At 39.7% G+C, this 72089-nt stretch overlaps 1 protein-coding gene across 2 annotated transcripts; it reads left to right on the top strand.

The window, feature by feature from the left end:
• Positions 1-20170: 20170 nt before the first annotated feature.
• Positions 20171-71643, top strand: PPP2R2D (protein phosphatase 2 regulatory subunit Bdelta). 2 transcript variants are annotated; one of them, XM_058187862.1, is made up of 10 exons: positions 20171-20668; positions 20901-20999; positions 44659-44756; positions 45932-46097; positions 48821-48933; positions 51932-52109; positions 53853-54017; positions 57917-58086; positions 58174-58265; positions 69539-71643. In XM_058187862.1, the coding sequence occupies exons 1-10, from the start codon at positions 20662-20664 to the stop codon at positions 69816-69818; spliced, it is 1368 nt and encodes a 455-aa protein (XP_058043845.1). In that variant the 5' UTR covers positions 20171-20661; the 3' UTR covers positions 69819-71643. The 2 variants fall into 2 exon arrangements, with proteins under 2 accessions (XP_058043845.1, XP_058043844.1); XM_058187861.1 differs by having other exon boundaries at positions 20898-20999.
• The last annotated feature ends 446 nt before the right edge of the window (positions 71644-72089 follow it).

Here is a 72089-nt window from a genome sequence, read left to right as displayed (position 1 = left end):
GTTCTCAAGTGCCTTTTCTTATACAGCTATGTATAGTATGTAGCTATGTAGTTCACCCTCCTCCCTTCTAAATATTAACCTGACAAGGAAGTATTAGGTCCAGTTATCCTTAATTATAACGTGGAACATGCTGGGATGCCAACTGTCATATTATTACTCTGTTAAGGTGAATGGAAGTATAAAGTATTCCATATCGTATCTATAATAAGAGGTGTCATCTGGCAAGTGAGCATAGAAATTGCTTTGTGGTCTCAGAAAAATATTAGCATTCATAGATTAAGCCGACATCTAAAAGCTTCTAGTGTATACATCAGTAGACAGAAGATGGCACTATTATACATTTTAAATAAATGCTGTCTCTACAACCGCCTCAATGTATGCAGTTGATTTTCAGCATTTTAGAACGTAGACTAGAAAGGGCTGGTCAAGGTCCTTTTAGTTCAGGAATGTCCCTCGGGAAATTTCAAGGCACCTGAGATGATCTCACTGCAGTCCACACCAGAGGCAGCGAGATGGGTAGCTTCCTTAGATTACAGAATTATAGCTTCTATCCCACTGCAGTTCTATGTCTCCAAATTATGGTGTTTTTGTCTTAATGTACTATATTATCTCCTATATTGTATACTATCATCCACATATATGGGTGTGCCTGTGTTTTTTGAGTATGTTTTATTTAAACTAAATTTGTATATCAGTGATTGCATGACCTCTGTAGATGCCGTATGCTAAATAAATAAATAAATCCTTACACCTCTCCATCATCCACTCCACCCACGTTTGCAACATCAGAACCTACTAAATCTGTGCAGGTGCCTTTAACACAAAAAGTGGAACCAGTCCAGCGGTGAGTTTCAAATTTTTTTTACTACCGGTTCTGTGAGTGTGGCTTGGTGGGCGTGGCATGGTTTGGTGGGCGTGGCTTAGTGGGCATGGCAGGGGCAGGATACTGTAAAATCTCCATTCCCTCTCCAATCCAGGGGGAGGTTACTGCAAAATCCCTATTTCCTCCCCATCAGCTGGGACTTGGGAGGCAGAGAATAGATGGGGGCGGGGCCAGTCAGAATTTTTACTACCGGTTCTCCGAATTATTCAGAATTTCCGCTACCGGTTCTCCAGAATTGGTCAGAACCTGCTGAAACTCATTTCTGAACCAGTCCCTTATTTAAAGCCCAACTGCACTGGCTTCCTTCCTTCTGCTTCCTTAACAATGACATTCAGCACACCTGGAGAATAGGTCCTTGGTGCTCTCTGAGCTTGGTTGTTTTCTTGCAGACATTACCCAAAGCACCAAGGACCCTTCATTTCAACCCTACAAATTCTCCTTTATTGTAAACTTCCTCAGTTCTCATGCTCATTCTCTCAGGGCTTCATCCCAAGTGCTCACCCCTTTAGAATCCTAGTATTTCCTAACTCTTGAGTCTCAATTTATATACACATGAAAATCTCTTCCATAACTTTTAGACTGTATTACAGAGCTCCAATCTCTACACACACACACACAGAGAGAGAGAGAGAGAGAGAGACTTCTTGTATTTTGTGGGCAGCAGCTTTTGAGCTTTTGAGGGAACTAAAGTACAGAAACCTTGTATTTATATTCCTAAGAGATGTGGCTCCTAACACTCTCCTCCTTTGCTCAGCGGTTAGTGTGAGGCTAATTTAACCAGGCAGGAAAGCAAGATTTGAAAACGCTTCTATCCATATGCCATCTGTACCTTTGAAATATGAAAGCTGAAAAGAATGCCAAAATCACAGGACAGGTAAGGCAAGAATATGGTCCAATTGCCAATAGTAATATAATTTAGGTTATAAATCACCCCATAGGCAGAGAATCTTCTAGGTGGTTTATAAATGTCAGCATATTGCCTTCAACAATCTGGATCCTCATTTTATCTACCTTGGAAGGATGAATCAACCTTGAGCTGGTCAGAATCGAACTCCTGGCAGTGAGCAGCGAGTTATAACTGGCAGCGAGTCAGTCTAACCACTGACCCACCAGGCAGTGCAATTTGTTCAGGGTGCACCAGTGACTGTTCTGACTTCTTCATTCCAATGTGTTGGTAGGGTGATGTCATTCAGTGCAGATGAAATGTGGCAGAGACAAACAAAAAAAAACTCCATGGACTGCCTCTTCTGATATAGAATAATTCAACAAGCTTCACTCTATGACAATCTAATTTGGCCTGGGAGTTTTTCTTATATGGGTTCCAGCTGACATCTCTGCTTCAGAGTTCTGAGTTTTCTTGTAAATCAAGGGACAATTTGATTTTATTAGAACAAAAAGGGATCTTGGGCAAAGTAGTATTGATCACTTGGCTTGACTCAACATTCCACTGGTTCACTAAAATATTGACTGCATTACCAACAAATGATGTGAGAAATATCTCAAGCTCATTCAACAAATCCTCTGGATCCATCCAACGTCCATTTTAATCTACCCTCTGCCCCTTCAAAGGTTATGTTATGCATTTGTCTAAAACTAATTTCACTGACTTTTTACTTATTTTATTTTTTGGTTTGGATGTTTCTGTTCCTGTTTTGTGTGCCATCCAGATTTGTGGCTACACTATGGACAGCTCTATAGATTTTTAAAATTCTATTGATCTAAAACTTGAGGATGAGTGATCGGTCTACGACAACACAATCACACAGATCCCTCTAATTTCAGAACATCAGGGAGCCTTTTTGCCAGCAAATGTTGGTAATAGCATTTCAGGAGTATTTTTGTGGGTTAAGTATGGAGCTGGAAGAAAATTGTCTTTTAGAGACCTTCTGTTTCCATTCCCACCATTAGTTGTGGGGGGAGAAACTTACAAATTAAATGAGGAAAACTAGCTATTTTGCTGCACGTAGAACACTCCTTAAAACTCAGACATTTCCAAAGCTGTCTTCGCCAAAATGAAGCCAATAGATTATGTTTCCAAATTCCTTTCCTAGTTTTTTTCAGCGTTTATAGGTTATCCATTTTGGCCTTCAGAGATAAGAGGATTTTTTCTCTCTCTCCTAATAGGCATCTTATACATACACCTGTGAATTCTAATAACAACCAGATGATGCTAGAAGTGAGTCATTATGTAAAATCTTCAAATGCCTTCCATTTCCCTTCCTGATGATATTCATACTTTGTACATTAAGTCCTTCCCACACCTTTTCTCATTATTCGCTCCAGATCTTTTCTTCCTATAACTTAATTTTCTTAGTACCTTTCACAAGATATGTGTTTTCTGTTGGGAGAAAACATCATCATTATCAGATTGCCTCTTCAAAATCCTAAACATCTCTAGCTTGAATCTGCTAATACCCAACCTATCCCCAGAATCTAAAATACAAAAGGGGACGCTAAGTCAGAACTAAAATACTATTTGTCTGAGCTTGCTTGTTTTCTTTTTTTTTTTTTTTTTTTTATTCAAAAAGTTTTTATTAGTCAAAAAAAAGGTTTATACAAATACATATCAGGTATGGTAAATTTTCATTTTTCTTATCTAAAATAAGAATTTTACTCAAATTTTTTAACACATACAACAGCCATATGGCAAGCAGGTAACACGAAGTAGCTAAGTTTAGAAATTTTAAATACGTAATAAAGAAGGGTCAAGAATAAACAGAATATCGTACTAAAGAGAATAAGGAAAACCAACACAATCCCAAATATCTTTATCACTTCCTAGTTTTGGATCTCAGAACTCTGGGTTCAGCCTGACCCAACTCCAGGGCCGCAACAGCGGCAGCCGCTCACCCCATGATCTATAACCTCCCTTCTTCAATTCCTGGGTCATCTGATTCCAGGAGGCTTTGTGTTCCTCCACATAGGCCGTAGCCTCCATAATTGTACTGATTTTTTCGTAATGCCCTCCAGGAAAATCATCAATCCCTCTGGCATCAGCCATCTGAAGCCCACTCCCTTCTGGTACAATTTGCTTGACAAAAAATAATATTTCTTTCTTTTTTCACGTACCTGTCTGGGAATCTGCCTCAGAATGGCTATCTCCCTGCCCCTGTAAATCAGTGCCCCACTCCTATGTTTTCTAAAATTTCATCTCGTCTCTCTTCTCACAAATTTGACATGAACCTCTCTGGGAACTGCATGCGTGCGTGCATATTGAATTAACTCTATAAACTCGATCCACATCCCAATTCATAAAATCAACACCTCTCCCAAGAAATTCTCCCAACAATTTAGTCACAACATCTCTCAAATCTTCTTGGTCCACTTCTTCCAAATTTTGAAACCTAAGGAAATAAGACATTTTATCCATCTGTAGTCCAAGCACAGCATTGCCTGTCGTCTCCTCTCTTTTCTGCACTGCCGCATCTCACCCTCAAACCTTCCACTTTCTGCTTGTTTTCTGCTGAAACTTGTTGAGTATCCTTTAAATCCTTTTGGATAGTCACAATTTCTGCTCTTATTTCATCCAATTTCTTGTCCATATTAGATAACTTTTCCAAAATTCTCTCCATCTCTCCAGCAGTTGGTCTCTGACCTTTTGCCATTAAGGAAAAAAAAAATACAAAATCCTCAGGCAGGCACAGTATCCTTGTAATTTCCTCCGGATCCACCAGGGGGCACTCACAGGAGCAACGAGTCCAGAGTACAGTTAGTCAACCAGGAAGTCAAGGGAAGTGATGTCATCAAAATTCTCATAGTGAAGGCGGAAGCTGGACGCCACCACTGTTCCCCAGAAGGAGGGGGGGCCTCAAACCTTCCCTCCTAAATTTCTCCATCACCTCTTCTCTCCAGAGCTCCACAAAACCGGTAATCTTCTTATTTTAAGTTCTCCTCTCTCCAGAATAACTCGTGCTCCTTCCAACCGCAGGGGAGAAAACCCCGCACCGGAGCACTCCACCACGCCACCGATATTCCCTTCCTTCTCCTCCTCAATTCTTCTCCGCTCCCTGTTCACCACCAGGCTGCTGCAGTTATAAATCCAATGCCCGGTGTCACAACCAACGCCCAGGCGACGACCAAAATAATGGCCGCGCCTGTGGCCTCCAAACCCCGCCAAGCCTAGGACGCGCCAGCATCGGTCCCCACAGTCCTGTATGTCGGCTGGGAGACCCCTGGCGAGCCGTCCGTGCGGCAGGTGTCCTTTTCGGAACACCTGGCCCCTAAGGGCCTCGGCGGCGGCCGGATTCGGGCGCTGGAGGCAGGAGAAGCCTTCCAGACGTCCGTTGCCGCTGGATACCGGAAGTCGTCTCTCTGAGCTTGCTTGTTTTCATGCAAGTATTTCATTGCCCAAACTAGGTAACATCATCATGATGTTGTTACCTAGTTTGGGTAATGAAACATCCGCAAGGAAACAAGCAAGCTCAGAGAGCACCAAAAACTCCTCACTTCAACCCTTAGCTACAAATAGTCTCCTTTATTGAAACTAATTGTCTATGCCAGGGGTCTGCAACCTTAAACTCTCAAAGAGCCATTTGGACCCGTTTCCAACATAAAACACTGGAAGCCACAAAACCCTTCCCGTGGTTATACTATACTAGACTATTTCTTGAGCAGCCACAAAACTAGCATGTGTAGTTGAATTAAATGTTCTGTTTTCTTCTGAAACTTTTCTTTTCTTGGATTTATCCATGGTTGGCCTACCAGGGGTTAAAAAGTTCAATAAATCACGTGCCAGCGGGTGTCACACATTGGTGGTTGTGACACATACTTTGAGTGAGGGAGCCACAGCAGAGGGTTGAAAGAGCCACATGCGGCTCCAGAGCCACAGGTTGCTGACCTCTGGTCTATGCCTTAATCAGAGGAAGTACTTGTGACAGTAGGCATTTTGATTCTTGTACACCTGAAGTCAAATTAAACGCAATAAAGATAACAGGAAGTATTTTCCCCATAACAACCACCCTATGAAGTAAATTATGTTGAGGGGGGGAGAGGGAAAGGAAGGGGGAGGGAGACAGACAGACAGACAGACAGACAGACTGGACTATAGTCAAAATAATATGCAGAAAACTATCAATTTTGAAAATGATTAACTTTAATAAAGCATAAATAGTAATAGACAAAACTAAACTAAAAGCAAAGGACTCTTACTACATCCAAGGCCAGAGATAAGAGATGCAATAGAGAAGCTTCTTGCTACAGCAGAGGTGAAAAAATGTAGCATTTATTCATTTAAATATATGCTAAACGTTTTTTGGGTAAGCACCCTTTTATTTGGAAGTGAGAACAAAATAGAACATTAAGTTATTTGGGAGAAACCAAGATTTTTAGACTGAAGATGGAGGAGAAGAAACACCCTTTTCCACTCTGGGCTGCTGCTTGCTGACTTGGTATGACAAAAGATGTTTTCATTTTGGTAAAGAGAAGAATTACTCATTCTGCTCTTCTTCATTTCAGGATCAGAGCAGTCAAATTAGGTCTGCTTTTCCTTCTCTTTCTCAAGCAAAGGAAGGAAAGTGTAAGTTTTTTGGGTTTTTTTTAGCATAATAATCAGAGATAGTCAAGCTGCTGTCAATCACCTTGACAAAAGGCCCTGCTCAAGAGATTGACAGCAGCAGGATAGGATTTGAAAACTAGAATTACCAGTTATTCAGTACTTCAGATTCAGGGCTGTTTTGAATAGGGTTGTTTTTTCCCCCCCCACATTAAATACAGGATATTCTAGACTCTAGAGCCTTTTCAGGGCTATAAAATTTCTGGCCAGAAATCATAAGGCAAAAACATTGCAGGAAATGAGCAACAACAACAAAAACAGATTTCTCTTTTGCTAAAATATATGCTAAATCCAACTGTTTACTTGACAAAATCACTGAAGATAGTATATAGGAAGTCCTCGACTTATGACCAGTTGTTTAATGACCATTTGGTGTTATGATAGTCTTGGAAAGGATGCTTTTCAGCCCATAAGGCACTTCCAGACATTGTAAAATGTCACACCGCTTCCTAACTGCATTTCGGGTGCTTAGCAACCAGACATATTTACCACTGGCTGCAGCAACCTGGGAATCTCGAGCAGTGTTCCAAAAAAGTCAAAGAATCTGAACTTTCAGTACTGTGACAACCAGCCAACCAATTGTTTTCAAGAGCCTATATAGGCTGACTCTCCTTATATTATTTTATTCTTCATATCTATTTGAATTTTAAATTAAGCTATTTTTAATCTTGGCTCTTGAGAGCATGTAATTTTATCTCCTGGTCCTCCAGCTTGTGTTGAAACTTGGCACTTTTAGATAATTTTTATGAAGGGATTTCATGTTTCTATCCAGGGTAGTTATATGAATATATTTATGAACGTGAAACTGCTTTCTTACAAGGAGTAACCAAACCAGTAGACCTTTTGCCACAATGTGATAACATTGCACATATATTGTAATTTCACCATTGCTTAGAAAATACGCTCCTCTTAGTAACACCTGCTTCAGTAGTATGGACATGCTTGCAAAAATTCATACATGTGTCGTGAATTGCCCTAGCTAAAATTTAATAATAGAAAGGCTTCTCTGGTGCTTTGGCCATGAAAGGAACTATGACAGAAACTTCCTCATTCAGCAAGTACAACGTAATTGGTATATAGTATTATTCAATGAATATCCTACATTAGCTTAGTAAGAATTGGTAATGTGATAAATACTGAATTGAAATTTCAGCTGTAATTTTCCCAGTTTACCTCTTTATGGAAAAAAAGATCAAATTACTGTTTTATACATCTTTTCTTTTGTAATTGCTTTGCAAAGAGATTTGTGGTTTTTCTACCTCATTTTCAAGTTCTTTGCATTTTCTTTAGACGTTGTTGATGTTATTTTTGCTGTAGAATGATAAAACATTGCAGTTTTTTACTTTTCTATTATTCCTCTATCATTTTGTGGCATCTTCGGTGTCCCGTTTCCACATCTTAAAAAACAAATCCAATGATTTTCATTCTGAAGTCTCCCCAAAGAGGCTCTAGAACACTGCATAAATACAGAAATATTTTTTCCAGTAAAACTTCCACGGGTGAGACAAAAAAACTCTAATTATTAGTGATGACTGATTTTTAATTAAATCATTCCTGAGCTCAGCAAATGTACACTATTGTACTGACTCAGAACTTGGGAAATTTCATACCAATAGAATATGCAATAATAAATGAAAAACAAAATGCAATAGTAAGCTTAGAAAGCATTGTGCAGATTCAGCATGAGTGACCATACGTTGGCCCACTCCAGCTGTGAACTAAGAGTACACAGGTATTACCGGTAGACAAAGATAATTATGAAGCAACTATAATCAACTGTGGAAATGTGTTTATCTGAAATACAACTTAACTGGGACTGTACTCTTCTGGCATATTGGAATTAGGTCATCAGCTAGAAAACAAGACAAATACTTTGTAAATCTCAGAGAAGGTGTAGTCCGCTAAATGAGGTCAATAACCTTGCCAAAAGCTTATTCACCTCAACTTTGCCAAAAGGTTATTAAACATTTCCAAGTATCATGTACTTTAGAAATCATAGATCAAAATCACTCATAGAAAATTTTCAATTTCTAAATTTATCAGCCAGCTTTTTGTTCTGCCTATGTCACCCTACTAGTACGGTGGTAAAAGCTATCATAATTACAAAGTCCTGATTTCTTATTAGATCACTTCTCTTTAATTTGGGTTTTTCCCTACTACTGATTGCTGTCCACCCATCTTTGAGTCAGCACTGAACAATGCCAGCCAAAAATTTGCCAATCCCTATTGCCTATATTTTGAATCCCTGCCAAATTGCACTATCACAAATCTGGACTTGCAAATGTGCTAATCATTATAGATAAAGTGACTGGTTTCTCCACTGGCTATGCTGCTAACTCTCTTCAGTGCACCAGTAGCTTGTAAAGAAAACATCCACCCCTGGGTGCATTGAATCGTCAATGGGCAGGTTGAGTTCAGGACTCGGTGTCTGGCTTTTCTTGTCTGATTCTTCCTTATATACTACATTTCAGCATCCCTACAAATTTTACGTAGAGTGTTCAATACTGACAAGTAGTGAACATCTATGTCTCTTATTTGGGGTGGTGGGGGTGATTTAAATTTCCCAAAACAGGGAAAGTGGCAAAGAAACATCTGGTTCACCATCCTTATCATTTTATGGACATTATAGTGAAGAAAAGCAGGGTTGGTGCATCTGAAGGTGGAAAGAAATTTAGCAGTTGCTGGGCTTGGAAAACAGGTTGCACCAGCATGAATACAGGACCCTGATCACTTCTCACAGGCATGAAGACATGGTATAACTCTCTATCTGGTTCCAACTCACTGAAAAGGCAACTTTTGCCCACTGCTTCTTGCTAAATATCAAAAGTAGTGTCTTCTGACTGGCACAAGAAATTGTGTCCAGTTGGCCCGGTGTGGTTCATTTCATTGCAAAAAAAAACAGTGGTGAAATCCAATTTTTTTTTACTACCGGTTCTGTGGGCGTGGCTTGGTGGGCGTGGCAGGGGAAGGATATTGCAAAATCCCCATTCCCACCCCACTCCTGGGGCCAGCCAGAGGTGGTATTTGCCGGTTCTCTGAATTACTCAAAATTTACGCTACTGGTTCTCCAGAACCTGTCAGAACCTGCTGGATTTCACCCCTGAAAAAACCCATCTCTAGGCCAACTGGTTACTCTGCACTGAGGTTATGCTGTCCTCACGGCCACTTTCGTTTCTCTTGATTTTCACAGTTCACCAATAGGGTGGCATATAATTTAAGAAATGTAGCATGCAAATAAACAAATAACTGATACCTATTGTTCTCATGAACATCAGTCATACCTGACAGGTTTAAGTAGTAGCATATTTTCGACAATAGGAAGCTTCTAAGATCTTTTCACATAAAATAAGTGATGAGATTTGACAAATAATCTTCAAGATACAACAACCGTAACATTTTGAGAAAGCCCTTATTATACCAAGTAAACCCCAAATGTACTACGTCACTATAGCATATATATATTGCTGGAACAGTGAACAAAGATATTTCAGGGGATATTGAATCATAAGCAATATTTAAACAGCAGCACAAAAGACTTACAACATACGTTTGTAAGTCTTTACAAAGATTTACAAACGTTTATTTTAATGCCAGCCGTCACCCTAGAAAAAAGAACTTGGTTTGGTTGTAAAATTCTTTTAAAATTGTTATGCTTCTACCACCTTTGAAGAATTCCTGGTAACAATTAGTCAGTAATGACGTGCTTAACTTTTATCTACTGTACTGAAACAACTATATCAAATCTTGTAATTTATCTTATAGCAAATGTTGTTTTCTTGATATATTAGTGGTGGGGTTGATATACAGAGCTTTGGCATAACAATAAATATGCGTTATACAGCCACCATTATATAAGTCTTACCACTAGGGAAAGGAGGGGAAAGCCTGGGGCAGTTTCACACAAGCTATTTATAATGCCAGCGTGACAGCAAGCAGGAAAAATCGGGGCTTGATTTTATACTTGCACCTATCTATTAGTGTACAGGAGACAATTTTCCTCCACGATAATACATTATATTTTAAACATGAGCTCATTCTATCACATTCATGTACATTTTATTACCCCTGAGACACTATTAAAAATGTCCTGATCCAAGCAGATCTATGATATACTAATGAATATCATTTTCACCAAACGTCAAGGGTTATCCTTTATTACATTAAAAGAAATTGTCTTGGTATATAAGAATACATCGTAAATATATCTCCACTCGGTTCTTTCTACCACAAGGCACTTCACTAGGACTAGAGGTACTAACTATTATGAGATTTTAAAAGGTAAAAGGGCAACACTTTTATGGAAAAGTACTATGGTTTAAATCCATTTGAGAGCTACAATAACTGATCCACCTGATAAACCCTAATACTTCTGAACAGACATAGGTTCTTTTGTGCATGCACTGGAGATTTATTCTTACTCTTACTAATAGCTCCCTAAAGCACATAATTTAAAATATGACCTGGGTTAAATCTGTTTTCAAATATGTTTACGTTACAGTAAGAGTGGGAAACTGTAGCCCCGTCACACACACCTAAGGTCATGCAGATTATGGCTGATGAGAATGAAAATGCAATAGCAACTGGAAGCCAACTCATATTTATCCCTAGGCTACAATCTCAGCCTAATAGAATAGAATAGAATAGAATAGAATTTTTATTGGCCAAGTGTGATTGGACACACAAGGAATTTGTCTTGGTGCATATGCTCTCAGTGTACATAAAAGAAAAGATACTGTTCTGTTTCCCTTCCCCCAATACTCCCAGCAAAGAGTCCGTCAGAGGCCTTCCTTTTTTTTTCCTTTTATTTACATAGATACATGTCCTGGCCACGTCTACCCACGGGCCTGCCAAGTTTCTGGAGATAACGAGGAAATTATAGATAAGGCCAGAATTACTCACGAATATATTCTTCCCTCCATGAAATAGTTAGCTCGCGCCAAATTCATTGCTTTGTCCGAGACAAAAAACCAGGAAGTCCCGCCTCCTATTTATAGTCTCTGCAGATGTCACTGCATGACAATTATGACTTGGCTTTGTCCCAACTCTTCCGCTGCTGCGCACGTCGATCAAGCCTTCGTAATCTTGCGTCCCTCCAAAACTGTTCTTGGGGCGTTGCCAAATCAGAAGAAGGCCCGGGAGAATCAGGCCGCCGGCCTCCTCCCTTTGAGTGGGTGCCAGGGAGGAGAGGGCTCAAGAGAAGCAGGGCTTGCCAGGTCTTCTCCCTCATTTTCTGAATCATCCGAGTCCAGGAGTCTGGGTCCAGGAACCTGGGTCACAACACTATCCCTCACCGCAGGGCCCTTCTCCCGGGGCTGGCCATCGGGATGCGGTCGGGCTGGGTTCTGCTCATGGAAGGCCTGCACCAGGTCAGGGGCATGAACGTCGGAGGCATCTACCCAGGAGAAATCAGTCCCGTATCCCTTCCACGCGATCAAATATTGGAAACGACCCTTTAGCCAGCGAGAGTCTCGTACGCTGTGGACTTCGTATTCCTCCGACCCGTCCTCGGCGACAGTGGCGGGTGCTGTTGGGCACCGAAGGGGACTCGGTGTGGCCTCAGGAACCAGAAGGGACCGGTGAAAAACGGGGTGGATCCGCATGGATCGTGGCAGGGTCAGTCGGTAGGCTACCGGGTTGATGACTGCCTCGACAGGGAACGGGCCGATGAATCGGTGGTCCAACTTCTTTACCGGCCGGTCGGACGGGAGGTGTTTGGTGGAGAGCCACACCCGGTCTCCAACTGCCAGCGGGGGCGTTGCCCGTCGGGAGCGGTCAGCGGACCGTTTGTAGTCCTCCTTTGCCCGATTCAGCTGCTGGCGTACCAACTGTTGGACCGCATGCAATTCCGTCAGGAAGGTCTGCGTTCGGGAACAGGAGAGTCCGGTGGTGCCAGAGGAAGAGCCGCGGATGGTACCCACATTGGCAAAGAACGGGTCATCTGAGTAGAGGTGTGCTGAGAGTTGTTAAAAGCAAACTCCGCCAGGGACAGGTAGTCGGCCCAGTTGTCCTGTTGCTGGTTGATGAAGCAACGGAGATACTGTTCCAGTATACCGATGACCTTCTCTGTACCCCGTCGGTCTCCGGATGGTGCGATGACGACAGACATACCTGCACCTCCAACGCGCCATCAGGCTCTTCCAGAAGCGGGCTGTGAACTGAACTCCAGCGGTCCGAAACCACCCTGTCCGGTAGACCATGGGCGGAAGATGTGCTGCAGAAAGAGGCGGGCGTTTTGCGGCTGTGGGCAGTCCGCGGCATGGGATGAAGTGTGCCATCTTGGTGAGCATGTCCACCACCACCAGCACCGTGGTGAACCCAGAGGGCGGCAGGTCTGTCAGGAAATCCATAGAGATCGCCCCAGGGTCTGTCGGGTGTCGGCAAGGGCTGGAGGAGCCGGGAGGGCCCCGTGGCGGTCTTGGCTTGCCGGCACGGCAGTGCAGGATGTCACGTAGGCATGTATATCATGCCGCACTGGGCCACCAAAATGTCCTGATCCAAGCAGATCTATGATATACTAATGAATATCATTTTCACCAAACGTCAAGGGTTATCCTTTATTACATTAAAAGAAATTGTCTTGGTATATAAGAATACATCGTAAATATATCTCCACTCGGTTCTTTCTACCACAAGGCACTTCACTAGGACTAGAGGTACTAACTATTATGGGATTTTAAAAGGTAAAAGGGCAACACTTTTATGGAAAAGTACTATGGTTTAAATCCATTTGAGAGCTACAATAACTGATCCACCTGATAAACCCTAATACTTCTGAACAGACATAGGTTCTTTTGTGCATGCATTGGAGATTTATTCTTACTCTTACTAATAGCTCCCTAAAGCACATAATTTAAAATATGACCTGGGTTAAATCTCAGTTTTCAAATATGCTTATGTTACAGTAAGAGTGGGAAACTGTAGCCCTGTCACACACACCTAAGGTCATGCAGATTATGGCTGATGAGAATGAAAATGCAATAGCAACTGGAAGCCAACTCATATCTATCCCTAGGCTACAATCTCAGCCTAATCAGCCTCATATAGTTCTTAGGGCGCTGAAAATATGTTTTCATGACATACTGAAGCACAATAAAGGAAAACATGTTTTAAGTCTAATACCAGTGTGCAAATTCAGTCCGTAAAGTTCATTCACGGTTCAACATGTTGTGCAAAACCAGAAAATTAGGTTGCTTAAACCATGGGTGTGGCATAGAAACATTTTTCTGATGTACCTCCGAGTCCCATTTCATCTGGCATCCTGGAAAATAGAACAGATTAATTTTTTTTTAAATGAGGGATGATGCCAGTCTTTGTCCCTTTGCTTCTTTATCCAGGATATCATCTCAGACCTATGATTAATTTATTAAAAAATACCATTTCATCTTCATTCCAAACTGCAGAGTTTATTGGCATAACATCTGGTCTACTTTTCTTTTCATTGGCGATAGAACTTAGTTAACCTTGCAAAAGCTAAGGTATAATCATTATCTTTACATCATGTTGTTTTTTAATACCTTGCAACAGTTCCAATGTTGAAATAAGGAGGCAGGCATACAGAAGGTGTTGGAGGCTGGGGTCTGGAAATCCATACTTAGCTTCAGATTATCTCTTTACCAATAGAATTAGCCCCACTAATTGCTAGTGGACATTACCAACATGAAAGAAAATTTCAGAGGAAAAAAAAATCTCTAAATGGATTATGTCCTGCCTATTGACTTTAGGATAATAGAGTATAGGACAATGATGGCTAACCCTTTTTTCCTTGGGTTCCCACACCCATAATGCAATTCCCCCACACACACTCTGCCCCCTGTGCATGTGTGTGCAACCACCCTCGTGCTTCCCTCCCCATGCATGCACATGCGACTTCCCTGCACCCCGTTTTGGGCCTAGCAGGCCTCTGTAAAGTCTCCAGAAGCACATTTTTCACCCTCCCCCAGGCTCCAGAGTCCTCTGCTATTTCCAGGCAAGCCCCACCCCTCGTGCACGTGCATGCAACCCTATCCCCCCACGCCGCCACCCCCGCGCCCTGTTTTGGGCCTAGCAGGCTTCCCTAAAGCCTCTAGAGGCCGGAAATGGCCTGTTTCCGGACTTCTAGGAGGCCCGTTTTTCGCCCTCCCCAGGCTCCAGTGGGTAGCATGGGCATGCACATGTGTCTCCCACATGTGCGGCAGAGACCCAAAAATCAGCTGGCCAGTAGGAGGCATGCACGCATGAGCGGTGGAGCTGATCTAGGGCGACAACTCGCATGCCTGCAGAAATGGCTCTGTGTGCCATCATGGGTACAGGATATAGTCAGATTAAAACTCCCATAAAGGAATGCAAAATGAACAGAGATTGGTCAGAGGCCCAAACTGTTTTAAGAGTGAGAATTGTAGATTTATAATAGTATCTGCTTAGTAACTTTTTTTTTTTTTAGAGTGGTGGGGAGGTGAGTCAGTCTTGACTCCAGATACAGTTGTCCATACAGTTTTCTTAGCAGCATTTTTCACAAGCAGTTAACCCTTGCTTGCTTTCTAGGGCTGAAAAACAGTGACAGGATGAAAGTCAACCATCTGTTTTTTTGGTTAAGGCAGGATTAGAATTATTGTTTCCTATAAACACTACACTAAAACTGACTACAAAAAGCCTGGATGTCAAAACATTTAATGCCAACTTCTGAGCAAGGACATTTTCATTGCCCACAATGCAACCAAGTTCTTTGAAGCAGCACATAAAATACAGAGGAACCTGATAGCCAGGAACAATTACCGTATTTGTTAGACTATACGACACTCCGGACTATAAGACACACCTAGTTTTTGGGGAGGAAAACAAGAAAAAAAAAATCTGCCTCTGCCTCCCAGCATTTTGCCTCCTTGCAGCAAACAGCAAACAGCCTGGTCAACTTCAGCACAGCCTGATTTAACATAAGCAAGCTGACTGGTGGTTGGATTGGCCTCCCGAATATCACCTATCAGCTGTTCCAGGCTGCAGGGATCACCACCCATCACTGCCACCTATCGCCACCTCTGTGCGCCCCATTGTCAGCCTCCGCATGTCATGTTTTCAACCTGTTCCAGGTGGTGGCAGCGATTCCTGCCTGGGATGGGCTGAAAATGGGGTGCATGGAGCTGAAACGGGGGTGCACGGAGGCCGAAAATGAGATGTGCGGAGCCTGAAAATGGGGTGCGAAGGCAGTGGCAATGGGCAGCGATGGCAGCAATGGGCAGCGGCGATCCACGCAGCCTGGAACAGCTGATAGGAGGTATTCCAGGAGGCTGATCCAACCATCAATCGGCTGCTCGTGCTAAATTAGGCTGTGCTGAAGCTGACCAGGCTGTTTGCTGTTAGGAAGCAAATTGCTGGGAAGCAGAGGCCGAAAGGCGGGGGCCGGCGAGTGGGTGGGGCTTTAGCAACATTAGCTGTATAAGATGCACAGACATTTCCACCGACTTTTGGGGGGGTAAGTACGTCTTATACACTGAAAAATATGGCAATTGGATCAGAAATACTCAGTACAGATAGTTTTCAACTTACAACCACAACTGACCCCAAGATTTACGTTGTTAAATGAGATATTTGTTAAGTGAGTTTTGCCCCTTTTTACGACCTTTCTAGTCACAGTTGTTAAATGAAACATTGTTAATAACATAGTTGTTAAGTGAATCTGGCTTCCCCATTGACTTTGCTTGTTGGAAGGTCGCAAAAGGTAATCACTTGACCCCAGGACATTGCAACCATCGTTAATAGGAACCAGTTGCTAAACATCCGAATTTTGATCATGTGATCGTAAGCAATGGTTGTACGCATGAAAAGTGATCTTAAGTCATTTTCACTGTCGTAACTTTGAACAGACACTAAAATAACTGTTGTAACTTGAGAGCTACTGTATTTCCATTTTGATCTTAGTTCTTGAATATTTGCATTTATAGCTTAAAATCTAAGTAAGACATAGTTATTACTTTAACTATGTCTAAGTAAGACATAGTTATTACTTTAACTTTACTTTAGGGCTTTGATTAGGCTAATAAATGTTATGAGCCTAGAGGAAATGGTTGGCACGTGTTATCACTTGCCAGGTGCTTTATATCGGGGTGTCAAACTGGCGCGCCCATGGGCCAAATGCATCATGCGCAGGCCATGCCCACCCCAGCTCCACAAATTGGGAAAATGTCACAAAACGTCACATGATGCCAACATGATGCAACGAGTTTGACACCCGTGCTCTATAGTACATTGGAGTCTTGGAAGAAACTAAAGATTGAGTACACAAGCACTACAAAGATGCAATGAAAGAGACCCTAAGCCACTGCCCCTGTGCTATCTTCACTGGCTCTGAAGACAGGCACTACCAAAACTGATAGAAACCCATGAGAGGCAGAACAGAATAACACCCAGTTACTATAACAATGGACTTCCAGTGTCCCCATCAGGCTAGATTTTGCCTCTCCAGACTGGGCCTGCAGAGACACCTCCTTGTCCACGGATAAACTGCACAACAATCTGTGTCTTTCAAACCCAAAGGACTAACATATAGAGTTATAGACCTATAACTCGACTTACAACAGTTCACTTACAACAGCACTGAAAAAAAAGGACTTACGACCATTTTTCACACTTATAATTATTGCCACTTCCTCATGATCACATGAGCAAAACTGAGCGCTTGGTAACCTGTTCATATTTATGATTGCAGTGTCCTAGGGTCATGTGATCACCTTCTGAGAAGCAAAATCAATGGGAAGCCACTCACTTAACCGTGTTACTAACTTATCTACTGCACTGATTTGCTTAACAACTGTGGCAAGAAAAATCATAAAATCAGGCAAAAATCACTTAACAAATGTCTCACTTAGCAAAAGAAATTTTGGGCTCAATTGTGGTTGTACGCTGAGGACTATCTATTAGTTAGTTTTATAGAGCTATAGACCTACTTATCTGTAACTCTTAATTTTATCAACTTTAAGCACGTGGCTATTTTATAATATAAATTTAAGAATAGAATAGAATAGAATAGAATAGAATAGAATAGAATAGAATAGAATAGAATAGAATAGAATAGAATAGAATAGAATTTTTATTGGCCAAGTGTGATTGGACACACAAGGAATTTGTCTTGGTGCATATGCTCTTAGTGTACATAAAAGAAAAGATACGTTCATCAAGGTACAACACATACAACACTTAATGATTGTCATAGGGTACAAATAAGCAATCAGGAAACAATATTAATATAAATCATAAGGATACCAGCAACAAAGTTATAGTCATACAGTTATAAGTAGAAGGAGATGGGTGATGAGAAGATTAATAGTGCAGATTTAGTCAATAGTTTGACAACGTTGAGGGAATTATTTGTTTAGCAGAGTGATGGCAATCGGGGGAAAACTGTTCTTGTGTCTAGTTGTTCTGGTGTGCAGTGCTCTATAGCGTCGTTTTGAGGGTAGGAGTTGAAACAGTTTATGTCCAGGATGTGAGGTGTCTGTAAATATTTTCACGGCCCTCTTCTTGATTCGTGCAGTATACAGGTCCTCAATAGAAGACAGGTTGGTAGCAATTTTTTTTCTGCAGTTCTAATTATTCTCTGAAGTCTGTGTTTGTCTTGTTGGGTTGCAGAACCAAACCAGACAGTTATAGAGGTGCATAAGTGCATAAGGTGCATAATAAGTCTATGAATATGATATACCAATTTTTAGTTTACAGATCTTAATGTCAGATATTTTCTGATAAAGACATTATGTACACCTCACACTTACTTCACAAATCTTAACCTCAGATATTTCGTAGAAATGCATAGCTCAGTTAATAAGAATACCATTTTATAATACAGAAATATAACTTTGTGATTAATTTTCCATTTCCAGCTTATGCTACTCAAATGCTAAAGCAAGATTGATTGAAATATCTAAGCACTTGGATCCTAGAAGAATGGCAAAGCACTTCTGAACAATGTTGCCAAGAAACCACATTGAAGACATACAAATAGACAAAAGAAAAGATTTATAACTAATAAAAAATGCCGCAAAACCCTTTCATATTATTGCCCAGAAAACCACATAGATGCAGCCATGTAATCCCCAAGAGTGGCAGCATTTGGATTTAAAGGAGCATCTTTGAAGAACTTGTATTTTGCTTGTCCCAAAGGTGCTTTTTTCAAGAGGCAACTGGACTTTCTTGTTTTTTCTTTGAAGACGTTTTGCTTCTCATCCAAGAAGCCTCTTCAGCCGATTGGATGGTGAGGAAGATTTATATGCCTTGCAGACTGCTAATCATTTGCATTCTTTTAGAGAGTCATTGGAGGTTTATCTGTGTCCTCAGGTTCACCTGAGTAGTTCAAATGGGTGTGGAGCAAGGGTAAAATTTAGCAGGTTCTGACAGGTTCTGGAGAACCAGTAGCAGAAATTTTGAGTGGTTCAGAGAACTGGCAAATACCACATCTGGCTGGCCCCAGAGTGGGGTTGGAATGGAGATTTTTCAATATCCTTCCCCCAGTAGTGTGGAGGGAATGGAGATTTTGCAGTATCCTGGTGCCACGCCCACCAAGATATACCATGTCCACCAAGTCACGCCCACAGGACCGGTAGTAAAAAAAAATTGAATTCCACCACTGGTGTGGAGCCTTCTTGGAACTGTTGAAAGGACTGCGTTGTACACAGTCGAAATAGATGGTGCTGTATCCCTCCTCTGGATAGGGAGATTCTATTAGCAACAAGCAAAATAGAAATGACTATGGAGAGTCTCAGTCATCCAGGTCATGATCTGTGGTCTGTCCCCACCTTTGGGACAACCATGACCCTGATAACTGAGACTCTCCATAGACATTTGTATTTTGCTTGTTGCTTAAAAAAAAAAAAGGCAGCCTCAGCAGATGGCAGCACCTGGCAAACTTTAGTCTCAGAAACAGAACAAAATCAGAGATGATGGAAGAGATCCAGGGAATCACAAGGTTTAGGTTGGGCTGCGAAATTGGGTAAGCATCCAGGAATCCCAAAGGTGCTTTTTTTTCTTTCTTTCAAGAGATAATCGGACTTCCTTGTTTTTTTCTTTCCTTGAAGACCTTTTGCTTCTCATCCAAGAAGCTTCTTCAGCTCTGACTGGATGGTGGGGAACGGAAGGTTTTATACACCTTGCAGACAGCTGGACATTTGCATTCATGCGTTAAGGCCACCCGGAGGTTTGTGTGTGTCGTCAGGGTCACCTGAGTGGTGCAAATGGGCGTGGAGCCTTCTTGGAACCGTTGAAAGGACTGTGTTGTAGACTGGAGATAATAGATGATGTCCTATCCCTCCCCCCTCTGTTGAGAAAGGGCCCTTTAATTTTGACACAGACGGCCTCTTTAACCCCTCTTTCAAACCAGCGGTCCTCTCAGTCCAAAATATGGACTCACGAAGGCAAAGATGGCAAAGAAGCGTTGCCAGGAAGCCAGAGAGAGAGAGAGAGATTGATTCATCAAGTTACCCGGAATCGACTAATAAAAGCCATTCTCCAGCTCTTGAGTGAGGGGAATTTGTTCCCTTCCGGCAGCCCTGCAGCTTCGAAAGCCTGAAGCCCCCGTAAGAAGGGGAGGGGGGGGGAAACGCAGCCAATCCATAGTAACAGACGAGCCTCCACACCATCGACCCTCCCTTCACTCACCCCTCCCCTCCGCCCGCATCTCCACCACCCACCTCCTACGGCAAGGAGACCCGTTTGAGCTCTAGGGGGCGGGTCCAAAAAGCAGCCCCGCCCCTGGCCGATCCCAAGTCCCGTGGACTCCGGGCGGGCGAGATTTGCCCGGCGTGAAGTCGGCGTCCTCGAGGTTCGCGAAAGGGCGCCCGAGCTTCCTTCCGTGGCTCCGCGGGGAAGCCGCCTCAGCCAGCGCCGGACGGCAAGGCTGGCAGCCTCCGCCTCCAAGCCCTGAACACTTCGTCCCCACAACCAACCAGCCGGCCATCGAGGCAGGCGTGAAACTTCCCGAGAGCTTCATCTCGGGGCCCGTCCTTTCCCGGCCGGCGGAGGCTGGCAGGAGGATGACGTCACCGGATCAGGCTGACCGGCAATGGGCGCCATTTTGAAACCCCCGAACCTCCGGCGGCGTCGGCGCTGGCTGTGGCGGCAGCCGCAGCACCAGCAGCTCCACCAGCAGCAGCAGCAGAAGCGGCGGCGAAGGAGGCGCTTGTAGCGGCTTTCCCATCCGTCCCCGTTGATTCTTCCGCTCCGCGGGCTTTTGCAGCCGGCGGTCTCCGCCAGCCACACGCCGCGCAACATGGCAGGTAAGGGGCACGCGTGGTGGCTGCGGCGCTGCTGCTGCTGCCGCTCATGGAGACAGCGGCGGCCGCCCTTAGCTTGGCGGGCGGAGGCAGGCCCGGGGCCCGCAGGGTGGCTTTTGGAGAGGGCCGAGGGCAGCTCGGAAGGCCGGGCCGGCATCCGGGCCTCCTCGGCGGGCGGAGAAGATGAGGTCTGGCCGGCACGGTCTGTGCTCACGGCGCTTTTCATCTCCAGCAGGAGTGGCCGGCGGCGGCGGAGGCGTCGCCGGCGGTGGCAACGATTTCCAGTGGTGCTTCTCGCAGGTGAAGGGGGCGATCGACGAGGACGTGGCGGAAGGTAAAATGCGGCGTCGCGAAATGACCCCTGCGAGGCCATCCCGGGCCTTTGCTTTCTTTCTCCCTCCGTCCCATGCTGGCTCTCCACCTCCCGCAGGTGGGGGCATCTTTGGAGCGGCCCCTTGAGAGTTCGGGGAGGTGGCTGAAATAGGTTTTTAATTTATTTAATGCCTTTTCCTTCCTCCCACCTTAAATCCCAGACCACATGATGGGGCTGGGGGGAATGGTTCCTTATTTTGTCAGCAAGTAAGAAAGACGGTGCTGTTTAACTAGCACTGATGATGTTACCTAGTTTGGGTAATGAAACGTGTGCAAGAAAACAAGCCAGCTTCGAAGAGCGCCAAGGACCACCTCATGTCAACCCTCCCGAGCTACAAATATTCTCCTTTATTAAATAAGGTGCTGTTTGTCAGGTGCAAAGATGCAGAAAGTCTTAGCTTTGATGACTGGGTGCCTTTAGGATGAATGCAGCATGGTTTACACAATCCTGGCTGCACAATAAATTATACCCAAGACATTTGCAGGGTATTGAGACCCCAGTTTTTCTCCATTACTAAGATGGCAGGGATAATAGGAGATGCTGTCCAATAGCTTCATGACCCAAGTTGGAGGCCATTAAGTTTTCAAAAGCTTAAAGACCACTTCATGATGGATGCAACATGATTTATACAATCCTAGCTGAATTTTTTTTAAAAAAAAACTATTCCCAAGATATTTGCAGGGTATTGAGACACCCGTTTTTCTCTATTACTAAGCTGGCAGGGATAATAGGAGATGCTGTCCAGTAGATTTGTGACCCAGGTTGGAGGCCATGAAGTTTTCAAAAACTTAAAGATCACTTTAAGCCTTTGAAAACTTTATCAATCTGTCAGTACAGGGTGCCTGCTTATTTTTGTATAATTCTTTTCCCCATATCTCTGGTCCTTGGGAAAAGAGTAGGGGATGCAGGGTCTGACTAAGTTGCTGCCATCTCTCTTCAAAAAAAAAAAAAAGCTTGCTTTATGTTCTGGAGAAATAACATTAGAATTGGATAATGGAAAGAAAGGAATGCTGGAGTGATTAGAATAGCTGTCAGTATTTCTGGTTCTAACTGATAATGCAGCTCTTTGGTTTTAATTTAAATAATTAAAACATGAGACTGTCTTTCTGGCAGTGCAAAATTTTTACTCTTAGTATGTTGATTAAACTGCACAGTTTAGAGCAACAATAATCTTTACCTGTATTAATAGTTTAGCCTCTAACATAGTTGAGAGACATCATTAACTAAATTTACTGGGATTTATTACCTGACAAATTTACTTAGAATAGCAGGCAAATTACTGCTTTAGGTTCTCAATTGCTGATTAGCTTTCTTTGCATCACTTCTTGGAACTGTAATTGTTCAGGTTATCTTTATGATATATATTTTTGAAAATAGTATCTTTAAAATTGTCTGAAAGATGTTAATTTTACTTGTACTTTGCTGGAGTTTAGACCTATTACAGGAAAAGAGGGGAGAATTAAAGGGTGTGGTCTGGATGAAGTACTGAAACAACTTTAAATACTAACAATGAAAATAGCGTCCTTTTCAAATAGAATTGAATTCTTTAGTATTTTATAAACAAGTCTGCAGGAGTTTTCATACTTTGTTGAACACTTATGTTTTGAAAAAGTGACAAGTAGTCCAAGAAAGTTTATTTGAACAATGCTTGATTTTTTTAACTGTTTATGCATAATTTAAAAACTTGTTTCTATGAATCATTAGGGTGTGCATACTTCAATTTGTAACATGATGGTAAGTGTAGAAGAACTGTTCCATTATCTATCTCTTGAGAGGAGAGAGCTTCGTAGGAAAGTAATACAACATTCCTATACATGTACTTGTATTGTTTTTAGACTCTACAATGACGTTTGATAGCCTTTACACAGTTTTGTAATTGAATATCAGACAGCCATGTAATGCTAGTAACAAACTGTCTACATGCTTTCCTATTGAGCATAGCTAATATTTATGTGGAGAGTAGTATTTGGAGTTCTATTTATAGAGGAAAAAATAGCCCCACCCCTATTTGTTCAATTCCAGCTATGTTGCATAAGAGGTCAGAATTATATGTTTAATCACCTGGTCTTATTATTGTAGTAGGAATCCATACTATTAGGAATGTTAAGTGCTGTTGTGTTTTCTGTAGTAGCGTGGCCGCAAAACTTGCTCTCTTTCCAGTTGTTCCTTGCATTTAAAGGAAGAGTCTAGCCTACTGAAAAACACTGGGTTTTGAGGGTGGTTGGAGAGAAGATAATCAGCATTTTGAAGCGTCTTCCCCCCTCCCCAAGATTTACTTCTGACTTATGGGCACTAGGTATGCGTTAAATGATAATACATTGTAATGTAGGCTGTCTTTATGATATTCAGAAATAGAATAGAATAGAAATGTTTATTGGCCAAGTGTGATTGGACACACAAGGAATTTGTCTTGGTGCATATGCTCTCGGTGTGCATAAAAGAAAAGATACATTCGTCAAGAATCATAAATTACAACACTTAATGATAGTCATAGGGAACAAATAAGCAATGAAATCCTATTAGAAAACAGTCAGTATAAATCTTAAGGATACCAGTAACAAGGTTACAGTCATACAGTCATAAGTGGGAGGAGATGGGTGATAGGAATGATGGGAAGATTAATAGTAATGCAGATTTAGTAACTAGTTTGACAGTGTTGAGGGAAATATTTGTTTAGCAGAGTGCTGGCATTCGGGGGGAAAACTGTTCTTGTGTCTAGTTGTTCTGATGTGCATTGCTCTATAGTATCCTTTGCACCTTTGGAAAGAAGTAACTTCTTATGCTTTGCCTTGGGTGATGATTATATAATTTTGAGGGAATATATTAAAAGTGATTGGTACTTCTGTATACTATATTAGACTTAGGTTCATGTGTGATGCCTCTTGCTTATACATCTGGGGAACAATAGACTTGCTTTCAGAATATACAGAGAGGTACAGTTAAAGAGGCAAGCTGCAATTTGCAGTAAGACATGCCATTTGAACAAAAATGGCCTCTTGTGCATTTAATTGATTGAAGTTTTGATCCCAAATTGTTCATATTTGAAAATATACAGTACAGGTAATCCTCGCCTCGATTTACAATAGTGATCAAAATTCAAATGCTGGTTCATACTTAAGACCATTGCTGTGTGCCAAGGTCATGGGATCACCTTTTGCAACCATTTTGCAAGTCAGTGGGGAAGCCAGATTCATTTAACAACTGGATTACTAATTTATCAATTGCAGTGGTTTAACAACTGTGGCAAGAAAGGTTGTAAAATGGAACAAAACTCAATATCTCATGTAACAACATAAATTTTGGACTCAATTGTGATCATAAGTCGAGGACTACCTGTATAGGATTTCTTGTTAAAAATTGAAATGTTTATTTATGGGGCTTCATAAGGAAGTTATGTTTGGTTCCATAATATATTCATAAACTCTTACAGTTTTGTCTTGTTTTTTCTTACTTAAGCCAATATAAGAAATCCTGCAAGAATTATATTATTTTCAGCATGAGCAAAAGTCACCCTAGGCATGAAAAATGTATGCAAGTATTCTGTTTAAGAACCAGAGTGTTTAGGCTCAAGTACATCACATAAATAGTGAGTTTGTTCAGGGTTAAATTATATATTGATATTTATGAAATTACTCTCATGTTTATTTCTGATTTGTGGATCACATCCTAAGCTTCCTTACTCATACTGAAGTACTGTGCATCTTAAAGGAGCTTAAACTGAAGTAATAGCGTTAAACTGCAGTTAATATTGGGCTTTAGAAATGTAAGGACATTATGCATGTTCGGTCTGCAATAAATCCAAATGAATTCTAAGTGAAATTACAATAAGAATATGGAATAGTGTCGTAATAAAATATAAAGTGTTTTAAAGCAAGTCTTTACAAAATGGTTTATATTAACTTTATTAACTGTTTTCATGAAATATAACTTTTGCTAAACAGCCTACTGTGCTATCTCTGTGCCATAAATGCATGGTGTATTGAAAATTGCCCGCTTGCTAAGTCTTGCTCTAGTCATAGAAAGTATTATGTGCATTTAATTTTTTTTTTTTTACTTACATTTATATCCCGCCCTTTTCCGAAGACTCAGGGCGGCTTACAGTGTATAAGGCAATAGTCTCATTCTATTTGTATATTTACAAAGTCAACTTATTGCCCCCCTAACAATCTGGGTCCTCATTTTACCTACCTTATAAAGGATGGAAGGCTGAGTCAACCTTGGGCCGGGCTTGAACCTGCAGTAATTGCAGGCTACTGTGTTCTAATAACAGGCTCCTTACAGCCTGAGCTATCCACGGTTTCAGTTATTTAGGTGTATGTAGTTTCCCAATAATGCAACCAATTTATCTTTCAAAAATGTTAGGGTTTTTCTTGAAGTTTGTAATCTTCCATCTGTATTAAGTTTTGAATTTTTTAATTTGTTTTTCCCATAAAGTGAATTTGCAGTGGAATCTGTATGTATCTGATTCAAACTATTTATTTATTTATTTTTATTTATTTATTAAATTTTTATACCGCCCTTCTCCCGAAGGACTCAGGGCAGTTTACAGCCATGATAAAAACAACAACAGGATACACATAAAACCATAATTTAAAAAACTTATTTTACAAATGGCTGAATTAAAACATTTAGAATAAAACCCAAATTTTAAAATGTTAAAACATTAAGACTAATTAAAATCCTATTAAAATCCTATGCCAGTCCTGCGCGAACAAACAAATAGGTCTTCAGTTCTCGGCGGAAAGTCCGAAGGTCCGGCAGTGTAGGTGTTCTAGTGTGAGAAAGAGCCAGGACAGTGACCACAAAGGCAAGGTTCAGGATGTCAACAGGATTATTTTGCTTCTGCTAAACTAAAACAGACTCCTTTGACTTCTGATTTGTGTTCTATTATTTGAAGACATGCAACATTTGTTAGTGCAGAGAAGTCCTGTTATATTCTATAGCAGAAATTCTCAGACTGCTTCCCTAGCAGGTCAAAAGCAATTTAGAAAGATGTCAGAATGTTCATTACCTGTTCAGACTTGTGCAGGTAAAGTTCAAGCACTGTTAAAACTCCCTATGGGCTTTGCCTTTGCAATCCAGCTGTATGTTTGCCCAACCAGAACAGGGGCAAGTTTTGACAATGCTCCTCCTTTGCCAGGGCAAGCAAAGCAAGAGCATTGTCAAAGGTCACTTTGATCTTTGGCTGTCATTTTGTTTGTGCAAGCCTGCAAAGGACATTGTATTCAGAGTATGATAATCTTACGATATGTAGACTAAAATTTTAAAAAATATTTTTGCCCAATCCCAACACCAATATGACCAATTATTTCACTTATTGAGGTAATCATAAAAACTCAATTTCCATTTTAGGGAATTGCAGAGCTGCAAAGTTTAATAACCACTGCCCCTATATATACTAATGATTCACAATGAACTGCATGTGGAATGAGAATGGTGGCTGTGCCAGGTTATGTTAGAAAATATTGGCCACATGTTTATGTGGGTATCTTCTGTATTGTGAAATTATTATTTAACATAAATTATAAACCTTCCTGTCAAGTATGGAACTATCATTATGATCAATATACAGGATAACATAGTAAGACATTAGGCTGTCCAGTTATATGCCCATTCCTGCTGTCACTTTACATTCTATAAATGTAAATCTTGCTTGCTTTTATTTATCTACCAATAGAAAGGAAAGATGCAACTATTGTAATCAAACAGCAGGTCTAATAATTATTTATATATCATCTCTTATATAAAAATGTCCCAGTATGAATATTTTGAGATCAAGAAATCTCATTTCTTTGGTAACAAAAGATTCTCTTTAAGTTCTGTACTTCAGTTTATAGTTAATAGAAATTATTCATCTTCCATTCTGTTATAAAGAACTTTCCCAACTGCTTAGCAATCCATTATCTAGTTCACAGTCCAGCAGATTTTTAATGCTGAAGGCTACATTTGCTCCCTCCACATACACATAGAGAAGAGTTGCTGCATACATTCCAGTATCGTAATGGGGGTGTGGGGGTGGTTAGGTGCTTTGGGAAACATATATGTATGGCTTGCCTACCCGTGTTCTGAACAGAAATGACTTACTAGTAAGGCATTGTTTATTCTAAGCATTGTATCTTCCTCTGTATTTTGACAAATGGGCATCTAGGAGAAAACTGCTTTTGTTTCTCAAGCTGCTGAATAATTGAGTGCTTTGAGAAGGGAATTTTTATTTTGCCACATATCTTGCTCATCTAGAACCTACTTGTCTAATGGGTTAATTGATTTCAACATATGCATTCAAAATATATTTTATTGTATGTCTCTGTAAGTACCAATAGCTGGGTGCTTATTTTCTTAAGTACTTAGTGTACTGACTCACACACTTAACTTTATTTGAAATTAAACATTATAATAATTAAATTAGAGTCCTCCAAAGTACCATCTCAAGAATGCCCAAATGTCCTACATAACCCCTAAGCAGATTAATAAAAAATAAAATGAAAAGTACTTACTTGCCAGGAAATACATAGATAAAACTGTTTGAAAGAATCCTGTGAGTTTAGGAAAAGATGTTAGATAATTTACATAGTGTGCTTAGTTACAACCATCATGCAGCCATTTTGTGAGTATGTCACTCCTATAATAACCCTGATGTATCAGTGTTCTCAATATTTCCTCAATATTTCAAGTGTGCCCACAAGCCCAAACAGCTTATCTGCCTGCAATTTAGGATACAGCAATTAAAACTGATGACTAGGCAGCCTGCACATTACTTTATACAAATAAACAAAAGGTTACTAATTGGGGTATAAATCTCTGTCGGGTTTGCAGAATAACAATACAAAAGTATATAACATCAGTAAAAGCCATCAATAGTAATAAGATATCCTTTGCAAAGCTAAACAGCCACAGTAATCCTATTAAAACATTTGCAAGAAATAAAAAATAAGACTGGTACTGATGGCCTAAACCTATGATGAAGAACCTATGGCACGTGTGCCCGAAGTGGCATGCAGAGCAATGTCACCTAGCACACGCGGTGTCACCTGTTCCTCTTCCGGGTTTCTTCCATGCATGCACATGCAACAATCAGCTAGCTTTTGTGCCGGAAACCGGAAGAGCTGGTCTTCCATTTTCTGGCAGGAGCATGCGTGCCAGCCAGCTTATCAGTGTGTGCGCATGCGCAGCAGTAACCAGAAGACTTGCTTGCCGGCACACATGCTCACACCAGAAAACGGAAGTACCTTATCTGGCACGCCCATGTCCCCTGGGCAGCTCCTCTTCCTGACAAGTGCTTGCACACGCACAAAGCACACACACCCGCATGAAGTACTCCCTTTTCAGTACTTGGTGCTGCGTGCACGCGCTCTGTCCCTTTTCAGCACTCGTTGGCAAAAAGGTTCACCATCACTGACCTAAACTGTTTACTAATCAGCATAGTGGTATGTGTTCCATTTAAATGAAAGGGAGGGCAGGAGGGTTGGATTAAAAAATAGCTTTGAGGCACTGATCATAGTAGCACAAGAACAGGCACTAAGTACCAGATCCATAGAAGCAGAGTTCTACTGCATTAGTCAGATCCAAGGTACAGACTGCAGGCCTCAGAGACAATCCAATACATAGTGGCAGGAGATACAGGCAGAGCCACATGTACTAAAAGACACAACCAAGTAGCTGGTATTGTTCATAGGAACATCTGCACAGAATATGTGCTAGATACTCCTACGTCAGATAAAAGGTCTCACAAAAGGTTGTGGAGAATAAGAAAGCTAAGATCCTGTGTAACTTTCAGGTACAGGCAGACAAGCAGGTACTAGCCAATCAGCCAGACATCATAGTTGATGACCAAAATACAGTGTGGGTGATAGATGTAGCAGTGCCAAATGACAGCAACATCAAGAAGAGGGGGTAAGAGAAACTGAAGAGGTGCCAGAGCCTGAAGGAGGAACTGGGAAGGATGTGGAAAGTAAAAGGCCAAAGTGATCCCCTGTGGTGATAGGAGCACTTGGGTCTGTGACTCTTAATCTGGGAGAGTGGCTCCAACATATCCCAGGAACTAAATCAGAGCTCTGTCCAGAAGAGTGTAGTGCTAGGAACAGTTAATCCCAGGCCTCTGGTAGAGCACCCAAGATTGAGGACCAGATGTATTTTAAAAACTTCACTTAAGGGCTTTACACAGATGACAATAAAACAGACAACAGATATTCAACACGATTGTTTTCTTTTAGAATAATGCAATAAGAGAAGATGTATGCTATTTTCTATTCTCTTCAAATTTCTACAAAAATCTATAGTATGTGATCTCCATGAGGATCCCCCACAACCCCTTTGATAACTCCCTTCTTCCCAAAATCATTTTCATGTTATTACCTGCCTCTGTGCTTCTGTTGCTAGCCACCCCAACCTATACCCCTCATCCAAATGAAATCCATACCCTAAACTCCCCACCATCCTAACAGGTTGGTTGTCTTTGGGCCCTTCCACCTACCAGTCAGCATCCAAACCTAACTAATAGCCACTTCATCCATTATCATAATACACACTATACAACCACAACTGTCCTACCAGGTCTCCCCATGGCAGACAAAGATAAAATCAAGTAATTTTCAGGGAAACTAGAGGAAGCTTCATTCTCCCTTTTACTGGGGGCAGAGGAGAAAGTAAGCACTACTGCAGAAAATCCCAGACCAACAACATTGTCTACCAAAGTCCAAACTGAGCATAAATCATAAGTCTACTGTTTTCATCTTCATCTCTTGCTAACAGAATTAATCAAAACATGAAATGGTAAGGCATCAATTTGGCATCTCAGATTATTTAAGTTTATTAAACATTACAGTTAAAAGGATAAAAACTAATACAAGCTAAAAAGTAAACTATGTTAGTCAAATTTTGATTGAAATTAAATTAAATCTTTAATTTAAAATGAAACTTTTGGTTCTTTCTGGTTCCTTCTAGCATCCAGCCTTCCAAGTCCCTTCAATTTTTTTAAAGAATTCAAAACAATAGCATTTTCTCACTCAAAGAATTCTTATAATTAATTTCCAAATCTTATTTCAACTCCATCTGGACCTTTAATCAATGTATAACTTTCCAAACACAATATTCTGATCACCCTGTTTAAGCCAGAAAAAGAAATTTATGTCCTTAAACTTGTATTTACAACTTCTTTTTTGCCAAGGATTGTCAAAAGGTCACCTAGTTTTTCCAGACTTGTCAATCCAAATATCATTAATAACTGAAATCAATCAAGTAATCAAAAGTGATCAGTGAAGGAAATAGACATAGTGTCCTTTTTAAAGGTGCTGACTACGATTTCAGCAAGATGGTTTTCCCTAATCTTTAAGAATTCTAAACTTGTCAAGGACCACTTGTCTGGCGGTCTCTTCATCAGGACCAACTGTCTGGAGCACTTGTGGGCGATCACAAGCCCTCTCCTTGTCTGGAGAGGAATTATGAAGAGCCATTCTACTCTGGCTTTCATTCTACAACAATCAGCTCTGGTTTTAGCAGAGCCATTTTCAGTTTACCACTTCTTCCCTGGAGTGGTATCTTGGATTATTCATAGAATAAATCTTAAATAAGCGTACTAAGTAAATAACAAATTGAAAAGATTGTGCATTACCTAGTTTGGTAATGAAACGTCTGCGAAAAAACAACCAAACCCAGAGAGCACCAAGGACTCACAAATTGAAAAGAACTGTATTTGAAGAGCATACAAATAGTCCTCAAATTAAAATGGTAATTGGAACTAGAATTTTCTATTGGTAAGTGATGCAGTCATAAAGCATGGCATTACATCATTGCTTAGCAACTGCAACCTTAGTAGTGCCCATTCTTATTGCTAACCGAATTCTGCCAGTTGTTAGACTTCTGAAGCTTCTGAATCCAACTACTAATAGGCATTTCTTAGGCTTTGCAAAGCATTGTGAGAAGGGTATACACAGTTTGGGAAATGGTCGGAGTGGCCTTCTTGCAAAGTTTCCGAAGGCCTCTGAAACTTTATGAAAAATCACGAAAACGAAGTGCCATATTTGGAGAACAATGTGAGGAGCATCGAGAAGAAAGGCTGACATGGTCAGCAGTTGGCTCACATAGGGCCAGGCTGGGCACACCTTTTCAGTGGGATGAAGAAGACAGTGAAGGTCAGCTGGACATAGTGGGGCTTGTGGAGTTCGACATTGTGGTATTGGGATGGATGGATGGATGGATGGATGGATGGATGGCCACAGAGCTGATGGTGATACTGTGTGGTGGCACTGAGGCAGAAGTAGAGATCTGAGAGCCATGGCAACTAGCTGAGACTGCTGAAGACCCTAGGCCTCTGGTTCAGCACCACTGCTGCTGATTAGTGTCAGTATGTAGGGCACCAAAAGAGGGGGAGATGGGTGTAGCCAGTTGAAGCATCTCTGCAATTGTAAGAGCAAGCAGGCTGCCAAGCAGCCAAATGTTAAGCACGTGACTGTGGGGGCACTGCAACAGCTGTAACTCTGAGGGCCAGATGTTAATGCCATTTATTAAGCACCATAGCTTCAAATGGTTATTAAGTGAATGATTGTTACGCCAGGACTAACTAGTTAGTTTGCCATTGGGGCACAACCTGTTTCCTTAACTGATCTAAATAAGTAGTGCCTTACTGAATTTAGTCCATAAGTACAAATAATCCTTGACTTACAACAGTCCATTTGGTGACTGTTCAAAGTTACAGCTGCACTGAAAAAAAGTGACTTAGGACCATTTTTCACACTTATGAAACATCCTCATGGTCATGATCAAAATTCAGATGCTTGGCAGCTGGTTCATATTGATGACGGTTGCAGCATCCCGGGTTTATGTGATCCCCTTTTGCGACCTTCTGACAAGCAAAATCAATGGGAAAACCAGATTCATTTAACAACCATGACACCAACTTACCGTATTTTTCAGAGTATAAGACGCTCCGAACTATAAGACGCACCTACCTTTTTTGGTGAAGAAAACAAGAAAAAGAAATCTGCCTCTACCTCCCAGCAATTTTGCCACATTGCAGCAAACAGCAAATAGCCTGCTTTACTTTCGTTTTCGTTTTCAGCATAGCTTGATTAGTACAAGAAAATAAAAATCTGCTCCCAGCATTTTACTTCCTTGCAGCAAGCAGCAGAGGCCCACGCAGCAATAGGCAGTGGCAATCCCTGCAGCCTGAAACAGCTGAGAATTGGGAGGCCAATCCAACGAACAATCAACTTGTGCTAATTAGGCTGTGCTGAAGCTGAAATGGGCTGTTTCTTCTTGCTGCTTGCTGCAAGCAGGTAAATTGCTGGGAGGCAGAGGCCAAAGGGTGGGTGGGCGGGGCTACATTTGGTGTATAAGACACACCTAAATTTTCACCCCCTTTTGGGGGGGGAGGTGCGTCTTATACTCCGAAAAATACGGTAATGCAGTGAACACCTGTAGCAAGAAAGGTCATAAAAGGGGGCAAAATTCACTTAGCAAATGTTTCACTTGGCAACAGAAATGGGCTCATTTGTGGTCGTAATTTGAGGACTGCTTTTAGTTTACATAACCTGCAGTTGAAGAATGTACTTAAAGATGCAGTTTAAAAATATATTTACTAAAGCATGTTTCATAATTATATCTTACTTTTGGTGTAATTTATAAACAATTTGAAGATATTTAGTAATCAAAGTAATGTAAACAATGCTATCTTTAGTATTACATCTACTGATGACTTTAGTTACTACTTATGGGTAAAATTATTAATAGAATCTCTGAAGTATAGCAAATATACTGTTAGTCTACTTTCCAGTATAGTTCAGCCATGATAAGACATCTCGGAGGCAAATCTTATCTGCTTGCCCATCACCTGCAGCAATTATTTTCACAGTTTCTTGGTACATTCTATATTATCTTACAAATATCCTAGAAGCAAATTCATAATTAGTTTTAAAATAAAAGATGAAGTAATATTCATACATTTTTAAGGCTTGATATAGGAATTTTGGTGACAAGCATCATTCATCATCACTACACTTAAAAGTACATGTTTAACATAATAGATAAAGGTTAAAAAGATAAGAGCCCCCCTTTCCCCCCCCTCGCACTTTCGGAACAACAGTATTACAGCTTTAAAGGTCATAGCTAGAATTAGATCTAGAATTTCACCTGGAAATGAATTGTAAAGCAGACCACCAGGCATTGAAATTATGTTTTCTGGATTTTTTTAGAGGCAGACTTGACTGGTAGCTGTCAAATTTTAGAATTAGTAATGTTGGTGGGGGGAAATGCAAACATCTGGGTTTTTTGAAATTTTCAATAATGGACAAAATGTGTACCACATAACATACCATATTTTTCGGAGTATAAAACACAGCTTAGTTTTTGAGGAGGAAAATAAGAAAAAAGCTGATTGGCAGGTGGATTGGCCTCCCGGTATACCCCCAATCATCTGTTCCCAGAGGTGAATTTTAGCAACAGGTTCCTTGGCTATGAGCTCTGTGCCTTGCTTTTTTTGGATTTTTTTTTCTGCCTCTGAAACTCCGTTTCAGAAAAAACTTTTTTCTGCCTTTGAAAACCTCCCAAACAGCTTCAGAAAAAAAGCCTCTGAAGCTCTGTTTGGGGTCTTCATTTCTGAAGCTTCGTTTCTGATGATTTTTTCAGTCTCTGAAACCTCCGTTTGAGAAGCTGGGCGGGGCTACATTTGGAGTATAAGATGCATCCAGATTTTCACCCTCTTTTTTGGGGGAAAAAGGTATGTCTTATACTCCGAAAAATACGGTACACAAAAATATACTTTAAAAAAATAATGTTGCATTTTTGGTATCATAGTTCTTAATATATCAGTAGCATAAATTATATCGCTCTTAAATATCAACGTACAGTGAAACAGATATAAATCCTTTAAAAGTCTGCCCTGTATGAGGTAATTCTGCCAATCAAAATTTTTGTCAAATCATATTTACTAATTGCATTTATATTCTACCTGAGACTTTTATATTTACATTTTTATACATTTATATTATAATATAAATGTATATATTATATACATTTATATTCTACCTGAGACTTAAAAAGCCAGAGGCCCATATAATTTTAGTCTCCTCATCATAACTCTTGTTGAGAGAAGATTGTTAACCCTTTGAACTATATGTAACCCTGCTACAATTTACAACATGACCAGAGTTTCATTTAAGTGCTATTAATAGATATTGAAATTCTGATTAAATGGACAATACTCAAAAGATATGAGTCATTTACACATTGATTCAACACTTATCGCCTTTGTTGGAAAAATTGTAAGGCCTCTAGAGTAATCAGTTCTCTTGTAGAGAAGCTGGGTCTCATGTTTCAAGCAATGAGATAGTCTGGTGTTAGCCCTCCATTATTATTATTATTTTAAACATACACATTATAAGTAATCCTCGACCTACGACCACAATTGAGCCCAAAATTGATGTTGCTTAGAGAGGAAGTTGTTAAGTGAGTTTTGTTCCATTTGATGACTTTTCTTGCCACATTTGTTAAGTGAATCACTGCAGTTGAATTAATAACACAGTTCTTAAGTGAATCTGGCCTCTGCATTCACTTTGCGGGGGTGTGGCTGGGGTGGCATGGCCAGCTTGAACTCAGTCATGTCGGGGCACCTGTGGTGACCCAAGTGCTAAGGCAGGATTTCCCTCAAATCCTCCCTCCCTCTTATTATAATCTTCCTTCTTTCCTTTTCTTCTTCCTTTCCCTCTTTCTTTGTTTTTCATTTCTTGCTCTCTTCTTATCTTTTTCTTTCTTTCCTCTTTCCATTTCTCCTTTCCTGTCCCTTCTTGCATGTTCAAATGTAAAAGGGAAAACATTTCTCCTTCTGTTTTTAGTTTGTTTTGATAGCCCTCTGCCAGCAAAAACTGAGCCTGGGAAGGTGGGGAGCTGAGAGCGGCCCTCCCGAGCTCCGTTTGCGGTGGCAGAGACACTGTGGGCAGGACCGTTGCTGTTTCCAGGGGGGTCTGTGGGCCAGATCTAAGCACCCCGTGGGTCGGATGTGGCCCGCAGGCCTTGAGTTTGACACCCCTGCCATAGCATTTTTTATTGCTAAAAAAAGAAAAAGAAAATAGAGGTAATTGAGATATATGAACATATTTACTGATTAGCTTGGATACTTACAGAAGTATGTCCGCAAAAGTTAAAACTAAAGGAAAGCTCTCCCTCTCTCTCTTTCTAAACAAATAAATTATAATTTGGTTGGCTTATTTACATATTATATGAATAAAGTCATTTTCTGTTAAGGTCATAAGCCACAATATAAAAACACGATTGATTGTTAAATTACTGATTGGAAGTATGACTTAGCAAATGGGAAGTGGGTTTTTTGTTTCTGATGCATTGTGGTTAGTGTTTCTGAGCTATCCAAACCTATCTCATTTTGGCTGGGAAATTCTGGGAGGATTTAAAGTCCACAAATCTTAAATTGACAAGATTGGGAAACACTGGTCTAAATATTCCCAGAAAAGTATGCCTCTTGATTTCTTGCCATAATTCGGTGGTTGTTTTTTTAAGGCATAGGACATACTGATTCTATTTTGGTTTGCTGTTTGTTTGTTATCCAGAGTCATATGGTGTGGGTAATTTATAAATACTGTTAACTAAACATCTGGATAAGATAAGTAAAAAAAGAGAAATAGAATAAGCTGTCAAATGGTAAGAGCTAGTCGTTAACTGAAACTAGTGAAGCAGGAAAGATGAAAGATCTTGTTCAAACAAGACAGCATAATCTGAATCAAATCTGAGAGCCTGTTAGCAAAACGCAGAACCAGTGGAGATACGGTATGTTTTTCATATGTTTACCATTTGCTGGGTGACCTCAGGTAAAAGTTCTGTAATAATGATACCTGCTCAGTGGCATCATTTAACCCTTAATTAAAAGGCTACTTTATTTGGGCTGCCAAAATTGGATGGTCACAAGTTTGGCTACCAAGATGTTGCGTTAGTTGTATTGATTGCTATTTAAAAGAAAGTCATATATCTAAAGATAGAAACCCTGAGGGGAGGGGAAGGTTTTCTTTTTTCTTTGCAATCCTTTATCTTTATATATTGAATATAAACCTTCTATCTAGTGCAGGGGTGTCCAAACTACGGCCCGCGGGCCAACTGCGGCCCGCGGGTCAGTTTTTATTGGCCCGCAGCAAATTCTCGGTGGACAGTGGGGTGCGGCCCCGTCCTGGCCCCAAGGAAGCCGCCGCCGCCCGTTGCAGATGCGGAGGGTTCAAGCGCCGAGCGGAGTCCGCGGCGTGTGGCTGCGGGCAGGAGCCTGCCTCTTGGCCTGGGCGGCCGTTTGCAGCGTCGGGCGGCGCTTGCCCACACCATGCGCCTGCAGCGGCACCACGGTAGACTGTCACGGGCTGGGGCTCCGCGCTATTCCTAAGAACATCCCGAGGAGCGCAGAGAGGCTGTAAGTGTCGCCCGGACCGAGGCGCGCCGCTGCACCGGGAATGCTTGCGGCTCGGGGTCCCGAAGGGCCACTTGGGAGGCGTGTGATTGCCGCGTTCGCTGGCGCCCGCGAATCTCCGCAAATGCTGGTCGTGGCGCTTCCTCCGCCCCTGACAAAGGAGCCCAGGCGCACTCAAAGCCTTAGGATGCCTAGCTCCATGACGCGCTCGCACGGTCCCGGAGGTGGCCGAGACAAAGGTCCCTCTGGGGAAGTCGGAATGCGGGTGGAAGTTGGGCCGAACTCGGCAGCGCCCACCCGAGCGCCTCAGGGCTTGGGAACAATCCTCGGTTGCCTTTGTTAGGCAGCCGTGGCGCGCTCCCGTGCGGCTATGCCCCCATCTCAAACCTCCGGGTCTGCACGGCGGGAGCCTCCACCCTCCCTTCTGCATCCGCGGGCAGCGGGTCGGGTCGAATCGGATGAGGAGCAGCGGCTCCGCTGGGCGCAGACTCGGATCGCGTTCCCTCCGGCGAATAGCGCAGAGATCCCCGCTAGGCAACTTTCTTGTCCCTCCAGCTTCGTTGTTAGGGATATTTGGTGTGTGTTTGTGTGTAGGAGGCGTGTGTGTGTGTGTGTGTGTTTGGTTGTGCGTTCGCAAGGCGGGTGTGAATCTTCTGGGGGCCGGCTGGGGCTGCTTATTTCCCAGAGCTTTCCACGAAAACTGTTGGCTGGTACTACCTCAGATGCGTGGAGCTCCAATGGGGATAAAGGGAGCTTTCACCCAAGGCATCCAAAGGGCACCAGGCTGGGGAAAACGGAGCTGCAGAGATACCTGCTTTGGAAGGAGGGTGGTAGCGAGGAGATTTTGTGGAAATGGGAGAGGAGGAGGAGGAGGAGGAGGAGGAGGAGGAGGAGGAATGGAGACCGGCGTTTACATCGCTGGAACTGACTGTCGTCATCATATCGCTCTCTGCCCTTTTGTAAATGTCCTTTCTGAGTTGGTTGCAAACCTCTTTGCCAGGCAAACGTATTGCTAGAATGTATCTGGGGTTATATGAAGACTGCAGCAAATACACAGGAGCTCAAAACTAAACGGCTGCTGTGGGACGGGCGCTTCTTCTCCCTAAGGAGCCTGCAAGGCTAAGGACACTACCCTCCACACAGCCCCAGTTAGCTCCTTTCCCCCTCCTTTCAGCAGTTAAACTAGGGCTGTAGGAAAGCAAGAGGAAACTACTTGGGGAGATAACTAATCCTGTGGCTCAATGAAATCCATTTCCGCTTCTTACTAGTTGCCTGAAGCATTAGCGAATAAAGGAGCAATCAGTGGGCATCTTTGATCTCTGTTGCTTGTGAAATTGTTCAGAATAAGTTAGTGATGATAGAACTATTAAGGCTCATTCATAGTAGCCTCCTTTGCTCTGCTGATTAGAATGACCCCTATGTTTCTGCAGCTTGAAAGTGACTGCTACTTTGGAGGGGGTGCAAAGGGAAGCAAAGGTGGAAGGCATACTAAATAATTTATTAGAAAGTGCAACGCTGGATTGTGCAGTTTAGGCAGGGGAGGCGGACAAGTGGGCAAGGTGGAGTCATTGCTACTGAGCAGAATATTGCCTCTCATACTTGAACTTCTTGTGGTTTCTCTTTGAGAACTAGTTGAAACTCTGTGGATGGTTAATGATTAAAGTCTGGTAGAAAGAACCAATACTCTGTTTCAGCACTGCCCCGCCCCCAAACCTCCGCGTTGTCCATTTTCACTTCCTGCCAGTTCTGCATCCATCCCTGGGTCTCAAAGCTTCAGTCCACCACTCTTCCAAAGTCTCCTGCTCCCCCTCCCAGGATTGCGTGTCCTAAAGGTTTTAAAATGCTCCCTTCATCTGACCAATTAAAGTCCAAGGGTTTGTTTAGCTAACTACAGGTACTAATTCTGTTAGTTTAACAATCAAAATATGTAAGAGAGAGGAAAACAATCTATTATAGCTGTTTACTATGCTGCACTCTTTATTTTAGACTTCCAAAGAATCTTTAGCACAGTGCAGTTCATGGAGTGATACACAGCTATCTGTACAGATACGTTTTACTTTATTGTTTTAAGCAAAAGCAACTGTAAGAAGGAGTCAGGTTGCTAGACTGCTAATTCTGTTAGGGCTGTTTCACATTTTATGTATGGAAATGGGGTGGCTGATGTAAATTATGAATTTGGTGATCATGCATATAGCCAGAAGCAAGTCCTGGGATGATAGTGACACTTTCCTGGCTGCAGTAATTGATGTTGGTTGTATCTGCAAATGCTTGCTTGAAAGTTATAACTTCTGTATAAATTCATACAGTACTTGAGAAGAATACAGATGTTCATATATAGCAGAAATTGTGCTATGAAAATTGGCTTTGCTCTGATTCTTAATGCCTTGCTAAGAATAAAATAATGCCTCAGTTCAGACTTTATGCTTAATGAAAATCAAGATTTAAAATGATGTCCAAACTATGGAATCCTTGATGTTCTCTGAGCTTGGTTGTATGCTTGGAGACATTTCATTACTGAAGTAGATAACATCAGCCCCGCGCGGGATACATGCTGGTTGCCAAAAGCTTGACTTTTGATGTAACTGGGGATGCTGCGAAGGTCATAAATGCAAAGACTGGTGGTAAGTCACTTTTTTCAGTGCTGTTGTATTGGTCGCTAAATGAGTGGTTGCAAGCCGAGGATTACTGGTAGCCGCTGTCAGTATTTAGGTCTCTATGTATTTAGGTTTCTATGCCCATAGCCACATCCACTCAGTCACATGAGGAGTTAGCCACGCCCACCAGTCACATGACCACCAAGCCACACCCCAAAATAAGCCACGCCCACAGAACTGGTACAAAAATTCCCCCCCCCCTTGCTTGCTTATTTTTCTGTATTTGGCCCTCACTCAAAAAACTTTGGACACCCCTGATCTAGTGTATCTAAAAAGTAGCTGTCTAGATCCTTGCTATAGATATAACATGATGATTTATGCTTGGCAGAAATTTTGGCAAACTATTACTATATCTGCAGTTAATATTGCTGTCTTTCTGAAACAATGAAGCATTTATTTCACAGATCCAGGATTTCTGTGTAGAATTTCAGTATTTTTGATATTAAGTCTTTCTTGGATTGAATTATCATAGGAAAATGCTTTTCTTTTTGTTGTTGTGCTTTTCCTTGTGATAATAAACATAGCATTTTCTGTGAAGTAGAAGATTTTGCTTTTTGATTGTGCTAGTTTTGACCTTACTTTATCTGAGAGGTAATAAAGCATAGATTAAGGAGTTGCTATGTTAAGGTTTAGAGCCGGAAATTGACTATGGAGAAGGAAAAAATTCAAGGCCAATCAGGAAACAAAATCATAACTATAAAATCCTTGAACATTATCTAATCTCTGTGTATAATCCCTTCTTCTACCTCTCACCCTATTTCTTTATTATATTCTGTTAGATAAGTAGGGTCACTATTATATTGACAGTTCTAATATTATTAGCCTTTTGGCTAAAAAAATCAAAGAATAATGGGTTAATAATAATCAACAAACTTTAAATGCTAGGGCAGCAGCAGAATGATTAGAAAATGAAAATAGTTTTTTTTCTTTTTCCTTAAAAAATTTCATACATGAAGATTTTAGAGGATTTAAACAAAGCACCAGTCAAACAAGGAAGAAATTTATGCTTTTAATTTTTTTCCCTTATAGCGGTAAAATAATGTTATATTATAATTTCTTTTAGTTCCCTTAATCTGATTATATGTGCTCTCTACCTAAATTATAAAAATAATTTAAGCATTTTTGTGATGCTGCCATCTGTGTGTATAAGTGGGTTTCTCCCCCAACCCTCCCCCCTTCATTTTGTTCACTCTATAACACTCAAAGCATTGAGTTCATCAGAGTATTTTCTGCTACAGTTCTTTCTCAATGAACATTACAGATTTTTTTTTCTAAGCACTCAGTGTTGTAACAACATTACAATTCTAGTGAAACTGTTAATCCTTAAATCCATTCTTCTATAGCATTAAGTAGATTTATTTTAACCCCCTCATGACATAGATTTTGCAAAATAGAAAGCACATACTGAAAATATAGTTAACATTTCAACTTTATAAAATCTACAAGTGAATGGCTTTTCAGGTAAAAAGTTCTTGAATACTTTTAATTTTTTAATGAAAAACTATATTATTATATACTATTACTCTCAAATAAGAATAAGTGATCAACTCAAGGTGATTCTAGGCAACTTACAGGAAGGTCAACAAAACCTAACAAAAAGAATGGAAACTACAATTAATAAATAGACAAATAGGAATAAAATAGGAATCCAGACAGAAATACAACCATCATCCAGTAAGGCCACGACATACAACAATACATTTCCAACATTTTTGAGGGGAAAAGCCAGATCCTCACAGTGTCTGTGGAGATTCTCAATCAACCAGGTCATGGTTGTCCCAAAGGTGCTTGTTCAAGAGGCAACTGGAAGTTCTTGTTTTTCTTTGAAGACATTTCACTTCTCATCCAAGAAGCTTCTTTAGCTCTGATCCTCACATCCTTTCTAATAGCTGGCAGAATTGGGATCAATCATACGTTGAAACAAAGATTGTTCCATAAGATAGGTTCCGCTATTTGGAAGGCAAGCCACATGCATCCAAAGATGGCATTGTTTGAGTGAAGGAACCCAGAGAACACCTTTCCTGTCAGAGCATGTGAGGGAACCAGATATCTTGAAGAGAAGGTGGTCCCTATTTATCACCTTTAAAGTAGGGCTTTAAAGGTGATAAATAGCATCTCGATTTATACCCAGAAACTGGTAGCCAACAGGGTGGATAAAAATTAATGATTATTTTTAAACATCAGATCTTTTTATTTAAATCATTTTTTTATTTTTATGAAATTTATTTTAATAAAATACTTTTGGAGTAAAAATCTATCTAAAGATAGTTTTCTATTTAAGATACATTAATAATTTAGTTTATTCAGCATGAGATAGAGCTTAGAGCTCATGTGTATATTCTGCAATATTGGGACTGTCGAGTCAACAGCAGGTCAGAGGAGGAGCTGCTGCAGGACAGATGACAGTTGCTCTTTAAAAATTATTTAAATCGACTTGATTTAAATCAAGCCTTTTTACTTGTGTTTTAAATCATTTAAATCAAGTTGATTTAAACCAAATCCACTCTGCTAGCCAATACAGCATGTTGAGTGGTATTATGTGAGCATAGCAAAAAGTACTATAATTACCTGCATTGCGGTATTCTGGACCAACTATAGCTGGTGTTCAAGGCAGCCTCATGTAGAATTACTGCAGTGATCCAATGAACAGATTTATTTATTTAGTGTATGGCATCTGCAGAAGTCATGCAATCACTGGTATACAAATTATACATATAAAGGTATGTGAACAATACAATCTAGGAGATAAAATGTTAAATTAAGATAAAACCATAATAAAACCACCATAATAAGGGGCCACAGAATTGTAATGGGATAAATGTTATAATTTTATATCTAAGGAAGTTAAGTTATTCCCTGGTATGATTTGATTGCTTATTTGTACCCTATGACTATCATTAAGTGTTGTATCTTACGATTCTTAATGAATGTATCTTATCTTTTTATGTATACTTAGAGCATGTGCACCAAAGACAAATTCCTTGTGTGTCCAATCCCACTTGGCCAATAAAGAATTGTATTGTATTTTATTAACCATCTAGCTGGTTCTGGTGTGGCTGCAGTTAGATCAGCCCAGGTGCCTTAGCATTTCCTGAGGAGACTTCTTGAACTATATCTGTTATGGTTTGTTCTGCAGCACCAGTGTCACATTGCGGGCTCTCCGTTATTCTCCACTTAAAGAGCTTTGCCTTAGTTCTGGCACGGCCTGTGTAATTCATTCAGGTGAGTCCATATTTTTCAGGGCAACTAAAAATGAAGAAAGAGGTTTTGTTGAAACTACTTTCTGAAAGCCACAAGTGAATGGCTTTTCAGGTAAAAAGTTCTTGAATACTTTTAATTTTTTAATGAAAAACTATATTATTATATACTATTACTCTCAAATAAGAATAAGTGATCAACTCAAGGTGATTCTAGGCAACTTACAGGAAGGTCAACAAAACCTAACAAAAAGAATGGAAACTACAATTAATAAATAGACAAATAGGAATAAAATAGGAATCCAGACAGAAATACAACCATCATCCAGTAAGGCCACGACATACAACAATACATTTCCAACATTTTTGAGGGGAAAAGCCAGATCCTCACAGTGTCTGTGGAGATTCTCAATCAACCAGGTCATGGTTGTCCCAAAGGTGCTTGTTCAAGAGGCAACTGGAAGTTCTTGTTTTTCTTTGAAGACATTTCACTTCTCATCCAAGAAGCTTCTTTAGCTCTGATCCTCACATCCTTTCTAATAGCTGGCAGAATTGGGATCAATCATACGTTGAAACAAAGATTGTTCCATAAGATAGGTTCCGCTATTTGGAAGGCAAGCCACATGCATCCAAAGATGGCATTGTTTGAGTGAAGGAACCCAGAGAACACCTTTCCTGTCAGAGCATGTGAGGGAACCAGATATCTTGAAGAGAAGGTGGTCCCTATTTATCACCTTTAAAGTAGGGCTTTAAAGGTGATAAATAGCATCTCGATTTATACCCAGAAACTGGTAGCCAACAGGGTGGATAAAAATTAATGATTATTTTTAAACATCAGATCTTTTTATTTAAATCATTTTTTTATTTTTATGAAATTTATTTTAATAAAATACTTTTGGAGTAAAAATCTATCTAAAGATAGTTTTCTATTTAAGATACATTAATAATTTAGTTTATTCAGCATGAGATAGAGCTTAGAGCTCATGTGTAGCATGAGGCTATATATTCTGCAATATTGGGACTGTCGAGTCAACAGCAGGTCAGAGGAGGAGCTGCTGCAGGACAGATGACAGTTGCTCTTTAAAAATTATTTAAATCGACTTGATTTAAATCAAGCCTTTTTACTTGTGTTTTAAATCATTTAAATCAAGTTGATTTAAACCAAATCCACTCTGCTAGCCAATACAGCATGTTGAGTGGTATTATGTGAGCATAGCAAAAAGTACTATAATTACCTGCATTGCGGTATTCTGGACCAACTATAGCTGGTGTTCAAGGCAGCCTCATGTAGAATTACTGCAGTGATCCAATGAACAGATTTATTTATTTAGTGTATGGCATCTGCAGAAGTCATGCAATCACTGATATACAAATTATAGAGGTAAAATTATATATATAAAGGTATGTGAACAATACAATCTAGGAGATAAAATGTTAAATTAAGATAAAACCATAATAAAACCACCATAATAAGGGGCCACAGAATTGTAATGGGATAAATGTTATAATTTTATATCTAAGGAAGTTAAGTTATTCCCTGGTATGATTTGATTGCTTATTTGTACCCTAAGACTATCATTAAGTGTTGTATCTTACGATTCTTAATGAATGTATCTTATCTTTTTATGTATACTTAGAGCATGTGCACCAAAGACAAATTCCTTGTGTGTCCAATCCCACTTGGCCAATAAAGAATTGTATTGTATTTTATTAACCATCTAGCTGGTTCTGGTGTGGCTGCAGTTAGATCAGCCCAGGTGCCTTAGCATTTCCCGAGGAGACTTCTTGAACTATATCTGTTATGGTTTGTTCTGCAGCACCAGTGTCACATTGCGGGCTCTCCGTTATTCTCCACTTAAAGAGCTTTGCCTTAGTTCTGGCACGGCCTGTGTAATTCATTCAGGTGAGTCCATATTTTTCAGGGCAACTAAAAATGAAGAAAGAGGTTTTGTTGAAACTACTTTCTGAAAGCCACAAACTGAAAGTGGCTTTGTTGGATCTGTGTGATCTGTTCGGTTGTGATTATTAAAAGTTACCCATCTTAACAGAGCAGCTAAAAGTCGATACACACGGCAACCAAACTGGATATTGCATCCCTCACTGTCAATAGGCAGCTATTAGGCTACAGCAGTAAAACTCATTGGCAAAAGATATTTAAGCCCAATTGGAAGTGACTAAAGATGAATGTAGAGAACCATGGAAACTCCAGTCACCAAGAAGTCTGTCCATGACAAGGGTCTGGTAATAACAAGAAGATCAGAGTTTGAAAAAAGTTTAAAAAATCATTGATTTTCTTTCATAACATTGTAGAATGGTTATAATATATTAGCTTGTCCTAGATTATAAATTATAAGGTGATCTGTATTTTATTTTTACAGCTGACATTATCTCAACGGTTGAATTTAATTACTCTGGAGATCTTCTGGCAACAGGAGACAAAGGTGGCAGAGTGGTTATATTTCAAAGGGAACCAGAGGTCAGTGAAAAAGTGGTGTTTCAAACTATTTTACTGTATAATGCAATGTTATAATTTTATATCTAAGGAAGTTAAGTTATTCCCTGGTATGATTTGATTGCTTATTTGTACCCTAAGACTATCATTAAGTGTTGTATCTTACGATTCTTAATGAATGTATCTTATCTTTTTATGTATACTTAGAGCATGTGCACCAAAGACAAATTCCTTGTGTGTCCAATCCCACTTGGCCAATAAAGAATTGTATTGTATTTTATTTTTATGAAATTTATTTTAATAAAATACTTTTGAGTAAAATCTATCTAAAGATAGTTTTCTATTTAAGATACATTAATAATTTAGTTTATTCAGCATGAGATAGAGCTTAGAGCTCATGTGTATATTCTGCAATATTGGGACTGTCGAGTCAACAGCAGGTCAGAGGAGGAGCTGCTGCAGGACAGATGACAGTTGCTCTTTAAAATTATTTAAATCATTTAAATCAAGCCTTTACTTGTGTTTTAAATCATTTAAATCAAGCCTTTACTTGTGTTTTAAATCATTTTTTATTTTTATGAAATTTATTTTAATAAAATACTTTTGAGTAAAATCTATCTAAAGATAGTTTTCTATTTAAGATACATTAATAATTTAGTTTATTCAGCATGAGATAGAGCTTAGAGCTCATGTGTATATTCTGCAATATTGGGACTGTCGAGTCAACAGCAGGTCAGAGGAGGAGCTGCTGCAGGACAGATGACAGTTGCTCTTTAAAATTATTTAAATCGACTTGATTTAAATCAAGCCTTTACTTGTGTTTTAAATCATTTAAATCAAGCCTTTACTTGTGTTTTAAATCATTTAAATCAAGCCTTTACTTGTGTTTTAAATCATTTTTTATTTTTATGAAATTTATTTTAACCCCTCATGACATAGATTTTGCAAAATAGAAAGCACATACTGAAAATATAGTTAACATTTCAACTTTATAAAATCTACAAGTGAATGGCTTTTCAGGTAAAAAGTTCTTGAATACTTTTAATTTTTAATGAAAACTATATTATTATATACTATTACTCTCAAATAAGAATAAGTGATCAACTCAAGGTGATTCTAGGCAACTTACAGGAAGGTCAACAAAACCTAACAAAAGAATGGAAACTATTTTTTCTGTTCACACATTTGTTTCCTTGCAGAATAAAAGCCGTCCTCATTCAAGGGGAGAATATAATGTTTACAGTACCTTTCAGAGTCATGAACCTGAGTTTGACTACTTGAAAAGTCTAGAAATTGAGGAAAAAATTAATAAAATTAGGTGGTTACCACAACAGAATGCTGCTCACTTCTTATTATCTACAAATGGTAAATATATTTTATTTACATAATGGTGTTGTACATACTTTAATTGCATGTGATAACTTCCATATTAGTACTTCCTCATTTTTGAATTTCTAACGTAATTGTAATTAACATGTCTTTGTATCTGCTCACAAGCATTCAATAGAGCATGTTTCCCAATAAATGGTTGTAAGCCTAAATAGAATGTGAGGTTACTATTTGATGGACTTATCAATTTAATTCTAGATTTTTCTATTGTCCTTAAACATTCAGAATAATATGTTGAAAATAATCATATTCCTTGTGGGCTGTTCTTGATTGTACACTTTTATTTTTCTTCCTTAATGGTTCATGAAGTATCTTGCTCCGAGTCAAATTTCCACACATGCTTAAATTATTCTGATTGCTACATTGTTTTGGTTTTGTGCACTTCCCAAGCCATGGAATTTGAAAGAAAACAACTACAAAACTTTTTTAAGCTAATCTATTTTATTCTTTTTCTCAGAAGCCTATTGTCCCTTGTAACAATTTCATTTCCATACCAAATAGCACCCCCTCAGCAAAAGCAGAAGTGGATATCTAAATTTGAAATCAGTCTTCAAATCAGATATTTGCTAGTAGAAAAGCACAACAAAATGTCTATTTTACAGAAAAGAAATTAATGACAAATTATATACCCTGTAATAAAAATTCTGTTTAAGTTCTCTTTATTTACAAATCCATACCTAAGGAGGAAATCCATTAGTAAGTTTCACAGAAAAAAAATCATGTTGTATAAAATCATTAAGGAAAACTAGAAACATACTTCATGTTTAAAACAGCTTCTGCCCATTAAAAAAGTGCCACAGCATTAATTAAGGGCCTCTGGTGGCTCAACAGACTAATGCAGTCTGTTATTAACACAGCTGCCTGCAATTACTGCAAGTTCAAGTCCCACCAGGCCCAAGGTTGACTCAGCCTTCCATCCTTTATAAGGTAGGTAAAATGAGGACCTAGATTGTTGGGGGCAATAAAAGTTGACTTTGTATATAATATACAAATGGATGAGACTATTGCTTAACACAATGTAAGCCGCCCTGAGTCTTCGGAGAAGGGTGGGATATAAATTCAAATTTTAAAAAAATGAATGGAATACGTACTCCTACAAATAACACGAACCAAAGAATTCTTTGTAGCTTCTAGTATATTTTGAACGTCATTTGAGTACTGCAGGAGAAATAATGAGTTTAACCAAACCTGTTTGGTAATCTGATATCCCTCCATCCATAAAGTTTAGGTGCAAAGAAAAAGTCTTTGTGAGGACATGGGTTACCACGGCCTCACCTCTGGCTCCCTAATGTTGTATGGTAGTTTGGTAATTTGTGCCACCTGTAGCCTTACCTACGGTGGGGATCACAGAGTCGGTGTGGTTGGGTCACTCAATCCCTTGACCATGACTTGCCTCCTCTGTTCACCCCGTGTGAGCACCTTTGACTGATGCTGATATTGCTTCTCATACTGCTGTTACTGGAGCAGCCCAGTATGAGGTGGGGATGTCATGGACTCCACTTATAACTTGCTCTAATGCTCCTATGGCTTCTCTGATGCTTCTGGGTTCCAATCCTCTTTTGCAGGCTCATTCCATTTCATGTTCACAACTACTGCTGTTTTGTGCTTCTCTGCTGCATCAAAATTCTTCACCTTATACTATTGCAGAATTTTTATCATTTAATTGGCGTGGTACTGAAGATGATGGCTATTCTAGCTGCATATCACCTACAACTTACTTTGGAACCACTGACATCTTTCTGGTGTTTATGGTTACCAGTTCATCAATTTAATTTCCATTCATAGTGTGGCCAGGAGCCCACCTAGCTTTGCTTAAAGCTTCTAACTAACAGCTGTCACTTGCTCGGTTACCCTAGCACTGACCTGTATGGTTTAATTGCACATTGTTCCTTTTACTCTGCTAGAGACATCCCTCCCTCTTGTCCTCTTTAGCCACAAAATGGAGCCAAAAACAATTGAAAATGGTATATACCATTCATGTCTACGTAAAACTCTTGTCTATAACATTCAATAGAATGAAATAATACATCAATGGCCAGCAAATGGCTAGAAAAAAAGAGATTACCTGAAGCTGTTTTCCCTTGTTGTTCTCTGGCAGCTGTCCTTTAAGTTACATTGTTTGTGCAGAGATTAATGCCTATTGATAGCCCTCTTTTCCAGGAATTGTCTGTCCCCTGCTGCATTTGAAATTGTATGCATGTTGCTAATTCCTACCTAATTTATCATACTAAACCGTTTAGTTATTTTATTTAGCCAATATCGTATGCTATAATCCTGAACAAAAGCAGAGTTACAGATTTCACTTATCGAATAAATAACCTGTGTACCTATAAACATGTGCTTGCAAATATATGGTTAATCACTGTTGAAATACAGTTATGCACAGATTATAAGCAAAGCTTCAATGTCCTCTATTTTTATACAATCTAAAATAAATGTTGGACTGGAATCCAAACACTCAAATTTGCAATAGAAAGCCCTGCCCAACCCCCTCACCACCCAAGTTCTCAAAGAGTGCAAAGCATATGTGGCATCCTGCAGAAAAGGAAACATCTCGGCCCTAAATTTGGGAAAGATGCAAGAGGCACTTGCTCCAGATTGCAAAATACTGTGTTATTTGTAAGAAGAGTTGAATAATAGGTAATATGTTCAGATATTTTTAGTAATGTATTATTAGCTTGAAATCTTTCTCCTTTCAGATAAAACTATTAAATTATGGAAAATCAGTGAAAGGGATAAAAGAGCTGAAGGTTATAACTTGAAAGATGAAGATGGACGACTTCGGGATCCATTTAGAATCACAGCGCTACGGGTATTTCTTTTATCATTAGTAATAAAATCTGAGTAATGTCTGAACCTGTTACGTTGCGTTTAAGGCATAAAATATTCATTTCTGAGTTAGAGTGCTAAAATATATTTTATTTATTATCCTGGGTAGCACCTCAATTACCGAAGTTTTTGGGTTTTTTTAATGTATTGTAAAGGGTCACAGAATCAGTGCCCACAAACAAATGTAAGAAAAGCTGCTTTTTGGAGAATCATTATCAAGAAAATCAGCCATAGGCATTTTAAACTCTCTGAGCTACATTTGGCCCTTAAATCCTATCATATGGCCCCTTCCGACCACAAGTAGAAATTGGCAACAGTTCTGTTCTCTTGGGTGGAAAACAAATGAAAGCATAAATCCTAAATTAGATTTAATAATTCAAAAAGAAAATTCCACCATCCCCTCCCAGTCTAGGAGAAGAAAAAAAACCTAGCTTCTCATTATTGCTTTATCTGTCCCCCGATATCTGTATTACATACATATGTCCTTTGGTCACTAACAGGTTGCCACTGCTTAATATAAACAATCCTAATCTGAATGATCTGATTTTGTTTTTCTATATTCCTTTAATGTAGGACTTCTGAAATTCACTATTCTGCTGTATAAAAAAAGTTAAAAAAAATTGAAATAACTGATCTTCTATATTGAATAACATCTGTTGCTTGATGCAGAAGATTTTAATGCTATATGAAAGTTAGGTTTCATTTTAGTTTGAGTAATGTATGTCAGTTAATGTAATTATTTTGGAAGATTTTTACTGTATTAGCTAATTCATCAACCATAAAGAAGTAAGCTATCACTGTATGCAGGATAGTTCCTCCCTCCCTCCCTCCCTTAACATTTTATGAAGCCCATGTCCCCTTTAAGGCAATTCTAGGCGCCTTTCATCGGTAGGATATATTTTCTCTCCTCAATATGCAATATTCTCATATTGTCTCTATCTGAAAAGAAGTCATCTCTGCCACCCCCATCCCACCCCAATAAAGTGATAGGAATATCTTGGATTCCCTGACAAGGTAAAGCAGGGGTATCAAACTTGCGGCTTGTCATATTTTCACATGACATATCACGACTTTTTTCCCCCTTCGCTAAATTGGGTGGGTATGGCCATCACATGACACATCCTGCCCGCAGGCTGCGAGTTTAACACCCCAGAGGTAAAGGAAGGAAGGAAAAGACCTTCTCCTTCAATTTGTAATGAGGTAGTGAGGTAGATCATCTTAAATTCAGGATTGTCTTCTATTTATTATATCCAACAATGTTTTTGAGATAATGACGCTTGTAATATTACACCAAGTTGGATGCTAGATGTTCAGCATGTGAAAAGCCCAGATAATGCAGTTTTACAAAGTATATTAATGTAATTATACAGTGTTATCTTTATAATTTTTAGAAATCATAACAAACAGATACACTTTTTTAACAGTGTTAGCATGCTTGCTTCTTTCTATATGCTATTGTATTGATACTTCAGACAGTTCTTGTTACTAATTGTAATCAGATGTGATTACGAGGCATTTTATTCTGAAACTTCTGTGGAATGATAGAATTTGCTACTAGAACACAGTGCTATGTTAGGTAACCAGTATTTGCAAAAAAAAAAAAAATAACAATTATAATATGAATAAGGTAACAGTAGTTTGTAATCATAATCCAGGTTAAAATTGTATACTCACTTCCCTAGAAGTAATTCCATTGAATATATTTCCATGGGGACATAAATTGTGCAGTTTGAGCAAGCCACCTTGTAATTAAAAAAATTGAAATAACTGATCTTCTATATTGAATAACATCTGTTGCTTGATGCAGAAGATTTTAATGCTATATGAAAGTTAGGTTTCATTTTAGTTTGAGTAATGTATGTCAGTTAATGTAATTATTTTGGAAGATTTTTACTGTATTAGCTAATTCATCAACCATAAAGAAGTAAGCTATCACTGTATGCAGGATAGTTCCTCCCTCCCTCCCTCCCATAACATTTTATGAAGCCCATGTCCCCTTTAAGGCAATTCTAGGCGCCTTTCATCGGTAGGATATATTTTCTCTCCTCAATATGCAATATTCTCATATTGTCTCTATCTGAAAAGAAGTCATCTCTGCCACCCCCATCCCACCCCAATAAAGTGATAGGAATATCTTGGATTCCTGACAAGGTAAAGCAGGGTATCAAACTTATGACTTGTCATATTTTCACATGACATATCACGACTTTTTTCCCCCTTCGCTAAATTGGGTGGGTGTGGCCATCACATGACACATCCTGCCCGCAGGCTGCGAGTTTAACACCCCAGAGGTAAAGGAAGGAAGGAAAAGACCTTCTCCTTCAATTTGTAATGAGGTAGTGAGGTAGATCATCTTAAATTCAGGATTGTCTTCTATTTATTATATCCAACAATGTTTTTGAGATAATGACGCTTGTAATATTACACCAAGTTGGATGCTAGATGTTCAGCATGTGAAAAGCCCAGATAATGCAGTTTTACAAAGTATATTAATGTAATTATACAGTGTTATCTTTATAATTTTTAGAAATCATAACAAACAGATACACTTTTTTAACAGTGTTAGCATGCTTGCTTCTTTCTATATGCTATTGTATTGATACTTCAGACAGTTCTTGTTACTAATTGTAATCAGATGTGATTACGAGGCATTTTATTCTGAAACTTCTGTGGAATGATAGAATTTGCTACTAGAACACAGTGCTATGTTAGGTAACCAGTATTTGCAAACAAAAAAAAAATAACAATTATAATATGAATAAGGTAACAGTAGTTTGTAATCATAATCCAGGTTAAAATTGTATACTCACTTCCCTAGAAGTAATTCCATTGAATATATTTCCATGGGGACATAAATTGTGCAGTTTGAGCAAGCCACCTTGTAATTAAAAAAATTTAAATGGTTTTTGAAAAGCATTTAGCTTTAAATGCTATCAGATTAATTTGAAGTTTCAAATTAATATCTTTTTCTCAATTTTTAGGTGCCAATATTGAAACCCATGGATCTCATGGTAGAAGCAAGTCCCCGAAGGATATTTGCAAATGCACACACATATCACATAAACTCTATTTCAGTAAATAGTGATCATGAAACATACCTTTCTGCAGATGACCTAAGAATCAACCTGTGGCATTTAGAAATCACAGATAGAAGTTTTAGTATCCTTTTTGCGTAAGGAAAAATGTATAAATATAATAGAGTGAAATAGTTACTGTTTAATACTTGATTAAGTCTCAGCAGGTGGCAGCACCTGATTGATCTTGTCTGATCACAGAATCTAAGCAAAACTGGTTAGTATTTAAATTAAGTTAGACCACCAAAGAATTGGGATCTGTAGACTAGAGCAGAAAATCGAAGTACATCCTAAAAGGCAGTGGCATACCTTTTTCATGACCCTGCCAAGAAAAGTGACAATTCTTATTGACTTCACTGGGTATATTGCTTTTTTTTACAGCTGGTGCACACTGGATCATAGAAAAAGCCAAAGAATACCAATGAGAAGTCAGTATCTCCCTCATTGATTACAGAAAGCCTTCAGTTGTGTCACTCATGTCAAGCTGTGTGATGTGCTTAGAAAATGGAAATCTCGGGAAATCTTATGTCCTCATGAAAAATCTATGAACAGAGCATGTTGAAACAATTTGAGGTTTGGCAAAGGACTGAAGCAAGGCTGTATACTTTCCCTTATCTTTTCAGCCTATAGGCTGACTATCCATTAAAGAAAATTGAATTAAAAGAAGATTAACAGAACAAAGCAGTTTTAAAATGGAGGAAGAAACATCAGTAGCCTGCATTGTGCTTATACCTTATTCTGATAGCCAAAAATGCAAAGGATCTACAAGTTCTAGTAATAAATGTTCAGGAAAATAATGAAAAAGATGGAACTAAAATTAAATATAAAGAAGACCAAACTTGATAGTGAGTACAAAAACCAACCTTAGAGTTGACTTTTAGGATCCTTTGTAAAGGAAAAAGTGAAGGATTGGGCCACTGACTAGAACTTGGTAGACCAACCATGAAGGCCTTGGAAAAGTTATTTAGATGATGTGATGTTTTATACTTACAAAGTTCAGAATTGTGCAGGTTTTCCTATGACACTATGGAAACTAAAGTTAGACTTTGAAGAAAAAGGTTATTGACAGTTATGATATTTGGCTTTGGAGAAGACTCGTATGGATACCACAGGGAGCCAAGAAAACAAATAGATCATCAAACTAATAAATCTAGAGTTCTCACTTGAGCATGACCAGAATTGAATCATCATTTGACCATATTATGCAAAGATTCTTCTCAGAATCTTCTGAGAAGATTCTAATGTTGGAAGGAAAGAGAAGAGGATGGCAACAGAAAGATGGATGGATAGTACAGTAACAACAAATGAAAAACGGGAAGACCTGAAGGACCAGATTAGAGACACATCATTGTGAAATTAACCTCCCTTTGTGATTGCTAATGGAGTGAACACTGACTGGACAGCACATAATCATAACTCTTTAAATGTGTTACTGAAAAGTCAATGGCTTGACTACATTCAAAGATAATTTGAATTCTTCTGACCCCTTGAATATAAAGTGCCTGTTGGCTTGTTCATAAATTACAAGCTTCATATAAAATATTCACTTCATTTAACATAATTGCACAGTGAAAGTGAAATTACAGAACAGCATAGTTTTGTTACCATGTTCTTGAATCCTACATATCTGAAATGCTAAACAGCTAAAATTATGTCAATAAATGATAAATAAGCTCATAAAGCTATTCGGAAATTTAAGTGACTTTTAGAAACTATATACAGAATGTTGCAATAGAATTTTATTTAAAGATTTCATAATGTTTCTCCTGTGTAAAGTTGGATTTTTGGGATAACCAAATCAATATTAACCTTTACAAGCAACTTTCAGATATTGTAGACATAAAGCCTGCTAATATGGAGGAATTAACAGAGGTGATAACTGCAGCAGAGTTTCATCCTCATCATTGTAATGTGTTTGTCTACAGCAGTAGCAAAGGAACTATTCGGCTCTGTGATATGCGTTCTTCAGCCCTTTGTGATAGGCATTCAAAATGTAAGTAGTTAGGCTTTATAAAGCATATTCGGAAATGAAATGGTTCATGTGAATGTGAATAAGTACTATATTGTGAATAAGTACTATATAATTGCCAGTAAAGAACTTTTCAATATGGTGAAAGAATTGCATTTTAAAGAATAGAAAATCAACCTATTATTTTTGCTCAGGGGTGTCAAACTGGCGGCCCGCAGGCCAGATGCAGGCCACGCCCATCCCAGCTCAGCAAATGGGAAAAACGTGAAATGTCATGTGACAGTAATGTGACATGGCTAGTTTGACACCTGTGCTTTAGATAGTTCTTAAGCAAGGCTAAAGTGTGAGACATGACAAATATAATTTAGTTTGCTCATTTATAAAATACAGTTGCTCAATTTTTGGCAGTCCTATCTTAACTAGTTGGTACTTTTTTTTAAAAAAAACTTAAGTTTCAGTATATTTTTGCTGTATCAGTTGGGTTGATAGAATATAGCCTCTTAATAATGACTATAGCTAATTTCAGTTGACAGAACAAAATCATCTATTACAAATCAGTTTTTTAATGTGTTGGATTTGAAATAGTGTGTAAATATTTCTAAACTCAAAATTAAACATCCCACATCCTGAAGGGATGTCTCAAGGTCATGATCTTATTTTGAGTCTGCTAGTTTTTTTTTAACTTTCAATCGGAAACTCTCCCTAATATATTTTTTAAAATAATTCAGTTGTTAAGTCTGCAATTGTAATTAAGTTTTGAGAAATGCTAATACTCTGTTGCAATTTGTAGTTAGATATTGAGAGAGAAAAATAATTGTGATAGCCATTAGTTTTGGGGTTAGACTTTTTTTTCAGCTTAATGCTTATGCATAGTAAGTATTGTTGCTCCTAATGTGGTGCCATTTAAAAAAAATGGAAATAGGCTCTTGAGAAGCTTGTACAAATATAGAACTATGAAGTACTTTAATATGCATTCATCTCGCCCCCAGAAACTACTCAAAGTGGCTAGGAATAAATGCAAATTAAATAACAAAGCTGTTAACGATTATGATGTAAAATTATTTGACGCATGAACAGCATGAGAAATTAGAGAAGGTTATCTATCTTGGGGTGACCTAGGCCAAATTCAGTGATTTCATGGATGGGTAAAGACAGATTTTGCACTAACCTTCAACGGAAAATTGTCCTGTCATGAATGGTATGTCATGACTGCTTCTGCAGTAAGGTTCTTGGGGAAGTGTTAGGGCTGGACTGGGGAAGGCTTTGGATCCGATTGTGATCCAAATTCCCTACATTTTCCAGGCATACTTCTGGAGTGAATGGGAAATTATATCAACCCATGGAGCTAATGTAATTACTTGCTTTCCCTTGGGGAATGTAATGGGAAGAGGTGTTTTTTATTTAAAAAAAAAAAAAAAGACCAATTGGCAAGATAATATTTTTACAAAGGTAAAAGCTGCAACCCTCTCTTCTGCCCTAGCTGGCATGAGCACAGCAGAACTCAGGAAGTGGAGGATCCTCCGGGAAAGATTCTCTTTCCCCCACCTTATTGGATTGGTTTGCCAGGTAGTATCTTGAAGCATTTTAAACTGTTTTCTTATTATTAGATAACTCTGCTTATGAAAGCCTGAAATGACTGCTTTCATAATTAAATGTAAATAAATAAAAAGCTAGACTTCTCAACCTTTGGTTCAATATAGTTTCCAGAAATAAAATATTTCATGATTATACATTGATCATTTTTAATAGTGCTTTAATACTTTAAAGTTTAGGAGCTCACTTTTTGAAAATAATTTGCTTTCTGATTACAACTGTTTTAGAATAAATCTTGTGAGCAAACAAGAGGAACTCTTAGGGTTTTATGCAGTTTCCATGATTGTACTAGTTGATTTTCAGGTCCAAGATGCTCACATTGTACAGAGACTTTTGTACACTGATTGCTAGAAGTTTTCTTCCCATAAACTATATCCTGAGGTATTAGATTGTTAGCAGAGGAATTCTTGCAGATCCCATCTTGTATATGTTTAGTATCAAGAACTGTTAGTTTTCTTTATCACAGGGAATTATGATAAATTTAAATTAAATGTAGCCCTTTTCTAGTTTAGAAGGGGACATAAAATTTATAATTTTATCCAAGATATTTAGACATGTCCTTATGTTTATTTATTTTTATTTGTTTCTATTTATATGGCTACCACCTCAACCTTGTGATTCAGAGTGGCAAAGAACAATTTAAAAGATAAAATAATATCACTGTTTTGTACTTATATTTGGTGAAATGTATTTTACTGTTGATTAGTTTAACATTGTTAAAGAGCCTGAAGCCATTCATTGGGAAGAATATTGATTGTTGAATATTTAAATGTAAAGTTTATAAATTGGAGATCAGCAGAGATTTGCAAAAGCAATATTATTTCTGTATGACTAAGGAAATGCCAGTAAAACTCGGATGTTAAGCCACATTAGGATTAGCAAGGAGAAAATTAAAACTTCAATTTCTTTACTGTTTTTTGAGCACAAATAGTTGTTCATAAGTACCTCCTGTGGTACCTGTAGTACCCCATCCAGTTTGGTTTGCTTGGTTGTTTTAGATTAATAACATCAATAAATGAGAAACTGGAATATTGCAGATAATCAGATCTTTTATCTTTAAAGTATTTTCTGATCTTAATATACATTATTAGAAAATACAAATAGGGAAGAGTGCCATCCTACTCGGAAGTTATGCTACTCAACTTGTTATGCAAGAGAGCATCCCATAGAGCAAGGGTCCCCAATCCCCGGGCTGTGGCCTGTTCTAAACAGGGCTGTGTAAGTGGTGTGTAAGACTGCATGTGCACAGCATCACTTGCGTAAGCAATGGACACTCATTAAGCTCCATTTGCACATGCGCGTGTGTCTGCTGCACAACAGAACCATCTCTTCCCCGCGTGCCCCCTCCCCCGGCTCTCTGGTCAGCTAAGCCAGAAGGGTTGGGGACCGACAATGTAGAGCTGAGGTACTTAAAATATTTTTATCTTGGGACCCTTTGCCACTTTAAAAAATTATGGTGGATACAAAAGAGATTTTGTTTCTACAGGTTACATTTATCTATATTATATTAAAAATTAAAATTGACACCGTTGCTGCTGCCACTTCTCACAGTTATTTGATGGGATTTCAGTACTGTATTATTTTTCAACTTAAGTTAGTAATTAATATTCATTTCATGAAACCCTGACAGTGTCTTGAGGGACCCCCAGGATCTTACGACCATACTTTAACAAATATTGATGTAGAGCAACATATAAGTGTACACGTGTATCCAAAGTCACTTTAGTACCCATTCTAACAGGCAGAGAATGGACAGTTCTTTAATTTATTAAATGTATATGCCACGTATCTCATTGTGAAGTTACTCTGGGCTTTCAAGCTTTATTTCAATAACTCTCAAGGCATACTGTCTGGAAATACAGGTAGTCCTCGACTAATAACCACAATTAAACCCAAAATTTATGTTGTTAAGTGAGATGTGTTAAGTGAGGTTTGCCCCATTTTATGACATTTCTTGCCACAATTGTTAAACGAATCACTGCAGTTATTAGTAACCCGGTTGTTAATCTGGCTTCCCCATTGACTTTGCTTGTCAGAAGGTCACAAAAAGGGATCACATGACCTTTGGACACTATAAGAGTCATAAATATGAACCAGTTGCCAAACATCTGAATTTTGATAACAGGACCATGGGGAAGCTGCAAAGGTTTCATAACTGTGAAAAAAAGAAGTCACTTTTCAGTGTCGTTACTTTGAACAGTCACTAAATGAACTGTTGTAAGTCAAGGACTATCTGTAGCTGCTTTAGCTAAGCCCAAATTTATTGAAAAGGTAACAATGTTCATTTACCTAATTATTAACCGTTTTCATTCCTATCTTGTAATTTTCAGTCTTTGAGGAGCCTGAAGATCCCAGCAGCAGATCATTCTTTTCAGAAATAATATCTTCAATATCAGATGTAAAATTCAGTCACAGTGGTCGATACATGATGACCCGAGATTATCTTTCAGTTAAAGTATGGGATTTAAATATGGAAAACAGGCCAGTAGAGACTTATCAGGTATAGTGTTCATGCTTTAAAAAAAGGAAAATAGATACTCTGCAATGGAAAACCTTCTCATACTGTTCTGCACTTACATGTTTTAAGGTTCATGAATATCTTCGAAGCAAACTCTGTTCACTGTATGAGAATGATTGCATCTTTGACAAATTTGAATGCTGCTGGAATGGTTCTGATAGGTAAGTTTGGTTTATATACTTCAAAAATTTTCCTGAGTATTAAAAATGGATATATTGTCTAACTGTAGCAAACATAAAAGAGATACGGTTCACTTTAACATATTTGCAGTATAATAGTGGGTTATCCAGAATTTGCTAGTCCATTGAAAAGGCCAACATTTGCAAACCTTGTTCTGCCTCTTAAATCAGGGGTGTCCAAACTAAAGTTGCCAAGTTTGGACACTCCTGCTCTAAATGACGACACGTGATAGCATGTATAATAGATTAATAAAGGTAAATAATACAGATGTGTATTCATAACCCTGATCCACTTTTCAGATCATTTGATTGGATCTGAATTCACCCTTTGAATTTGGAGACATAAAAATGTCTAAACTTTTTTTTTTTTAATGAGATGAACATTGAAGTATGGTAGATATTCTGAAGGAGGATTCAGCAGACACAATGTAAGCCGCCCTGAGTCTTCGGAGAAGGGCGGGATATAAATTCAATTTTTTTTTAAAAAAATGAGAAGGGAACAGAGACCATGCCACATACAGATGTGACTCCCCATCTGTACACTGAGAGTTAGTGAAACCATTGCCAAAATAAACTAAGGAGCCGCAGGCATCTCTCCCTCTCTTGCTCCCTCTATTTCTTTTGGGGACATGAGCAAGATGATTTTATGTGGTGAACCACATCCGATCCATGGGTTGCAGGTTGCCAAACCCTCATCCAGCAATTACTAAGTTTGCAAAATATCTACCAGACAACTTTAAAATTAAAATAATTACAATAATTTTTTGAAAGACTTCTATTGTATCTCTTTTAAATCAAAGATAGGGAAGAGTTAAGAACACCGTAGCTGTCTCTAAATTATCAAGAAAAAAGCCTATTTTTAGCCCCATTATTTGCAATATGTTTAAAATGAATAATTGTGGCCAAGGCCTATTAAAGAACATTGCAACAGCAACTGTATTTAAAGCGTGTCCCAAACGAATGTTAGCCCTGCTTTTCTATTTCCAGCTTTTCCTCTTAAAAGCAGTAAACATCTGTAGCCAACTTAACAAGCAGTTAGCATTTAGGAACAAGGACTGTTTTTAGGCTTACCTCCTTTTATTCAGTGTTGAGTGTGAAATTAACTCCAAGCAATTCAATTCAATTCAGTTCAATTCAAACCTTTATTTTCAAGAGTAGAGCATGTGTACAATGAGATTGGCTGAGCCTCCCTTTGTGCACACACCCCCTCTCCTGCAACACAATACAACTCACAGTGAAAGACAAAAAGAAAATCCCTAGCCCAGTGAATCCTACTGGCAAAAACTCAGTCCTATTGCACCATGTGAATTTACTGCACGTCGCACCGTCCCCAAAGTCAATCGTTCTATGTTGTTGTAGACTTATTTTTCATTCAGGAGTCTGACAGCCCATGGATAAAAACTTTTCTTTAGCCTGTTTGTGCATCTGCCTATGCTTCTATATCTTCTATAAGCAAATGCAATTAAAAGAAATGTTGGCCAAACATGGAAACCATTTCCGCTGATGATAAGGGCAAGAATTTGTCAATTGCTGCTAAAAGGCAACTGACAAATACCTATAACTTAGTGCTTCTGCCAATCAAAATACTGGCTGAAAAGTTGCTTGGAGAATTTCTTCCAGGCAAAATCAGAGCTACTTCAGCCTGCCTCTTCCTCTTCCACTTACCATTGATCTTAAACACCCCTCACCAGTTCATTTTTGCTGTTGCAAGGAGAGGGGTTGCTTAACTCATATGAAAGATTTTACAGACTAAGCAATTGCATAGACCCTCTCTAACGAAGCTGCCTCCTGATAAACCCAGTTGGCTATGCATGCCAATGGATTTTTCAGTTCTGGAACCAATGAAGTTTTTTGTTTTTGTTTTGTTTACATTTATACCCCGCCCTTCTCCGAAGACTCAGGGCGGCTTACAATGTATAAGACTATGTATATTTTTTACAAAGTCAACTTATTGCCCCACCAACAATCTGGGTCCTCATTTTACCTACCTTATAAAGGGTGGAAGGCTGAGTCAACCTTGGGCCGGGCTCGAACCTGCAGTAATTGCAGGCTTTGTGTTCTAATAACAGGCTTCTCTATTGCCTGAGCTATCCCGGCCCTCTTTAGTTGTGGCTAAAGAGACTTTAGAAGGTAGCTGTTCAGTTTTAGAATGTAGTGGCAGGATTTCTGGACTTAGTAACATCAAGAGAAAAGAGTTGAGGACCAGCCATTCCTCTGGCTGAATCAGCAGAAATGAGATTTGGAGCTGGTAAAAGAGGAGAGCTTCTTTGGCTTGCTTTTATCACTATGTGTCTATGGATGTACCAGCAGAGGAAGGTGCCGTTGTCACATGGATTCCTGTTTCATGCTGCAGACTGAATAGAAAGGGCGATGCTGCTGATCATGATGAAGAGGAAAGAGGTCAAAGGATATTGAATGATGCTGTACCATTGTCTTGTAAAAAGCACCTCTTCCTTTCTCCGTGCTGAGGAACAGCCATATTTGCAGCTGTTGGCACAGGTCAAACTATCATGCTTCTTCCTCTAGGCTTTTCCTCTGCTTATAGATGGAAGAGGACTTGCTTCCCTCATGCCACAATAACATTTCCATGTCTATTTTCCAAATGTTTCCACACGTTTGGAAACTAGAGGGAGTGCCTCTACTGTGTCCAAAATCCACTCGTCTATTATCTTCCATGCTTGCACTGCAACCAGTGCTCCACTTCATGTTGTTATACAAACTTATGTTTATTTAAAGCACAAACTATGAGCTTCTTGGTGCTTCTGCATTACAGTTTATGAGTTTATTTTCACAGTTGTATATTTGATACATTGTAATATAAGGAGATGTTATGTTAGCTTTTAAGATATAGTATATAAAGTAGAAACTGCCTCAAATCTAATTGTGCTAGGCTTAAAACAAAAACAAACACATAGAAAACAGGGTTTGTCCTCCTGGGAAGAATGAAAAGAGAGACTGCATATGCTGATATGATAAATGCTCTACTGCAAATGTCAGAAAGTTTAAGAAAATTTTGCTGAATTCAAAGGAATAAAAGACATTTTAAAAAAAAAAAATTATCTCTCCTCCATCCCCATAAACCTCTTCAGATTCTAGGAGCAAAGCATGATACAAGCAGTAGAGCAGAAACAAAAAGCAGGATATTTTCCCACCCTAAGAATTCCAATAGGTAGAATTTTCAAAGTTCATAAAATTAATTGGCCAGATTTTGGGTATGAGAGGCTGATGAGTGGCTATTGCACCACTAAACCCATCCTTTGTGTTGTAAACAGGAGAACAAAGTTGCGACATTGTTTCAGATCCTCCCAAAGTCAGAAGCATGGAGGTATTTCATTGAATGACTGGCCCTTTTCAGACAGTTCAGCTCACTTCTTCTGGTTCACTTATTCTGATAAGTGATCTACTTGTGTAGTGATTTTAATGAATTTTCCGTGAATCAAATTGCCCTATTAAAAATCTATGCAGCTTTAAGTGTTTTTAATGTTCTACTGCAAGGCATCTCAATAATGGGCCTAAAGGGCCTAATATAAATATAATTCAAACAAATAACGTTGCCATAAGCAGAATTATTGTTACGTGATGAGACATGTTCTTCACATAGCTTGAAATAAATGCCAGGGTCAGTTCCTGTTAGCGGACCAAATAATATATATATTAATGGAATAGAATTTTAGAGGCAACGGCTTTAAATACTGGATAGACACATTGCAAATGATAGTCGCTGCATATAAAAGGGGCGTTGGTACTTACCTGAGACGCACCTTCTAGTTCAGTGGAGACAGCAGTCAGAGTGGGTGGAGCTCCTCTGTTCAGATTGGATAACTGAGTCTGTTGAAGCTGAAAGTCCCGCCCCTTGCTGCTGGGAACCCCAGATTTTGATGAAGGCGAGAAAAACCAGACTCAATGCGTCGTGGAAAATAGAGAAACAAATTTTATTATCCAAAACAAACAAACAAAAGAGGATCCAGACCGAAATAGGGAGGGGCTGACTGCTGTCTCCACTGAACTAGAAGGTGCGTCTCAGGTAAGTACCAACGCCCCTTCTCTGTTATGGTGGAGACAGCAGTCAGAGTGGGACATACCAAAGCCTAGTGTCCCTAACTACGGGAGGGATCGGTCTGGACAGATTCAACCTCAGATACAAGTACCTGCTGCAGCACCCTCGGCCAAAGGCAGCTTCAGCGGAAGCATACTTGTCCACTCTGTAGTGTCTAATAAACGGAGAGGGCGACGACCAGGTGGCTGCCCTGCATATCTCTGGCAAGGATGCCTGAGTAGACCAGGCCGCTGAGGTAGCTGCAGTGCAAGTGGAATGCGCTGTTAAACGCGGGGGCCTAGGCAGGGATCTCATCTCGTAAGCCTTAGCTATCGTATGCCTAATCCATCTGCCTATAGTGGACGATGTCACTTTACGCCCTAAAGAAACAGGAAGGAAAGACACAAACAAGGACTCTGTTCTCCTTAACTCTGCTGTTCTCTTAATGTAAATTCTCAAAGCTCTTGAACATCTAAAGTATGCCAACGGCGCCTAACCCGTGAACTGGGTGAGGGCAAAATTAGGCAAATTAGGTTCCTGCATGCGATGGAAAACTGAATTTACTTTAGGAATGAATGAAGGATCCAAACGGAGCACTACTCGATCCGGATGGAAAACACAAAGATCACTGCGGACAGAGAGGGCAGCTAATTCTGAAATCCTTCTGGCAGAGGTGATAGCCACCAAAAAGGCAACCTTACAAGTTAATAGCCTCAGAGAGGTAGACCTCAATGGCTCATAAGGAGGCCCTGTTAGGGAATTTAGGACCAGCGAAAGATCCCAAGTGGGATATCTGTGGACCACGGAGGACATAAATTTTGGCCCTTTGAAAACCTCCTGATAGAAGGATGTTGAGACAAGGAAGTCAGTGGATCACAGGATAAAACCGTGGAAATAGCTGCTACCTGTCTACGAAGTGTGTTGGGAGCTAACCCCTTGTCTAACCCTTCCTGCAAAAATTCCAATATATGCAAAATGGAAACCCGGAGTGGAGAAACCCCCGCCCTTTGACACCAGGAACAAAAAGCCCGCCAAGAGGCTGAGTAAATGCGCTCAGTGGAAGGCCTCCAGGATGCTAACATAGTCCGGATAAGCCTGGCAGACATATTGTCTCTTCTCATGGCGCCCCGCTCAAGCACCAGGCGGTCAACTGGAGCCATAGAGGATCTGGATGAACCAGAGCCCCTTGAGTTAACGACACTCTGCTGGGAGGAATCCTCCAGGGGGGAGCCACTGACAGCGACTTGAGATCTGCAAACCAAGACCTCCAAGGCCAGTGAGGGGCGATTAAGATGACCTCTGCCTGTTCCTCCAGAAACTGACGGACCACTCTCGGGATGATTGAGAGAGGCGGGAACGCGTAGAGTAATCCCTCTGGCCATGGACTGCGAAGAGCATCGACTCCCTCTGCTAGATGATCTGGAAACCTGGCAAAGAAACGAGGAAGCTGCGTGTTCTGCCGTGTTGCGAACATGTCCACCACTGGAGTGCCAAATCGACGTGAGAGGTCGTTGAACAGATCTGGATGCAGACGCCACTCCGCCTGGTCGATGACTTGACGACTGAGCCAGTCTGCCTGAATATTGGACACCCCTGAGATGTGTTCTGCAGTCAAGGACAGAAGATTCCGTTCTGCCCACAGGAATAGGGTCCTTGCTTCCTTCATCAAGGACTTGGATCTGGTGCCCCCTTGTCGGTTGACATGAGCCTTGGCTGTGATATTGTCCGTGAGCACCAGTACATGCTTGCCTGATAGATGGTTCTGGAAAAAACAAAGAGCTAGATAAATAGCCCGTAGCTCTAGCCAGTTGATAGGAAAACGGCGTTCAGTGATGGACCAGCTCCCTTGAGCCAGCAGCGATTTGAGGTGTGCACCCCAACCGAAAAGACTGGCATCCGTAGTTACCACCAAACGATGAGGCTCGTGCAAAGGAGATCCCTTGGAAATCGCCGATGACAACCACCAGAAGAAGGACTTGCGAACCTCCTTGGGCAGTAGAACTTTGGAAGTGGAATTGCCTGTGCCCTCTCTTTGGAATGGCAACAGGAACCACTGGAGGTCTCTAGTATGAAATCTCGCCCATGGAACGATGGAAATGGTTGAAATCATCTTTCCCAGGAGTTGGGATAATGACAGCAAGGAAACTCTGCTTTCCTTTATTAAAGAACCAGCTAAAGATCTTAAACTACTCTGTCTCTCCTGAGATAAAGAGACTCTACCTAATATGGAATCAATATTTGCTCCTAAGTGAAGTAAACAGGTTGAGGGGGTCAAATGACTTTTCTCTATATTAATAGAGAAGCCATGTAAAGAAAGAGTCTGAACTACAATCTGTAAATCCCTTCTGGCCATTGACTCTGACGATGATAAAATTAAAATATCATCCAAATAACAATAAAGTCGAATAGGTATGGACCTAAGATGAGCTGCCATAGCAGCCAAGATCTTGGTGAAAACCCTCGGGCAGAAGACAACCCAAAGGGCAGTGCCCTATATTGATAGTGAACCCCTTATAACAAAACCGGAGAAACTTCCTATGATCCGGGAAAATAGGGATATGAAGATAAGCTTCAGTGAGGTCTATGGAAGTGAGGAAGTCGCCTTCCGAACGCCATCTAGAATCGAACGAAGAGAGTGCATTTTAAACTTATGATAAACAATAAAACGATTTAGTCTCTTGAGGTCTAAAATGGGCCTCCAGCCCCAAGATTTGGGAACTAGGAACAAAGAGAATAAAACCCATGTCCCCTTTGCCTTACGGGAACTGGTTGAATAGCCCTAATCTCCATTAAATGCTTAACTGCTGCCACCATATGGACCCGCTTATCCCTGTTCCTAGATACCGGACAGCGAATGAAAAATCTTTGGAAAGGAAACAAATTCCAGAGACAAACCGTATCGAATTGTATTCTTAACCCAATTATCAGAAGTAGTGAACTCCCATTGATCCGCAAAATGGGCTAACCTGCCCCCTATGGGAGGACTAGCAATGCACCTATCGATGACGCCGGAATGGACGACTTCCTCCTCCACGAAAGGGCCGCTTGGAAGGAAAGGGCCTACCCCGTGAAACTCTATCATGACCTCCTCTTTGTCTAGGAGCCCAGGACCCCTGGAACTTGGAAGAACCAGCCCCCCATTCAGAACCTCGAAAGGAAGATTGACGAGAAAAGGGAGTAAATCTGGCTTCCCCTCTGCGATAGACTGAAGGTAATATCTTTCTTTTGTCTTTAGTCTCGACCAATAGAGGGTCCAACGCAGCACCAAAAAGTAGCTCCCCTGCGAAGGGAGCCGATGCCAGCCTCCATTTGTGGCGGGCATCCGCCTGCCAATGTCTAAGCCAGAGTAAGCGTCGAGCCGTCAAAGCTGAAGCCATGGATTTGGAAACAAAACGTATGGCATGTAAAGTGGCATCCGCCGAAAATTGAACAGCTGCAATTATCTTATTCAGGTCCTGGTGGATACGAGTATCCTCTGCTGGAAGTTTATCCTGTAATTGTCTGAGCCACAACAAGGTGGACCTATTAAAGAAAGATGCTGAAGAAGCCGACCGGATTGCCCAAGCTGCACCTAGATGAGCTCTCTGCAGGACTTGCTCCACCGTCTATCCTCTGGACGAAGGTTCTCTTCAGGCTGGCCCGGAATGGATGAGGAAGATGCCAGAGCTGCAACTGGACCATCTACAGTGGGTGTCTGTAGAGCTGAAGCTAATTTGGGGTCCACATTGAAGAAACGTTTGTCTGCTGAGGAAGGAACCGTAGAAGAACCAGGGGCTGTCCACTGGCGTTTGATTACGTCCATGAAAAGTGGGGGTGCTGGAATAGAATCCGAACTCGGTCAGGTTCAGAAAAAAGAATGTCAGATGCACCCTTGGAGGATGATGCCACAGGTTGATCCGAGGAAGAACTCAATTGAGCCACATTCTTTGCCTTGAAAAGCAAGGACTTAAAAAGACTAGGAGGAAAAAGACCAGTAAATGCCGGCTGGTCAGGTAATAACCCTTCATCTTCAGACAGGTCAGGATCTCCTTTCTAATCCCTCCAAAAGAGAGGGATGGCTAGTTACTGAGTGGGTAGGCGAGACTGTACCCAGCTGTGACTGCATTTCCTCCTCTTCAGGATCCTCCTCCCTCACTGATAGCCTTGAATGGGACAAGGAAGCCCTCTCAGATATCTGCATGCCCGATAAAAGGGTCCTTTGAATCGTCTGTTCAATGATTGCCTGAATATGTGGCGAAACAGGCAAAAGAGGCTCTGCCCCCTGACCAACAACGTGGGTTGCAGTAGAAGGAACTATCTGAGAAAACTCCTCAGGAGACTCAATAACTGGTGCATCAACTGTATGAGAAACTGGAGGAAGGATCCCCCATAATGCGTCTGTAGGAATATCCACTGGGCAACATTGTAAGGAAGCTTGACCAGGAGAGGTAGAAATAATACCCTCTCGAATAAGAGACCCAGCAGAAGTACTGGGTTCTGGATTGGCCATTGAAGAAGAGGGTAAATTAGAGACTGCCCTACTACATATTCTCTGTATTGCTTCATCTCTTCTCTGCTCATCCCTCAGAGATGCTTTAGACGACTTACTGCGGCCTGAAGTAGGTGGGGCCTTGGTTTTCTGCTTGGAAACACAGCTGCACTTTGCAATAGGGGCCTTGGGAGAGACCCCTCCTGATGGACCTTGCTCCTCCGGCAATGGAGACCCCTGGCGTTTGTTGGATTTTGCCAAGGCCTTAGGCATGATGAAATATTAAGTTTCTAGACCTCAGTAAGGCCAAAGAATCACTTCTCTTCTTTTTTTTTTAATTCAAAAAGGCGGCCGCCAATAGAGAGAGGGAGAAACTGACTATTAAAGTCCGAACTGGAGGAGAACTGCAGCTGAAATAATGAGAGCACAAAGCTCCACGCCCAAATTAGCCCCTAACTCCGCCTAATGTAAACTTCAGGACTAATAATCTGAAGACTCACTCCAAATGTGCTCAAAATGGCCACCGGAGTTTGGATAGGGGAGGGGCGGAGTGAGCACTAAGCTCTAAGCGTCTCCTTCCACAGCTGCAATAAGCGATCCATTTAAACTGTTTTGGGCGGGAAAAATCAGATCGCGCGAAATAGGAGACGGAGGGCTGGGTAAATTGCAGGCTACCCTGTGGAAGCGAAAGCCAAACTCCTCAGCGATCATAATTAAAGCCGGGCGGCAAACTAATCCAAACAATTTCTATACCGCCCAGCAAGCCCTCGGCAGTGCTAGAAGCTGCCCCAACGATACTGGGAGTGAATAACTCCACTCATCCAATCCCTGCTGGCTTCGGGGGCGCTAAAAACCCCACCAAAAATATCCTGGAACGCCTGCAGCTCAACAGGATTGAAGCAGAAGTAATAATCACTTCTGCAGCCAGCGGAGAAAAAATAAGAAAAACGTTACTCACAAGTATGCATCCTGCAAGTCAGGAAGGGAGAAATCCACAACGCAACCGTCCAGGCTGAACAACTGAGTCAAAATCTGGGGTTCCCAGCAGCAAGGGGCGGGACTTTCAGCTTCAACAGACTCAGTTATCCAATCTGAACAGAGGAGCTCCACCCACTCTGACTGCTGTCTCCACCATAATGGAGAATTTCTGCATCTACCTACTGTTTGAAAAATACTGGGCCAGAAATAATAAAAGCCTTTATTGTCATTGTACATCATGTATACAACAAAATTGGTTTAGCTTCTACTGGTGCAATCCATAACAGAATAATCTCCCCGTGTTAACCCAGAGAACTGCTGGCAGCCAGAATGGACAGTATTGTCCCAAATAAGCCAGAAAGAGGTTTTAAGAAATCTATATTTGAAAGCAATGTATGCAGCAGACCACTTATTTAACCATTTATTTAATGCATTCCATTTTAAACACACCATTCTAGATACATTTATTGCCTCAACACCCAAACTGGCACTGTAGAAATGCCACAGCAGACCATTAAATAACATTGGCACAATTTCTCAGATCTGTTTTATAAAGAAAAATAGTGATAAGCCTTAAAGGGATTCTGGACATTATTTTAGTTTTTAAGACTTACTGCTATCCATTCATAACGGAGAATAGAGGACTGTAATGTTGAGCCTGGACTCTTCTGCCTACATTATCAAAAAAAAATAAAAATGCTGTTGTATAAAATGGCCTATAAATTGAGGACAACATGAAATATGGCAGTGATATATTAAGGATTGATAGCATCTAGGTAACAGCATAATTGCATAAAATTCAATTTAAACTGAAGAAAACACAGCCATAAAATTGAACATCCTTTAAAAACAAGAGGGAAATATCAAAATAGCTGATTTTGAGAGAGGGGCCTGATCTGACAGCTACAGTAGTGCTGAACTGCAGTATATCATTATAAAGCTTATAAAGCCTGGGATAATAAAAAGTGGTCTTCACCAGGAACTGTATGAAACATTTAACTAGAGTTCAGTTTACATTAAATCTCCCTGGAACTGGCATTCTACAGTTATGGCAGGGGGGTGGGGGGTTGCTGCTAGCCAAAACTGCATTTTGAGAGGCAGGGGAAAGGATACCCTCAATTTATTCTAGCTCAAGACACAGGTAAATGTTGGTAATCTTTCTAATCCTGATGTCTGTACCCATAAAATGCTCTTAAGAAATTGTAATTAGCTATGTTGATAGTATATATTTAAAGCGACAGACATCAGCTGTATATTTGGTGACACAAATGAGTGAATAACACTAATCTGATCTGGGAGTCAACAGTCCACTTCTAAAATAAGTGGATAGGTGGAATAATGCTTAGCTGAATAATTGATCCAGTCATAATAAAGTCCAATCCATTTCAATAATCAGGCACATTTTCATTGTCATTCCTGGATTTTGTGATATTCTATAAAAATATTTGCATGTACACTATTATTATAGTGTATTCATTAGCAAATTATTGACTATTAATTATGAAATAAAAGGTAAATGTATTTTCTCTTTGTATTGTTTGTGATTCTCTTGTAATTGCTTTAACAATTTATTTAAAGACGTGTGTGTGTGCGTGTGTGTGTATAAGTTGTTTAAAAAATAAGATAAAAAGAGTCAGTGCTGTGGCTCTTGTTATCTGACTTAGTGAACAGCAAAGAGAGGGAAATTGGGTGATTATTTAGGTGGATCTTTATTGCAATTATTTTCATCCAGCTGAAACAAATGAGTAAAACATTGTTTTTTCTTTCCTACAGTGCCATTATGACTGGCTCCTATAACAACTTCTTTAGGATGTTTGATCGGAACACCCGGCGAGATATTACATTAGAGGCCTCAAGAGAAAGTAGCAAACCTCGAGCCATCTTAAAACCCCGGAAAGTGTGTACAGGTGGCAAAAGAAAGAAAGATGAAATAAGTGTTGACAGTCTGGACTTCAATAAGAAGATCCTTCATACAGCATGGCACCCAGCGGAGAACATCATTGCTGTAGCTGCAACCAATAACTTGTATATATTCCAAGACAAAATTAATTAAAGACGGCTTATTTGAGGACAGAGTTGTCGTCTTGAATAGTTAAGCTCTGTTGTTTATCTGTCAGAGATGGCCTTGTTGTCCTTCCAGTAAAGAACATTGATGCACTTATTTCCCTTTAAAGGCAAAAGAGAGAAACTGGCCTGGACTTGAGTTCATGGTGTATTTCTGTCTACAGTGAGGGGGGAACATGGAATTGATTTTTGTAAACAAGGAAAGCCCACTGGAAGCAGAATTGATGGACAATACTTAATAAAAGTCAATATTCAAAAAAATGTATTTATTTAAGTCTGAGCCTTCCTTTCCAGTTGATAGACCAAAAATCTAACACCCAAGAAACAAATTGTCATAAAAATGTAATTTTTATCTCACATGCTCTTTATCTGCTGTAATATTTGGGCCTTTCAGAACATATATTTGTGCTTTATGCCTGTAAGCATTCTTTCTCTGGCCTTCATCTAAGCTTTAGGTGTTTCTACCTTTGAGCATATAGGTAAGTCTAGAGTCGGGTGTGTAGACAGGTTTTTCATGTATATTTACTCACCAACTGTATCTATAACCACACCTTCTGGTGTAAACCACTTAATAAAAATAACAAACTATAAAAAAGTGTTTTTAAATCTGAAAGTATGTATTCAGTCTTTTTTATTGCATGTATTGAGATTGTGCAAGATACCCGATGGAAAGATTTGAAGTTTGTCCCCCCAAAAATATTTATTATACAAAATGAGCAGTTTTGGGTGATGTCCTACTGCTTCAAACTCTAAATTGAAATTTGTATCCAGCTGTCGTCTTTACCCTAGTTTGTATTGCTTTTCTATGTTTAAAAGAAGATATCATATGGTATGCACAAAAGAGGTGATGTGAAAAACAGCCTGTTTGTTTACTTACATGTAGCCTTAAACATGATGGGCCATGTACATCAGAACCTTCAATAATCATTGTTTCGGTTAATAGTAAATATGCTTTACAATTAATGGTAATGTGCATACATTAATGTGCGTTACATTTTTTACCCTTAGTTCTTTGTTTTCAAGATGTTTTTTTAAAAATACTAAACTAGGCATAAGCAGATGCAAGCATATTGCCCCTGAAGCTCAACCTTGTATGTTATTATAATTAATTATGCCAAACAGGAGCACATTTGATATATTTCAACTCTTAATCTGGGCCTGTGACACCAGGAGACCTACACCTGGTTATCTTAAGGCTGATGTGGAAATGCATTTATAGAATGCTAAGTTTCCACTAGGAATGGGGGCAAAGAAAAATACATCTCTTTTATGATATTTTTTTCATAGAAGTAGGAACAACTCCCAGTATTTCACTTTAAACATCTCTGGGAGTAAACCTAAGAAACAGCAATGGGCACAATTTTAATAGATTACATATCTTCCACTTTCTGTAAAGTTAACTGCTGAATGTGCCTATGAAATCCCCCTTAAAATTCAGGCCCTTTGAGCTTCCTGAAGATAAGATAGGGTGATTTGTTAATGCTCTAAATTAAATGAAGGTTTAATATGATTATTAAAAGTATGAGTATGCAAGAGGAATGTGTCTCTGATCCTATCCTGTCAATGTTCATGGAGTGCCACTCGTCCTCAGAATCTAACACCAAATTTGGTGGATCTAAAAATAAAAATCATATACTGTATATCAGTTGTGACACTATTTGCAAATCTTGAAATGTGGAACCAATAGGTCATTTAACCATTAGATTGACTTTGTTCCCTCCCTGCCTTCCTGCAAAACAAATACAATGGGTTTGTATATAATTGTTCTATTATTTTGATCAAAAAGTTTAATAAATTTTAAATGTTTACCTGAATTTGTACTGTTTACTTTAAAACCTTTTCAATGTTTTTTCCCTAAATTTGCATTAAATGCCTTTAATATTTAATATTCATTGTGCAGTACTGTGCTAGTTAAAAGTAGGTCAAGAATAAGATAATCTGATTCTTCCTAGACCTGGTTCTCATTTGTATTTTGCATGGAAATACGAAGATTCTACTTTTTCCTCTTGTACTCTTGATTTTAAATCCTATTTTTAACATTTTTACGTGATTATGCATATGAAATGTATTCCATCCTACCAAAGATCATACATTTACAAGGTTGATATTGTTTATATCATATTGTTAATTATAAATTAGCATATCAAAACTTCAGACATGTTAGTATTTTCAGTCTGAATGACTCCATCAATTTCTTCTATAGACATCAGTATTTAAGGAGTTCAATGGATTAAAATTAAGCATTTACTATTGTATTGCA

Source organism: Ahaetulla prasina, chromosome 6, assembly GCF_028640845.1.
Source record: "Ahaetulla prasina isolate Xishuangbanna chromosome 6, ASM2864084v1, whole genome shotgun sequence".
Classification (NCBI taxonomy): Eukaryota; Metazoa; Chordata; class Lepidosauria; order Squamata; family Colubridae; genus Ahaetulla; species Ahaetulla prasina.
The sequence above is the reverse complement of the archived record's forward strand: the minus strand, read 5'-3'. Positions and strand labels throughout refer to the sequence as shown.

Excerpts from the sequence above, each read along its gene's own strand:
- PPP2R2D (XM_058187861.1), top strand. Across the intron at positions 21,000-44,658 it reads CGACGAGGACGTGGCGGAAG|CTGACATTATCTCAACGGTT; the intron begins GTAAAATGCGGC and ends TTATTTTTACAG. Across the intron at positions 52,110-53,852 it reads AATCACAGATAGAAGTTTTA|ATATTGTAGACATAAAGCCT; the intron begins GTATCCTTTTTG and ends AGCAACTTTCAG.